The sequence below is a fragment of the Drosophila biarmipes genome, unplaced genomic scaffold (genome assembly GCF_025231255.1).
Source record: "Drosophila biarmipes strain raj3 unplaced genomic scaffold, RU_DBia_V1.1 ptg000009l, whole genome shotgun sequence".
Classification (NCBI taxonomy): Eukaryota; Metazoa; Arthropoda; class Insecta; order Diptera; family Drosophilidae; genus Drosophila; species Drosophila biarmipes.
This window is the reverse complement of record NW_026114530.1, coordinates 3788100-3849047: the sequence shown is the minus strand read 5'-3', so window position 1 is coordinate 3849047 and position 60948 is coordinate 3788100. Positions and strand designations below refer to the sequence as shown.

The following is a 60948-nucleotide window of genomic DNA, read 5'->3' as shown; positions in this document are numbered from 1 at the left end:
TCAATAAGATTTTAAGCTTTTTTAACAGTTTTGTATTACTATCTTTATGTTTATTAATTTGGACTATTTCTTTTTTTTACTATAAAAACATATATTTTCCAAATCAATTTTGAATTCCTGTTTATTTAATATACAAAAATTAGTTTTATTTTAATTTAATTTACACTGTTTAAAAACTATTGGTCTGCGGGAAACATACCTGGGAATCGTATATACATATATACTTATATTTCATGTCACTGGTTTTGTTTATTAATCAATGTCAATGAGACGCATGCCTTGCAGTAAAACAACAACCAACATCAATTTTAAAAAATTTATTTATTAATTTTTAATGATGAATTTATTAACTGAAATAAAAAAACAAATATATAGAAGAGCGGGGCTCTCATTTGGCTCTGCCAGAGTCGCTGGCTGCTCAGCCGACGTAATTTACAATGTCGCAGTCGACTTCGTGCTGGTTGAGCGTTTAAGCTATGTAGATGGAACTGTACGAGTAAGCTGTCTAAATGGTTGGAAAGAGGATATAAGTATGCATAGCGCTTTCGATTGATATGTTTTAGCCGACCAGTTATGGTCACATTTACCATTCTTTTTGTTATTTATAAAGGCGCGCGCCCATATTGAGTCATATTTAAATTAATTGAAGCAATCACGCAGGGACTAAATTAGAAGTACGATGGCCGAGCTTCCCAATGAACTCAAGCAGTTATTTGCGTAAGTAGAATAGATTATATTGGGTGGGGGCGCAGAGATTGTTCAGTGCGTGCGTCACTATTTGAACACATTCCTTCTAGTAGTTTTAAACATACAAATGTATACCTTTGTTTTCTTTTTGAGATCCCTAAATTTTCAATATTTTATTTCATAACGATATGCCTACGTTTAAGTGCAATTAAGTTGTCGACGGAAGTGCACTAATCTAAACCTGTTGTAAAACTACGATTTTTTTTTTGTAGATAAGACTATCTAATTGTTCTCAAAATGTTCTTTTATCGACTTTGCGTTTACAGCGTACACGTCACACACATGTTGACCGATTTTTAAGGTTTTATTATAATAGGGTTTAAATTCAGTGGCTCCACCCCATAGTCGGACACATATGTACTTGTATAATATAAAATTGCCTTTCATTCTGATTTTATTAGACCCTTGCAGAAGGTATTATGATTTCAGTCAGAAGTTTGCAACGCAGAGAAGGAGACGTTTCCGACCCTATAAAGTATATATGTATATTCGTGATCAGCGACCTAGACGAGTCGGTCTAGCCTTGTCCGTCTGTCTGCCCTTTCGTCCGTCTGTTCGTCCGTTTCGACGCAAACTAGTCTAATCTATCGGGCTAAAAGTCGTCCAAAGTCCAAAAGTCTTCTTTCTATTGCAGGTGATATATAATTGGGAATCAGCTGGATAGGACAACTATATGGTATAGAAATAATCGGTACAACATTTTTATAAATTACATATTCAGTGTGTCAGCCTCCTACGCATAGAAATACTATTTAATTTAAACAAAGATTAGTTCTGAATTTCATATTTAATTACATCTTATAACTGCCATAAGAACGATCTAAAAATTGGTGGGAAAATATATTTTTGGGGTTTTTTTTAAACACATAACCTCCTACGCTAGGAAATAACACTTTTCAGTTAATTCTCAATTTTGAATTTAATTTTATAAAAATCGGACGACTATGTCATATAGCTCCCATAGAAACAATCGGAAAATTTGTGGGAAAAATAATTATATCCTTTGGTGTTTTTTAACATTTTTAACGATCGCACCATTAAGAAACAAAAGTTATAATATTAGCCTTTGTGACAAAAATGTAATATACAATCTACTAAATAAATACACTTTCTAAGTTTTTTACATTCGGCACGCTGCAATTCAATATCCTATTGCTAAGTTCTTTGATTTTAATGAATCCCCACCGGCTCCAACGGATTTAATTTCTAAAATGTTTACTTTTACACTTCTAACTCTCTCCCAAATCAATTGCTTGTTAAAGTCTTGGTATAAAATCCTTTTAGTTTTTGCAATACCTTTCGTTTGATGTATACCTCGTAACAATCGGACTACGGAAACTGTAGATTTTCATTTCTTCGTGTATATATATGTATTAGTCGCCTTCGCACACCCCCTGGTGCGCCTCGTCAATACATGGACTACCGTCCACAGTGATAACCTCCTAGTCTTGGCAATAACAATTTTTAATTAGTTCTGAATTTCGAATTTAATTTAATCAAAATTGGAAAATTGGTGGGAAATCAATATAAAGCAAATTATAGCTTCGGTGTTTGTTGACTTATTATCTTGCATTGGGAACATATTTTTTGTATTTTTAGAATTTAAAATTAAATTTAATAAAACGGCTCTAACATATAGCTGTCAAAGAAACGGCCAGAGAACTAATACAATAATTAATTAAAACAAATTTTTTTGTTATAACTAAGTTAGCAATATTCTTTAAAAATGTAATATGGTGTTACTAACTGTAGATGGCACTTTTTAGGTGTTTCTTGTTAGGTGGTCGCAGAAAAAGTGATCTTTATTGTACAGATTTGTACAGGCCTAGCCTATTTCACAGAAGTTGAGGGTATACAGTATGAGGGAGTGAGACAAATATAGTGTTTCTTAAGAGTAACAGGGATGTTTATATGTTGTGTGTAATAAAAGTGTGACCTAACCTAATGTAGAATGTATGTATGACAGATGCTTAGGAATTTGTATATAATAATATAATATATAATATAATTTCTTATAACTGCAACTATATTGTATAGCTCCCATAAAAAAAATCGGTAAACTTTTTTTTAAAAATTACATATTCGGTGTGTTAACCTCCTACGCTTACAAATAGAAAGTTCTGAATTTCATATTTAATTACATCTTATTGCTGCCATAAGAACAATAACTTTATTAAATTGAATTCCAAATTCTTAAAAATATAAAAAGTTGTATTCTTAATATTATAAGATAATATGCTATAATTTGTTTCATTTTACTTCTCACCTATAAAAAACCAATGTTAAAAAACAGCGAAGATATAATTTTTTCATATTATTTTACCACTAATTTTACGTTTGTTCCTATAGAAGCTATATGATATAGTCGTCCGATTTTGATAAAATTTAATTCGAAATTCAAATTCGGAAACGTCTCATTCACTGCGTTGCAAACTTCTGACTAAAATCATTATACCCTCTGCAAGGGTATAAAAAAGGACGCAGGGAGCTAAAGCCATATTTCTACTAAGCGAAATTTGTGTCATATTTCTGATTTTTCTGTAGGAATGATCTGCCAGAAGTGTTCTGCGGTTATGCGAGCTAAGTAAAACAATGGACACAAACATAATCATATCGTATTGATCAGTTACATCGGGGAACAGCATTTGCACATCATACATTATCATGAGCTAGAAAGCAATCATTATCATGAGTTAGAAAGCAGTCATTTGTTACTATTAAATAATTCCCATCTGTATATGGATAGAAATGAAAATTTTTTGGGACACTGAAGCGTAGAAAAGTACGCAAATGTTCTTCAAGAAGTCTTTAGAAGTCGTTAACAGGTGATAGCACTAGGCCGATCAAAAAGAAGATGATCCTCGAAATATAGGATTATGACATGTCAAAAACCTTAATATGCTAAATTGAAAAAAATTCTATGTTAGAATGTTCTACATTCACATACCGTTTAATGCGCCTCTAATGAGGAAGAGTGGGAGAACAAATTCCACCTCTTTTATTTCATAATGGGTCTCTTCACATCGAATAGAAAATAGGCCTAAGTCCTAGGATGCTACCAAATTTTTAATAGATTTGTGGGAAAAGAACATAGATTGTCTTCGGGGAGTTTGCTGGATCACACACATATACCAAGAAATCGCTTATGAATGGCGAGCAAAAGTCTAAGTGAGTTAAAATTCAAAAACAAAATATGAAACCTAACTAAAAATATAGGTAGATAACGTATGCAAATTAATTTTCATCCGGAAATTTTTAAGAAAATAATATATTTTTTATTTTCAAATATTTTATAATGTTAAACATTTATTGAAAATATTATTAACACAAAACAATTAGGTGTTACTTTACTGATCTCCGTTCGGGAGAAAATGAGACTGCCCTCTCCCATCTTAAATGAAATCCAACGAACCTCGTCCAGGAGCTTTTCTTTTTAAACTTTAGAACTTGAATTTATGTTTAGATAAAAATCTTAAGATGAAACTGTCGCATCTCATGAAATATGCTGACCGATGCAATTTGGCGCACGTTTGAAACGCAAAATGCGCAATTGATTGGGCTTCGAACGGAAGCTGATGTTTACTTTCATTTGTTTAACTCAGCTGGGGAACCAAGATCAGACCTCGAACCTTATAGCCAAAGGCAAAGACAAAGGCGAATGCAGAGATTGAAATTAATGTTTAAAAAAGTCATAAACAACCTGGTTTCACGGGTTGGATTATTACTTTAATTTTGATTTGTTTAACTTAGCTGGAGAACCAAGATCGGAACTCAAAGCCTAAGGCAAAGTCAAAGGCAAATGCATAGATTAAAATTATTGTTTATAAAAGCCATAAGCGGCATGGTTTCACAGGTTGGATACCCTCCCCCTTCTTAAATGGATCGTCCCGACTCAATAAGTAATTCAATTAATTGATCTTAATTTTGTTACAAACAATATAGCATTATTGTATTTTATAACAAGTAGAAAAATCAAATATATAATGATTAAAATTAAAAATACCCTTGCAGAGGGTATAATGATTTCAGTCAGAAGTTTGCAACGCAGTGAAGGAGACGTTTCCGACCGCATAAAGTATATATATTCTTGATCAGCGTCACAAGGCGAGTCGATATAGCCATGAACGTCTGTCCGTCCGTTTTTACGCAAACTAGTCTCTCAGTTTTAAAGCTATCGGGCTGAAACTTTCCCAAAAGTATTTTTTCTATTGCAGGTAGTATATAAGTCGGATCCAGCCGGATCGGACAACTATATCGTATAGCTCCCATAGAAACTATCGGGGAATAAATTTAAAAAAAATTATATCTTCGGTGTTTTTTAAGATATATCTTTCTGAGCTTGGATATAACATTTTTAAATTAGTTCTGAATTTCGAATTAAATTTTATTAAAATAGGAACAATGGGAAAATTAGTGGTAAAATAATATTAAAAAATTATATCTTCGGTGTTTTTTTAACTTATAACCTCCTACGCTTGAAAATAACATTTTTTATTAGGTTTTGAAATTCGAATTAAATTTTATCAAAATAGGACGACTATATCATATAGCTGCCATAGGAACGATCGGAAAATTAGTAGGAAAACATGAAATAAAAATTATATCTTTTGTGTTTTTTAACATATAAGCTTATCAGCTTGAAAATAAAATTTTTTAATTTTTTCTGAATTTTGAATTAAATTTTTGTTAAATTCGGACTACTATATCATATAGCTGTCATAGGAACGATCGGATAATTGGTGGGAATTAATGTGAAACAAATTATAGCTTTGGGGCTTTTTGATATATTTTATAATATTGGGAATATAATTTTTTATATTTTTAAGAATTTCGGATTCGATTTATGAAAAATCTGACTACTCTATATGTTAAAGATGTCAAAGAAATGATCTAAAAAAAGAATAAAATCCAATTTTTTTTTCAATTTCACTGAAGTCAGCAATAATCCTTAAAAATTTCTTGTTTTGTATAAAAGTTTACCTTGTAAAATTTCTTGTTTAATTATGCGGTGGGGTCACTATATTTAAGCTGAACAGGCAAATAACATATGAATAAAACATTATTTTAGTGTGAGATGTTATGTTAAAATAAATTAAAATCGTTTAAGAAAAATAAATTCAAATTACACTTTAAATTTAGCGTTGTATTTCTAAACGTAACTTCAAGTTTAGGAAAATAGATCAAAGAAATGCTTAAGATGCAGGCATGCTTTTGTTTGTTTTTTTGCTTTTGAGATTTTAGAACATTTTTTAGCTATTGATTGTTTATTTTTTGCCCAAGTTTTTGTTATATTTTTGTCATCGTAATGTTTAATTTTTTCATTGCTTCTTCTTACTTTAACAGCTACTTTTCATTTGACAATACTTTTATCGTAAAATGGTTGCTTCAAAAAAATTCTCGTCTAGCGATGCTGATCAAGAACACAAATACATTATGTTTATCGGAAACGTCTCCTTGAATGCGTGATATCATTAAACGCTCTCTAATATACACTCTGCAATATTTTACTGAACAATCATTACAACACTCCTTAAAAAATGAACACGGTGTTACTAACATTGATTATTTCTTATAACTGCAAGGGAATACAAACTTCGGTTTGCCGAAGTTCACTTCCTTTCTTGTTTTGACTGCTTTTTTGAATGGTGGCAATTGCTCTTAAATGCTATTTGAAAACTGTTGGTCCTTAAAACTAATTTATTTAATATCCCTTATTTATTGTTAATGCGTTTATAGTCTTGTTGACATGACATATGTGATATTTGGGTCACACGCTTTTCACTTATATTTCGATTTCGACTACAATTTTCTTGCTTTAGTTTATGCCAAGCAACTGGACAATTCACCATTTCCTAACACATGAGCTTAGTCGTATATTTTTCTAGTTTAAAAGAAATAACATTGTTTTTGTCAGCAATAAAACTAAAGTCGCTTTTCAGCTTTGTGGACGAAAAAAGAGAAGATTACATAAAGGCCCTAAAAACCGTTGTAGGAATTGAATCCGTTTCGGCTTGGCCAGAAAAGCGAGGAGAGATTGATTGCATGGTAGAGTGGACTGCAGATCGGCTCAGAACCTTGGGCTCTGAAATAGAACTGGTGAATGTGGGTCAACAGACCTTGCCGAGTGGTCAGACAATCCGTTTGCCAAAGGTTCTGCTCGGAACTCTGGGCAAGGACGCCTCTAAGAAAACTGTTTTGGTATACGGTCATTTGGATGTGCAGCCAGCTCTGAAGGAAGATGGGTGGAACACAAATCCCTTTGAGCTCACAGAGGTAGATGGAAAGTTGTTTGGACGCGGGGCGTCCGATGACAAGGGTCCTGTGCTGTGCTGGATCCATGCGATCGAGGCTTACATAAAGCTTAATATTCCGCTGCCTCTGAACGTGAAGTTCGTTTTTGAAGGGATGGAAGAAAGCGGCAGCGAAGGCCTTGATGACTTGTTAATGGGACGCAAAGACGATTTTCTTGCCGATGTTGATTATGTTTGCATTTCCGACAACTACTGGCTAGGGAAGAGACGCCCTTGCCTAACATATGGGCTCCGTGGACTGGCATACTTCCAAGTGGAGGTTGAATGCTCAAGCAAAGACTTGCACAGTGGAGTTTTCGGGGGAACTGTCCACGAAGCTATGCCTGATCTATGTCACTTGCTTAGTGTTCTTGTCGACAAGGACACAAAAATCCTGATCCCCGGAGTTTACCGTGATGTAAGTATTTGGTGTAACTTAAGCCTACTCTTACGGTTTAATTTTTCGCAATTTTTACAGGTTGCACCCCAACTAAAGAATGAGCAGGCAATGTACAAGAACATTGACTTCGAAGTTTCTGAGTTCAAGTTAGTTAATCTCTTATTTCTATCGACGCAATAATTATATGAATAGTTGTAATTTCTTTAGGAAAGACATTGGTGTTGACCAGCTGCCGCATAATGGCGACAAAACCAGGTTGCTTCAAGCCAGGTGGCGCTATCCTAGCCTATCTATCCATGGAATCGAAGGAGCATTTCATGAGCCGGGCGCAAAGACGGTCATTCCAAAGAAAGTGATTGGCAAGTTCTCCCTTCGACTAGTGCCCGATCAGGACCCAAAGCACATTGAGGAGTGTGTCAGTAAATACCTCAGTGACAAATGGACAGAGCGAGGCTCGCCTAACAAAATGAAGGTTTGCTTTAAATTTATCTTCGTTTTACTCTATATTATAATGCTTGTGATTGAAGGTTACCATGCTCTCAGCTGGCAAGCCCTGGACTGAGGATCCAAACCATCCCCATTATGAGGCTGCGAAACAGGCCATAAAACATGTTTTTAATGTAGAACCAGACATGACTCGTGAGGGGGGATCCATACCAGTAACAATAACATTGCAGGAAGCTACCGGCAAAAATGTGATCCTTGTACCAGTGGGAGCATGTGACGACGGCGCCCACTCTCAAAATGAAAAAATCGATGTCTACAACTACATTGAAGGCGTAAGCTAGAATCGAGGCATATCACTCTTTAATTCGATAACCTATGTTTTTTTTTTTAGACTAAACTGCTTGGCGCTTATCTGCACGAAGTGGGAAAATTGTAAGCAAGCATACATACTGTATACCAGCATAACATTACAAAGGTGCATTTTTACAAATATTGTCTCTAAATATACGTTTTCTGGAAAAATGTTTAATCAAATTCATGTACTTTGTCGGTGGCTTTAGTTCTGATGTACTTTTCTAAGCTATATTTATGTGACCGGATGCCTTGTTTACAAATTGGCAATAAGACGGATGATTTAAAGTCGGGGAGGTTAGGGACTACCGCAGTAAGCAATTTGGACATTCATGTGTTCTGGGATGTGTTTTTAAATAACATAAAATTGTTTTGCTTTTTTAAATTATGGAGAGATACTTTCACAACTGTTGAAATCGCTTGTATTTCCAATAGCACTATTTTACAGCGAAAACTCTCTCTCTTAACGGAAAATTTTGTTTATGTTGGACCCATCGATCACGAAAATATCAATATTTTTTGCAAATACAGTTTTTTTTTTTAATTAATTTTGTGACCTTTCAAATTTGTCCCATAAATCAAATGGTACTCAAGCTTTTGTTTCGTTTTAAAGTCGTTAGACTAGAGCTAAACTTTTGCTATACAGATCACTTTGACCGCTGGCATTACAGCGATGAAGATCGAAATAGACGATACATATTAGTTTAGGTCGACTGTTGAGCAATCATAATAGTTTTTTACTTGAACAAAAAAACAAAAAAATAAAAAAGCACCCTTGTTTTATGGCAAAATTTGGAACTCTGAAATAGAACCAGGGCTGACCGCCAAGTTCTTTTTGCACGCAAATTTTTAAGAAATCGCGGTGAGTATCCTAATCTGTTATATTCCAGTCGGACCGTCAGGCATGTGGAGCTTAATTTCACTATAGGGTCATTAATTGCAAGAGTTGGCACTACGTTAACTTTCAAGGGCTTCGCTGCTCATGTATGTACATAAAAAATTCCGTAGGACAAATTCAGGAGGAAATATTCCCTTAAAAGCGAGGGCAAAGCAATTTATTTTTAAAACAAACTTATAAGATTGTTTTTACCAAACTAAACACAATATTATGTAGAAAATAAAATGCTTTTATGGAACTCTGGCAATGCTGGCATGTACTTTAGTGTCATCTCGCTCTTACGAAGATGGAGCATCGACAATGTATGACAATTGTTTTCTTCTTTTTTAGTTAGTTGCAAATAAACTCTTCATGTGAACCTTCGGAGCCTTCAATTTCAAGATTTACCAGCTCAATAGGTTATGGGCCCAGGCACGGTTAAATCGAAAGAATTTTTAAAAGCTAGAAACTTCGTGGAACTTAAAGGCAAATATGAGTGGGCTTATCAAAGAGACTGGCGACAATTACATTAAGTGTAAAAACATTGGAGTTGGCCTACATAAAAAATTGTAAATCTTCGTGAGAAGCATGGGGAAAGCTAAAAGAAGTGCACCAGCCTCGTGGTCCGGTGCGAAACGTACAGTTGTTCAAAAAATTGCTTGGAAAGCGAATGGGAAACTGCCAAAACATATCCAGCTATATTAATTCCTGGATGGCATATTTTCCGTTTAAATTGGCCTAAATGAGGAGTTACGCATAATTGTTTTACTGTCGAGTCTTCCAGAACAATTCGAAAATTTCGTGCTGACTATCGATACCAAAGACGAATTGACCTTGCTTAAAACACTCTGCACTAAGCTCAAAGAAGGAGACGAACGCAGCGCAAAAAAAAATATCGTAATTCGGCAGAAGAAAAGAAAAAATATCGTCTCTTTCTTGTGTGGCGAGCGGGGACATGAAAAGTCCCAGTGTTCACAAGCGGTTGAAAGAGACAACCGTATTCGTACGACGACCAACAGTGGATCGAATCGACAGTGCAGTTTGCTAAATGCGTTGGACGCCTGCATTTTTCAAAAGTTGATATGATGTTTGAACAATGGGGCAAAAAGCCATATTTGTTGTGGAAGAGAGCTTTTCACTGAATTTGAAAAACACAAAGATGGTTGGTGTTGCCAATGATGGTTTCCTTGAAGTTGAAGGAAAAGCTCATGTAATGTTAAGCAGCTGTGTACATTAACCCTGAATAAAGGGATTTATGTTTATTTTATGTCAATAAGCAGTGCAGAAAAGCAGGTGCATTGCGAATTTCGGTCTGCAAAACGAAAAGGTAGGCGAAGGCATTGTCAGTGCCAACAGAATTTTTCTAGTCTGAGGAAAATTTTTTCAAAAGGTACGGTGCGTGGTGTAGAAAGGATGTCAAGTATAGGACTTGCATGCTAAGCTAACTACACCAACTACCGTTTCCAGCATCTAAAGCCAAAAGAGCCGCAGAGCTTTTGGAACTGATACATGCAGATGTATGTGGCTTGTTAAACAGCCCTAATGCCCGATACCAGCAACATTTAAAGAGGCTATGAGCAGTCCGTATGCATGAATCTATGCGAAAGGAATACGATTCTTTTCTCGAACATCAGACCTGGCAGACTGCAGATTTACCAGGAAATCAGCGTGCGATCGGATGCAAACGGGTATTCAACGTTAAGCTCGACAAGGATGGCCAAATAGAAGGTTTCAAGGTGTCGCAAAAGAATGCACAAACTATCGAGAGACTTTTTCTGCAGTACATTTAAAGAAGATTTTCATTTTACACTACAGACTAAATCCACTGGTACTCAAGCGAAGGGTTCATATTAAAGTATTTCCTGACGTTCATCGATGACAAATCCAGGAGGTTTTTTGTGTATTTCTTATGCATGAAAAATGAAGTCCCATCAAAGTTTATTGATATACGTTATAATTTTTAAGACAAATTGTCTAGAAGGGGTTAGGTTTTGTTAGAGTATAAATGTACTAATGAAATGATAGCTGATATTTTGACCACAAATCTCCCAAAGAAGAAATACGTAGCATTTTTAAGAGATGGTACATTTAAAAAAGATTTTCATTCTACACAACAGACAGTGTGGTCAAACCTTTTTTGATTCGACAATGTGAGTTCCCAAGCTCTGTCTAAGAATCCAGTTCATCATTCCAGAACAAAACATATTGATATACGCAAGGGTCAAGTTTTGTTAGAGTATAAAAGCTGTAATGAAATGAATGCTGATATTTTGACCACAAATCTCTCAAAGAAAAGTTCATCATTCTAGAACAAAACATATTGATATACGCTATCATTTTGTAAGACAAATTGTCTAGGAGGGTCAAATTTGTTAGAGTATAAATGCACTAATGAAATGATTGCTGATATTTTGACCACAAATCTCCCAAAAAAGATTTATTTAAAGAAGATTTTAATTTTACACTACAGACAGTGTGGTCAAACCTTTTTTGATGCGACAATGTGAGTTCCCAAGCTCTGTCTAAGAATCCAGTTCATCATTCTAGAACAAAACATATTGATATACGCTATCATTTTGTAAGACAAATTGTCTAGGAGGGTCAAATTTGTTAGAGTATAAATGCACTAATGAAATGATTGCTGATATTTTGACCACAAATCTCCCAAAAAAGATTTATTTAAAGAAGATTTTAATTTTACACTACAGACAGTGTGGTCAAAACTTTCGTGATGCGAAAATTTGAGTTCCCAAGCTTTGACTAAGAATCCAGTTTATCATTCCAGAACAAAACATATTGATATACGCTATCATTTTGTAAGACAAGTTGTCTAGGAGGGTCAAATTTGTTAGAGTATAAATGCACTAATGAAAGATTGCTGATATTTTGACCAAAAGTCTCCCAAAGAAGAAACATGAAGAATTAACAGAGATGGTACATTTAAAGAAGATTTTTATTTTACACTGCAGACAGTCTGGTCAAACCTTTTTTGTTGTGACAATGTGAGTTCCCATGCTCTGTCTAAGAATCCAGTTCATCATTCCAGAACAAAACATATTGATATACGCTATAGTTTTGTAAGACAAGTTGTCTAGGAGGGTCAAGTTTTGTTAGAGTATAAATGCACTAATGAAATGATTGCTGATATTTTGACCACAAATCTCCCAAAAAAGATTTATTTAAATAAGATTTTAATTTTACACTACAGACAGTGTGGTCAAACCTTTTTGATTCGACAATGTGAGTTCCCAAGCTCTGTCTAAGAATCCAGTTCATCATTCCAGAACAAAACATATTGATATACGCAAGGGTCAAGTTTTGTTAGAGTATAAAAGCTGTAATGAAATGAATGCTGATATTTTGACCACAAATCTCTCAAAGAAAAAATTTGTAGAATTTACAAAAATGGTACATATAAAGAGGATTTTCATTTTACACTACAGACAGTGTGGTCAAACCTATTTTGATGCGACAATTTGAGTTCCCAAGCTTTGGCTAAGAATCCAGTTCATCGTTCTAGAACCAAACATATTAATATACGCTATCATTTTTAAGACAAGTAGTCTAGAAGGGGTTAAGTTTTGTTAAAGTATAAATGTACTAATGAAATGATAGCTAATATTTTGACCAAAAACCTCCCAAAGAAGAAATACGTAGAATTTTTAGAGATGGTACATTTAAAAAAGATTTTCATTTTACACTACAGACAGTGTGGTCAAAAATTTTTTTTGATGCGACAATGTGAGTTCCCAAGCTCTGTCTAAGAATCCAGTTCACCATTCTAGAACAAAACATATTGACATACGCTATAATTTTATAAGAAAACAGTCTAGGAGGGTAAAGTTCTGTTAGAGTATAAATGCACTAACGAAAGATTGCTGATATTTTGACCAAAAATCTCTCAAAGAAGAAACATGTAGGATTTACAGAGATGGTACATTTAAAAAATATTTTCATTTTACACTACAGATTTACACAACAGACAGTGTAGTCAAACCTTTTTTGATGCGACAATTTGAGTTCCCAAGCTCTGTCTAAGAATGCAGTTCATCATTCCAGAACAAAACATATTGATATACGCTATCATTTTGTACGACAAGTTGTCTAGGAGGGTAAAGTTTCGTTAGAGTATAAATGCACTAATGAAATGATTGCTGATATTTTGACCACAAATCTCCCAAAAAAGATTTATTTAAAGAAGATTTTAATTTTACACTACAGACAGTGTGGTCAAAACTTTCTTGATGCGAAAATTTGAGTTCCCAAGCTTTGACTAAGAATCCAGTTTATCATTCCAGAACAAAACATATTGATATACGATATCATTTTGTAAGACAAGTTGTCTAGGAGGGTCAAATTTGTTAGAGTATAAATGCACTAATCAAAGGTTGCTGGTATTTTGACCAAAAGTCTCCCAAAGAAGAAACATGTAGAATTAACAGAGATGGTACATTTAAAGAAGATTTTTATTTTACACTGCAGACAGTGTGGTCAAACCTTTTTTGATGCGACAATGTGAGTTCCCATGCTCTGTCTAAGAATCCAGTTCATCATTCCAGAAAAAAACATATTGATATACGCAATCATTTTGTAAGACAAGTTGTCTAGAAGGGTCAAGTTTTGTTAGAGTATAAAAGCTGTAATGAAATGATTGCTGATATTTTGACCACAAATCTCACAAAAAAAGATTTATTTAAATAAGATTTTAATTTTACACTACAGACAGTGCGGTCAAACATTTTTAAAGCGACAATGTGAGTTCCCAAGCTCTGTCTAAGAATCCAGGTCATCATTCCAGAACAAAACATATTGATATACGCAATCATTTTGTAAGACAAGTTGTCTAGAAGGGTCAAGTTTTGTTAGAGTATAAAAGCTGTAATGAAATGATTGCTGATATTTTGACCACAAATCTCTCAAAGAAAAAATTTGTAGAATTTACAAAAATGGTACATATAAAGAGGATTTTTATTTTACACAACAGACAGTGTGGTCAAAAATTTTTTTTGATGCGACAATGTGAGTTCCCAAGTTCTGTCTAAGAATCCAGTTCATCATTCTAGAACAAAACATATTGATATACGCTATCATTTTTAAGACAAGTTGTCTAGAAGGGGTTAAGTTTTGTTAGAGTATAAAAGCTGTAATGAAATGATTGCTGATATTTTGACCACAAATCTCTCAAAGAAAAAATTTGTAGAATTTACAAAAATGGTACATATAAAGAGGATTTTCATTTTACACTACAGACAGTGTGGTCAAACCTATTTGGATGCGACAATTTGAGTTCCCAAGCTTTGGCTAAGAATCCAGTTCATCGTTCTAGAACCAAACATATTAATATACGCTATCATTTTTAAGACAAGTTGTCTAGAAGGGGTTAAGTTTTGTTAAAGTATAAATGTACTAATGAAATGATAGCTAATATTTTGACCAAAAACCTCCCAAAGAAGAAATACGTAGAATTTTTAGAGATGGTACATTTAAAAAAGATTTTCATTTTACACTGCAGACAGTGTGGTCAAACCTTTTTTGATGCGACAATATGAGTTCCCATGCTCTGTCTAAGAATTCAGTTCATCATTCCAGAACAAAACATATTATTATACGCTATCATTTTTAAGACAAGTTGGGGTTAAGTTTTGTTAAAGTATAAATGTACTAATGAAATGATATCTAATATTTTGACCAAAAATCTGCCAAAGAAGAAATACGTAGAATTTTTAGAGACGGTAAATTTAAAAAAGATTTTCATTTTACACAACAGGCAGTATGGTCAAACCTTTCTTGATGCGAAAATTTAAGTTCCCAAGCTTTGACTAAGAATCCAGTTTATCATTCCAGAACAAAACATATTGATATACGCTATCATTTTGTAAGACAAGTTGTCTAGGAGGGTCAAATTTGTTAGAGTATAAATGCACTAATGAAAGACTGCTGACATTTTGACCAAAAGTCTCCCAAAGAAGAAACATGAAGAATTAACAGAGATGGTACACTTAAAGAAGAATTTTATTTTACACTGCAGACAGTGTGGTCAAACCTTTTTTGATGCGACAATGTGAATTCCCATGCTCTGTCCAAGAATCCAGCTCATCATTCCAGAACAAAACATATTGATATACGCTATAGTTTTGTAAGACAAGATGTCTAGGAGGGTCAAGATTTGTTAGAGTATAAATGCACTAATGAAATGATTGCTGATATTTTGACCACAAATCTCACAAAAAAAGATTTATTTAAATAAGATTTTAATTGTACACTACAGACAGTGTGGTTAAACCTTTTTTAATGCGACAATGTGAGTTCCCAAGCTCTGTCTAAGAATCCAGTTCATCATTCCAGAACAAAACATATTGATATACGCAATCATTTTGTAAGACAAGTTGTCTAGAAGGGTCAAGTTTTGTTAGAGTATAAAAGCTGTAATGAAATGATTGCTGATATTTTGACCACAAATCTCTCAAAGAAAAAATTTGTAGAATTTACAAAAATGGTACATATAAAGAGGATTTTTATTTTACACAACAGACAGTGTGGTCAAAAATTTTTTTTGATGCGACAATGTGAGTTCCCAAGTTCTGTCTAAGAATCCAGTTCATCATTCTAGAACAAAACATATTGATATACGCTATCATTTTGTAAGACAAGTTTTCTAGAAGGGTCAAGTTTTGTTAAAGTATAAATATACTAAAACAAGATTGCTGATATTTTGAACACAATTCTGCCAAAGACGAAACATGTAGGACTTACAGAGATGGTACACTTAAAAAAGAGAAAGACTACAGATTTACACAACAGACAGTATGGTCAAAACTTTCTTAATGTATATATATATGTTATCATTTTGTAAGTCAAGTTGTCCAGGAAGGTCAAGTTAGCGTATAAATGTACTAATGAAAAGATTGCTGATATTTTGGCCCAAAATCTCTCAAAGAGGAAACATGTAGGATTTACAGAGATGGAACATTTAAAAAATATTTTCATTTTACACTACGGATTTACACAACAGACAGTGTAGTCAAACCTTTTTTGATGCGACAATTTGAGTTCCCAAGCTTTGGCTAAGAATCCAGTTCATCATTCTAGAACAAAGTATATTGATATACGTTATCATTTTCTACGACAAGTTGTCTAGGAGGGTGAAGTTTTTTTTAGAGTATAAATATACACTAATGAAATAATTGCTGTAAGATTTACAGAGATGGTACATCTACAAAAGATTTTCATTTTACACTCTAAATTAGTATATATACTATACTAAAGACAATGGGGTCAAACCTTTCTTGGTGCGAAAATTTGAGTTCCGGAGCTCTGACTAAGAATCCAGTTCATCATTCCAGAACAAAACATATTGAATACGGTATCATTTTGTACGGCAAGTTGTCTAGGAGGGTCAAATTTGTTAGAGTATAAATGCACTAATCAAAGGTTGCTGGTATTTTGATCAAAAATCTGCCAAAGACGAAACATGTAGGACTTACAGAGATGGTGCATTTAAAAAAGAGAAAGGCTACAAATTTACACAACAGACAGCATGGTCAAAACTTTCTTGATGCGAAAATTTGAGTTCCCAAGCTTTGACTAAGAATCTTGTTTATCATTCCAGAACAAAACATATTGATATACACTATAGTTTTGTAAGACAAGTTGTCTAGAAGGGTCAAGTTTTGTTAGAGTATAAATGCACTAATGAAATGATTGCTGATATTTTGACCACAAATCTCTCAAAAAAGATTTATTTAAATAAGATTTTAATTTTACACTACAGACAGTGTGGTCAAAACTTTCGTGATGCGAAAATTTAAGTTCCCAAGCTTTGACTAAGAATCCAGTTCATCATTCCAGAACAAAACATATTGATATACGCTATAGTTTTGTAAGACAAATTGTCTAGGAGGGTCAAGTTTTGTTAAAGTATAAATATACTAAAAAATGATTGCTGATATTTTGAACAAAAATCTGCCAAAGACGAAACATGTAGGACTTACAGAGATGGTACATTTAAAAAAGAGAAAGACTACAGATTTACATTTAAAATTTGATTTTATTTAAAATTTGAGTTCGCAAGCTTTGACTAAGAATCCAGTTCTTCATTCCAGAACAAAACATATTGATATACGCTATCATTTTGTACGGCAAGTTGTCTAGGAGGGTAAAGTTTTGTTAGAGTATAAATGCACTAATGAAATGATTGCTGATATTTTGACCACAAATCTCCCAAAAAAGATTTATTTTAATAAGATTTTAATTTTACACTACAGACAGTGTGGTCAAACCTTCTTGATTCGACAATGTGAGTTCCCAAGCTCTGTCTAAGAATCCAGTTCATCATTCCAGAACAAAACATATTGATATACGCTATCATTTTGTAAGACAAGTTGTCTAGAAGGGTCAAGTTTTGTTAAAGTATAAATATACTAAAAAATGATTGCTGATATTTTGAACAAAAATCTGCCAAAGACGAAACATGTAGGACTTACAGAGATGGTACATTTAAAAAAGAGAAAGCCTACAGATTTAGACAACAGACAGTATGGTCAAAACATTCTTGATGCGAAAATTTGAGTTTCCAAGCTTTGACTAAGAATCCAGTTTATCATTCCAGAACAAAACATATTGATATACGCTATCATTTTGTACGACAAGTTGTCTAGGAGGGTAAAGTTTTGTTAGAGTATAAATGCACTAATGAAATGATTGCTGATATTTTGACCACAAATCTCCCAAAAAAGATTTATTTTAATAAGATTTTAATTTTACACTACAGACAGTGTGGTCAAACCTTTTTGATTCGACAATGTGAGTTCCCAAGCTCTGTCTAAGAAACCAGTTCATCATTCCAGAACAAAACATATTGATATACGCTATCATTTTGTACGGCAAGTTGTCTAGGAGGGTAAAGTTTTGTTAGAGTATAAATGCACTAATGAAATGATTGCTGATATTTTGACCACAAATCTCCCAAAAAAGATTTATTTTAATAAGATTTTAATTTTACACTACAGACAGTGTGGTCAAACCTTCTTGATTCGACAATGTGAGTTCCCAAGCTCTGTCTAAGAATCCAGTTCATCATTCCAGAACAAAACATATTGATATACGCTATCATTTTGTAAGACAAGTTGTCTAGAAGGGTCAAGTTTTGTTAAAGTATAAATATACTAAAAAATGATTGCTGATATTTTGAACAAAAATCTGCCAAAGACGAAACATGTAGGACTTACAGAGATGGTACATTTAAAAAAGAGAAAGACTACAGATTTAGACAACAGACAGTATGGTCAAAACATTCTTGATGCGAAAATTTGAGTTTCCAAGCTTTGACTAAGAATCCAGTTTATCATTCCAGAACAAAACATATTGATATACGCTATCATTTTGTACGACAAGTTGTCTAGGAGGGTAAAGTTTTGTTAGAGTATAAATGCACTAATGAAATGATTGCTGATATTTTGACCACAAATCTCCCAAAAAAGATTTATTTTAATAAGATTTTAATTTTACACTACAGACAGTGTGGTCAAACCTTTTTGATTCGACAATGTGAGTTCCCAAGCTCTGTCTAAGAATCCAGTTCATCATTCCAGAACAAAACATATTGATATACGCTATCATTTTGTACGGCAAGTTGTCTAGGAGGGTAAAGTTTTGTTAGAGTATAAATGCACTAATGAAATGATTGCTGATATTTTGACCACAAATCTCCCAAAAAAGATTTATTTTAATAAGATTTTAATTTTACACTACAGACAGTGTGGTCAAACCTTCTTGATTCGACAATGTGAGTTCCCAAGCTCTGTCTAAGAATCCAGTTCATCATTCCAGAACAAAACATATTGATATACGCTATCATTTTGTAAGACAAGTTGTCTAGAAGGGTCAAGTTTTGTTAAAGTATAAATATACTAAAAAATGATTGCTGATATTTTGAACAAAAATCTGCCAAAGACGAAACATGTAGGACTTACAGAGATGGTACATTTAAAAAAGAGAAAGACTACAGATTTAGACAACAGACAGTATGGTCAAAACATTCTTGATGCGAAAATTTGAGTTTCCAAGCTTTGACTAAGAATCCAGTTTATCATTCCAGAACAAAACATATTGATATACGCTATCATTTTGTACGACAAGTTGTCTAGGAGGGTAAAGTTTTGTTAGAGTATAAATGCACTAATGAAATGATTGCTGATATTTTGACCACAAATCTCCCAAAAAAGATTTATTTTAATAAGATTTTAATTTTACACTACAGACAGTGTGGTCAAACCTTTTTGATTCGACAATGTGAGTTCCCAAGCTCTGTCTAAGAATCCAGTTCATCATTCCAGAACAAAACATATTGATATGCGCTATAGTTTTGAAAGACAAATTGTCTAGGAGGGTCAATTTTTGTTAGAGTATGAATGCACTAATGAAATGATTGCTGATATTTTGACCACAAATCTCCCAAAAAAGAATTATTTAAATAAAATTTTAATTTTACACTACAGACAGTGTGGTCAAACCTTTTTTGATTCGACAATGTGAGTTCCCAAGCTCTGTCTAAGAATCCAGTTCATCATTCCAGAACAAAACATATTGATATACGCTATCATTTTGTACGACAAGTTGTCTAGGAGGGTAAAGTTTTGTTAGAGTATAAATGCACTAATGAAATGATTGCTGATATTTTGACCACAAATCTCCCAAAAAAGACTTATTTTAATAAGATTTTAATTTTACACTACAGACAGTGTGGTCAAACCTTTTTTGATGCGACAATTTGAGTTCAAAAGCTCTGTCTAAGAATCCAGTTCATCATTTCAGAACAAAACATATTGATATGCGCTATAGTTTTGAAAGACAAATTGTCTAGGAGGGTCAATTTTTGTTAGAGTATGAATGCACTAATGAAATGATTGCTGATATTTTGACCACAAATCTCCCAAAAAAGAATTATTTAAATAAAATTTTAATTTTACACTACAGACAGTGTGGTCAAAACTTTTTTGATTCGACAATGTGAGTTCAAAAGCTCTGTCTAAGAATCCAGTTCATCATTTCAGAACAAAACATATTGATATGCGCTATAGTTTTGAAAGACAAATTGTCTAGGAGGGTCAATTTTTGTTAGAGTATGAATGCACTAATGAAATGATTGCTGATATTTTGACCACAAATCTCCCAAAAAAGAATTATTTAAATAAAATTTTAATTTTACACTACAGACAGTGTGGTCAAACCTTTTTTGATTCGACAATGTGAGTTCCCAAGCTCTGTCTAAGAATCCAGTTCATCATTCCAGAACAAAACATATTGATATACGCTATCATTTTGTACGACAAGTTGTCTAGGAGGGTAAAGTTTTGTTAGAGTATAAATGCACTAATGAAATGATTGCTGATATTTTGACCACAAATCTCCCAAAAAAGACTTATTTTAATAAGATTTTAATTTTACACTACAGACAGTGTGGTCAAACCTTTTTGATTCGACAATGTGAGTTCCCAAGCTCTGTCTAACAATCCAGTTCATCATTCCAGAACAAAACATATTGATATACGCAATCATTTTGTAAGACAAGTTGTCTAGAAGGGTCAAATTTGTTAGAGTATAAATGCACTAATGAAATGATTGCTGATATTTTGACCACAAATCTCCCAAAAAAGATTTATTTTAATAAGATTTTAATTTTACACTACAGACAGTGTGGTCAAACCTTTTTTGATGCGACAATTTGAGTTCCCAAGCTCTGTCTAAGAATCCAGTTCATCATTTCAGAACAAAACATATTGATATACGCTATAGTTTTGAAAGACAAATTGTCTAGGAGGGTCAATTTTTGTTAGAGTATGAATGCACTAATGAAATGATTGCTGATATTTTGACCACAAATCTCTCAAAAAAGATTTATTTAAATAAGATTTTAATTTTACACTACAGACAGTGTGGTCAAAACTTTCGTGATGCGAAAATTTAAGTTCCCAAGCTTTGACTAAGAATCCAGTTCATCATTCCAGAACAAAACATATTGATATACGCTATAGTTTTGTAAGACAAATTGTCTAGGAGGGTCAAGTTTTGTTAAAGTATAAATATACTAAAAAATGATTGCTGATATTTTGAACAAAAATCTGCCAAGGACGAAACATGTAGGACTTACAGAGATGGTACATTTAAAAAAGAGAAAAACTACAGATTTACATTTAAAATTTGATTTTATTTAAAATTTGAGTTCGCAAGCTTTGACTAAGAATCCAGTTCATCATTCCAGAACAAAACATATTGATATACGCTATCATTTTGTACGGCAAGTTGTCTAGGAGGGTAAAGTTTTGTTAGAGTATAAATGCACTAATGAAATGATTGCTGATATTTTGACCACAAATCTCCCAAAAAAGATTTATTTTAATAAGATTTTAATTTTACACTACAGACAGTGTGGTCAAACCTTTTTGATTCGACAATGTGAGTTCCCAAGCTCTGTCTAAGAATCCAGTTCATCATTCCAGAACAAAACATATTGATATACGCTATCATTTTGTACGGCAAGTTGTCTAGGAGGGTAAAGTTTTGTTAGAGTATAAATGCACTAATGAAATGATTGCTGATATTTTGACCACAAATCTCTCAAAAAAGATTTATTTTAATAAGATTTTAATTTTACACTACAGACAGTGTGGTCAAACCTTCTTGATTCGACAATGTGAGTTCCCAAGCTCTGTCTAAGAATCCAGTTCATCATTCCAGAACAAAACATATTGATATACGCTATCATTTTGTAAGACAAGTTGTCTAGAAGGGTCAAGTTTTGTTAAAGTATAAATATACTAAAAAATGATTGCTGATATTTTGAACAAAAATCTGCCAAAGACGAAACATGTAGGACTTACAGAGATGGTACATTTAAAAAAGAGAAAGACTACAGATTTAGACAACAGACAGTATGGTCAAAACATTCTTGATGCGAAAATTTGAGTTTCCAAGCTTTGACTAAGAATCCAGTTTATCATTCCAGAACAAAACATATTGATATACGCTATCATTTTGTACGACAAGTTGTCTAGGAGGGTAAAGTTTTGTTAGAGTATAAATGCACTAATGAAATAATTGCTGATATTTTGACCACAAATCTCCCAAAAAAGATTTATTTTAATAAGATTTTAATTTTACACTACAGACAGTGTGGTCAAACCTTTTTGATTCGACAATGTGAGTTCCCAAGCTCTGTCTAAGAATCCAGTTCATCATTCCAGAACAAAACATATTGATATACGCAATCATTTTGTAAGACAAGTTGTCTAGAAGGGTCAAATTTGTTAGAGTATAAATGCACTAATGAAATGATTGCTGATATTTTGACCACAAATCTCCCAAAAAAGATTTATTTTAATAAGATTTTAATTTTACACTACAGACAGTGTGGTCAAACCTTTTTTGATGCGACAATTTGAGTTCAAAAGCTCTGTCTAAGAATCCAGTTCATCATTTCAGAACAAAACATATTGATATGCGCTATAGTTTTGAAAGACAAATTGTCTAGGAGGGTCAATTTTTGTTAGAGTATGAATGCACTAATGAAATGATTGCTGATATTTTGACCACAAATCTCCCAAAAAAGAATTATTTAAATAAAATTTTAATTTTACACTACAGACAGTGTGGTCAAACCTTTTTTGATTCGACAATGTGAGTTCCCAAGCTCTGTCTAAGAATCCAGTTCATCATTCCAGAACAAAACATATTGATATACGCTATCATTCTGTACGACAAGTTGTCTAGGAGGGTAAAGTTTTGTTAGAGTATAAATGCACTAATGAAATGATTGCTGATATTTTGACCACAAATCTCCCAAAAAAGACTTATTTTAATAAGATTTTAATTTTACACTACAGACAGTGTGGTCAAACCTTTTTGATTCGACAATGTGAGTTCCCAAGCTCTGTCTAAGAATCCAGTTCATCATTCCAGAACAAAACATATTGATATACGCAATCATTTTGTAAGACAAGTTGTCTAGAAGGGTCAAATTTGTTAGAGTATAAATGCACTAATGAAATGATTGCTGATATTTTGACCACAAATCTCCCAAAAAAGATTTATTTTAATAAGATTTTAATTTTACACTACAGACAGTGTGGTCAAACCTTTTTTGATGCGACAATTTGAGTTCCCAAGCTCTGTCTAAGAATCCAGTTCATCATTTCAGATCAAAACATATTGATATACGCTATAGTTTTGAAAGACAAATTGTCTAGGAGGGTCAATTTTTGTTAGAGTATGAATGCACTAATGAAATGATTGCTGATATTTTGACCACAAATCTCTCAAAAAAGATTTATTTAAATAAGATTTTAATTTTACACTACAGACAGTGTGGTCAAAACTTTCGTGATGCGAAAATTTAAGTTCCCAAGCTTTGACTAAGAATCCAGTTCATCATTCCAGAACAAAACATATTGATATACGCTATAGTTTTGTAAGACAAATTGTCTAGGAGGGTCAAGTTTTGTTAAAGTATAAATATACTAAAAAATGATTGCTGATATTTTGAACAAAAATCTGCCAAGGACGAAACATGTAGGACTTACAGAGATGGTACATTTAAAAAAGAGAAAGACTACAGATTTACATTTAAAATTTGATTTTATTTAAAATTTGAGTTCGCAAGCTTTGACTAAGAATCCAGTTCATCATTCCAGAACAAAACATATTGATATACGCTATCATTTTGTACGACAAGTTGTCTAGGAGGGTAAAGTTTTGTTAGAGTATAAATGCACTAATGAAATGATTGCTGATATTTTGACCACAAATCTCCCAAAAAAGATTTATTTTAATAAGATTTTAATTTTACACTACAGACAGTGTGGTCAAACCTTCTTGATTCGACAATGTGAGTTCCCAAGCTCTGTCTAAGAATCCAGTTCATCATTCCAGAACAAAACATATTGATATACGCTATCATTTTGTAAGACAAGTTGTCTAGAAGGGTCAAGTTTTGTTAAAGTATAAATATACTAAAAAATGATTGCTGATACTTTGAACAAAAATCTGCCAAAGACGAAACATGTAGGACTTACAGAGATGGTACATTTAAAAAAGAGAAAGACTACAGATTTAGACAACAGACAGCATGGTCAAAACTTTCTTGATGCGAAAATTTGAGTTCCCAAGCTTTGACTAAGAATCTTGTTTATCATTCCAGAACAAAACATATTGATATACACTATAGTTTTGTAAGACAAGTTGTCTAGAAGGGTCAAGTTTTGTTAGAGTATAAATGCACTAATGAAATGATTGCTGATATTTTGACCACAAATCTCTCAAAAAAGATTTATTTAAATAAGATTTTAATTTTACACTACAGACAGTGTGGTCAAAACTTTCGTGATGCGAAAATTTAAGTTCCCAAGCTTTGACTAAGAATCCAGTTCATCATTCCAGAACAAAACATATTGATATACGCTATAGTTTTGTAAGACAAATTGTCTAGGAGGGTCAAGTTTTGTTAAAGTATAAATATACTAAAAAATGATTGCTGATATTTTGAACAAAAATCTGCCAAAGACGAAACATGTAGGACTTACAGAGATGGTACATTTAAAAAAGAGAAAGACTACAGATTTACATTTAAAATTTGATTTTATTTAAAATTTGAGTTCGCAAGCTTTGACTAAGAATCCAGTTCTTCATTCCAGAACAAAACATATTGATATACGCTATCATTTTGTACGACAAGTTGTCTAGGAGGGTAAAGTTTTGTTAGAGTATAAATGCACTAATGAAATGATTGCTGATATTTTGACCACAAATCTCCCAAAAAAGATTTATTTTAATAAGATTTTAATTTTACACTACAGACAGTGTGGTCAAACCTTCTTGATTCGACAATGTGAGTTCCCAAGCTCTGTCTAAGAATCCAGTTCATCATTCCAGAACAAAACATATTGATATACGCTATCATTTTGTAAGACAAGTTGTCTAGAAGGGTCAAGTTTTGTTAAAGTATAAATATACTAAAAAATGATTGCTGATATTTTGAACAAAAATCTGCCAAAGACGAAACATGTAGGACTTACAGAGATGGTACATTTAAAAAAGAGAAAGACTACAGATTTAGACAACAGACAGTATGGTCAAAACATTCTTGATGCGAAAATTTGAGTTCCCAAGCTTTGACTAAGAATCCAGTTTATCATTCCAGAACAAAACATATTGATATACGCTATCATTTTGTACGACAAGTTGTCTAGGAGGGTAAAGTTTTGTTAGAGTATAAATGCACTAATGAAATGATTGCTGATATTTTGACTACAAATCTCCCAAAAAAGATTTATTTTAATAAGATTTTAATTTTACACTACAGACAGTGTGGTCAAACCTTTTTGATTCGACAATGTGAGTTTCCAAGCTCTGTCTAAGAATCCAGTTCATCATTCCAGAACAAAACATATTGATATACGCAATCATTTTGTAAGACAAGTTGTCTAGAAGGGTCAAATTTGTTAGAGTATAAATGCACTAATGAAATGATTGCTGATATTTTGACCACAAATCTCCCAAAAAAGATTTATTTTAATAAGATTTTAATTTTACACTACAGACAGTGTGGTCAAACCTTTTTTGATGCGACAATTTGAGTTCAAAAGCTCTGTCTAAGAATCCAGTTCATCATTTCAGAACAAAACATATTGATATACGCTATAGTTTTGAAAGACAAATTGTCTAGGAGGGTCAATTTTTGTTAGAGTATGAATGCACTAATGAAATGATTGCTGATATTTTGACCACAAATCTCCCAAAAAAGAATTATTTAAATAAAATTTTAATTTTACACTACAGACAGTGTGGTCAAACCTTTTTTGATTCGACAATGTGAGTTCCCAAGCTCTGTCTAAGAATCCAGTTCATCATTCCAGAACAAAACATATTGATATACGCTATCATTTTGTACGACAAGTTGTCTAGGAGGGTAAAGTTTTGTTAGAGTATAAATGCACTAATGAAATGATTGCTGATATTTTGACCACAAATCTCCCAAAAAAGACTTATTTTAATAAGATTTTAATTTTACACTACAGACAGTGTGGTCAAACCTTTTTGATTCGACAATGTGAGTTCCCAAGCTCTGTCTAAGAATCCAGTTCATCATTCCAGAACAAAACATATTGATATACGCAATCATTTTGTAAGACAAGTTGTCTAGAAGGGTCAAATTTGTTAGAGTATAAATGCACTAATGAAATGATTGCTGATATTTTGACCACAAATCTCCCAAAAAAGATTTATTTTAATAAGATTTTAATTTTACACTACAGACAGTGTGGTCAAACCTTTTTTGATGCGACAATTTGAGTTCCCAAGCTCTGTCTAAGAATCCAGTTCATCATTTCAGAACAAAACATATTGATATACGCTATAGTTTTGAAAGACAAATTGTCTAGGAGGGTCAATTTTTGTTAGAGTATGAATGCACTAATGAAATGATTGCTGATATTTTGACCACAAATCTCTCAAAAAAGATTTATTTAAATAAGATTTTAATTTTACACTACAGACAGTGTGGTCAAAACTTTCGTGATGCGAAAATTTAAGTTCCCAAGCTTTGACTAAGAATCCAGTTCATCATTCCAGAACAAAACATATTGATATACGCAATCATTTTGTAAGACAAGTTGTCTAGAAGGGTCAAATTTGTTAGAGTATAAATGCACTAATGAAATGATTGCTGATATTTTGACCACAAATCTCCCAAAAAAGATTTATTTTAATAAGATTTTAATTTTACACTACAGACAGTGTGGTCAAACCTTCTTGATTCGACAATGTGAGTTCCCAAGCTCTGTCTAAGAATCCAGTTCATCATTCCAGAACAAAACATATTGATATACGCAATCATTTTGTAACACAAGTTGTCTAGAAGGGTCAAATTTGTTAGAGTATAAATGCACTAATGAAATGATTGCTGATATTTTGACCACAAATCTCCCAAAAAAGATTTATTTTAATAAGATTTTAATTTTACACTACAGACAGTGTGGTCAAACCTTTTTGATTCGACAATGTGAGTTCCCAAGCTCTGTCTAAGAATCCAGTTCATCATTCCAGAACAAAACATATTGATATACGCAATCATTTTGTAAGACAAGTTGTCTAGAAGGGTCAAATTTGTTAGAGTATAAATGCACTAATGAAATGATTGCTGATATTTTGACCACAAATCTCCCAAAAAAGATTTATTTTAATAAGATTTTAATTTTACACTACAGACAGTGTGGTCAAACCTTCTTGATTCGACAATGTGAGTTCCCAAGCTCTGTCTAAGAATCCAGTTCATCATTCCAGAACAAAACATATTGATATACGCTATCATTTTGTAAGACAAGTTGTCTAAAAGGGTCAAGTTTTGTTAAAGTATAAATATACTAAAAAATGATTGCTGATATTTTGAACAAAAATCTGCCAAAGACGAAACATGTAGGACTTACAGAGATGGTACATTTAAAAAAGAGAAAGACTACAGATTTAGACAACAGACAGTATGGTCAAAACATTCTTGATGCGAAAATTTGAGTTCCCAAGCTTTGACTAAGAATCCAGTTTATCATTCCAGAACAAAACATATTGATATACGCTATCATTTTGTACGACAAGTTGTCTAGGAGGGTAAAGTTTTGTTAGAGTATAAATGCACTAATGAAATGATTGCTGATATTTTGACCACAAATCTCCCAAAAAAGATTTATTTTAATAAGATTTTAATTTTACACTACAGACAGTGTGGTCAAACCTTTTTGATTCGACAATGTGAGTTCCCAAGCTCTGTCTAAGAATCCAGTTCATCATTCCAGAACAAAACATATTGATATACGCAATCATTTTGTAAGACAAGTTGTCTAGAAGGGTCAAATTTGTTAGAGTATAAATGCACTAATGAAATGATTGCTGATATTTTGACCACAAATCTCCTAAAAAAGATTTATTTTAATAAGATTTTAATTTTACACTACAGACAGTGTGGTCAAACCTTTTTTGATGCGACAATTTGAGTTCCCAAGCTCTGTCTAAGAATCCAGTTCATCATTTCAGAACAAAACATATTGATATACGCTATAGTTTTGAAAGACAAATTGTCTAGGAGGGTCAATTTTTGTTAGAGTATGAATGCACTAATGAAATGATTGCTGATATTTTGACCACAAATCTCCCAAAAAAGAATTATTTAAATAAAATTTTAATTTTACACTACAGACAGTGTGGTCAAACCTTTTTTGATTCGACAATATGAGTTCCCAAGCTCTGTCTAAGAATCCAGTTCATCATTCCAGAACAATACATATTGATATACGCAATCATTTTGTACGACAAGTTGTCTAGGAGGGTCAGATTTGTTACAGTAAAAATGCACTAATGAAAGATTGCTGATATTTTGACCAAAAGTCTCCCAAAGAAGAAACATGAAGAATTAACAGAGATGGTACATTTAAAGAAGATTTTTATTTTACACTGCAGACAGTGTGGTCAAACCTTTTTTGATGCGACAATGTGAGTTCCCATGCTCTGTCTAAGAATCCAGTTCATCATTCCAGAACAAAACATATTGATATACGCTATCATTTTGTACGACAAGTTGTCTAGGAGGGTAAAGTTTCGTTAGAGTATAAATGCACTAATGAAATGATTGCTGATATTTTGACCACAAATCTCCCAAAAAAGATTTATTTAAAGAAGATTTTAATTTTACACTACAGACAGTGTGGTCAAACCTTTTTTGATTCGACAATGTGAGTTCCCAAGCTCTGTCTAAGAATCCAGTTCATCATTCCAGAAAAAAACATATTGATATACGCAATCATTTTGTAAGACAAGTTGTCTAGAAGGGTCAAGTTTTGTTAGAGTATAAGTGTACTAAAAAAAGGATTGCTGATATTTTGACCAAAAGTCTCCCAAAAAAGAAACATGAAGAATTAACTAGAGATGGTACATTTAAAGAAGATTTTTATTTTACACTGCAGACAGTGTGGTCAAACCTTTTTTGATGCGACAATGTGAGTTCCCATGCTCTGTCTAAGAATCCAGTTCATCATTCCAGAACAAAACATATTGATATACGCTATCATTTTGTACGACAAGTTGTCTAGGAGGGTAAAGTTTCGTTAGAGTATAAATGCACTAATGAAATGATTGCTGATATTTTGACCATAAATCTCCCAAAAAAGATTTATTTAAATAAGATTTTAATTTTACACTGCAGACAATGTGGTCTAAGAATCCAGTTCATCATTCCAGAACAAAACATATTGATATACGCAATCATTTTGTAAGACAAGTTGTCTAGAAGGGTCAAGTTTTGTTAGAGTATAAAAGCTGTAATGAAATGATTGCTGATATTTTGACCACAAATCTCTCAAAGAAAAAATTTGTAGAGTTTACAAAAATGGTACATATAAAGAGGATTTTCATTTTACACTACAGACAGTGTGGTCAAACCTATTTTTATGCGACAATTTGAGTTCCCAAGCTTTGGCTAAGAATCCAGTTCATCGTTCTAGAACCAAACATATTAATATACGCTATCATTTTTAAGACAAGTTGTCTAGAAGGGGTTAAGTTTTGTTAAAGTATAAATGTATTAATGAAATAATAGCTAATATTTTGACCAAAAGCCTCCCAAAGAAAAAATACGTAGAATTTTTAGAGATGGTACATTTAAAAAAGATTTTCATTTTACACTACAGACAGTGTGGTCAAAAATTTTTTTTGATGCGACAATGTGAGTTCCCAAGCTCTGTCTAAGAATCCAGTTCATCATTCTAGAACAAAACATATTGACATACGCTATAATTTTGTAAGAAAACAGTCTAGAAGGATAATGTTCTGTTAGAGTATAAATGCACTAACGAAAGGTTGCTGATATTTTGACCAAAAATCTCTCAAAGAAGAAACATGTAGGATTTACAGAGATGGTACATTTAAAGAAAATTTTCATTTTACACTGCAGACAGTGTGGTCAAACCTTTTTTGATGCGACAATGTGAGTTCCCATGCTCTGTCTAAGAATTCAGTTCATCATTCCAGAACAAAACATATTATTATACGCTATCATTTTTAAGACAAGTTGGGGTTAAGTTTTGTTAAAGTATAAATGTACTAATGAAATGATATCTAATATTTTGACCAAAAATCTGCCAAAGAAGAAATACGTAGAATTTTTAGAGACGGTAAATTTAAAAAAGATTTTCATTTTACATTACAGACAGTGTGGTTAAACCTTTTTTGATGCGTCAATGTGAGTTCCCAAGTTCTGTTTAAGAATCCAGTTCATCATTCCAGAACAAAACATATTGATATACGCTATAGTTTTGTAAGACAAGTTGTCTAGGAGGGTCACGTTTTGTTAGAGTATAAATGTACTAAAAAAAAGATTGCTGATATTTTGAACAAAAATCTCCCAAAGACGAAACATGTAGGACTTACAGAGATGGTACATTTAAAAAAGGGAAGACTACAGATTTACACAACAGACAGTATGGTCAAACCTGTCTTGATGCGAAAATTTAAATTCCCAAGCTTTGACTAAGAATCCAGTTTATCATTCCAGAACAAAACATATTGATATACGCTATCATTTTGTTAGACAAGTTGTCTTGGAGGGTCAAATTTGTTAGAGCATAAATGCACTAATGAAATGAGTGCTGATATTTTGACCACAAATCTCCCAAAAAAGATTTATTTAAAGAAGATTTAAATTTTACACTACAGACAGTGCGGTCAAACCTTTTTTGATGCGACAATTTGAGTTCCCAAGCTCTGTCTAAGAATCCAGTTCATCATTCCAGAACAAAACATATTGATATACGCTATCATTTTGTAAGACAAGTTGTCTAGAAGGGTCAAGTTTTGTTAGAGTATAAATGTACTAAAAAAAAGATTGCTGATATTTTGACCAAAAGTCTCCCAAAGAAGAAACATGAAGAATTAACAGAGATGGTACATTTAAAGAAGATTTTTATTTTACACTGCAGACAGTGTGGTCAAACCTTTTTTGATGCGACAATGTGAGTTCCCAAGTTCTGTTTAAGAATCCAGTTCATCATTCTAGAACAAAACATATTGATATACGCTATAGTTTTGTAAGACAAATTGTCTAGGAGGGTCAAGTTTTGTTAGAGTATGAATGCACTAATGAAATGATTGCTGATATTTTGACCACAAATCTCCCAAAAAAGATTTATTTAAAGAAGATTTTAATTTTACACTACAGACAGTGTGGTCAAACCTTTTTTTTGATGCGACAATGTGAGTTCCCAAGCTCTGTCTAAGAATCCAGTTCATCATTCCAGAACAAAACATATTGATATACGCTATCATTTTGTAAGACAAGTTGTCTAGAAGGGTCAAGTTTTGTTAAAGTATAAATATACTAAAAAAAGATTGCTGATATTTTGAACAAAAATCTGCCAAAGACGAAACATGTAGGACTTACAAAGATGGTACATTTAAAAAAGAGAAAGACTACAGATTTACACAACAGACAGTATGGTCAAAACTTTCTTGATGCGAAAATTTGAGTTCCCAAGCTTTGAGTAAGAATCCAGTTTATCATTCCAGAACAGAACATATTGATATACGCAATCATTTTGTAAGACAAGTTGTCTAGGAGGGTAAAGTTTCGTTAGAGTATAAATGCACTAATGAAATGATTGCTGATATTTTGACCAAAAGTCTCCCAAAGAAGAAACATGAAGAATTAACAGAGATGGTACAAATTTGTTAGAGTATAAATGCACTAATGAAAGATTGCTGATATTTTGACCAAAAGTCTCCCATAGAAGAAACATGAATTAACAGAGATGGTACATTTAAAGAAGATTTTTATTTTACACTGCAGACAGTGTGGTCAGTCTATCATTCCAGAACAAAACATATTGATATACGCTATAGTTTTGTTAGACAAATTGTCTAGGAGGGTCAAGTTTTGTTAGAGTATAAATTCACTAATGAAATGATTGCTGATATTTTGACCACAAATCTCCCAAAAAAGATTTATTTAAATAAGATTTTAATTTTACACTACAGACAGTGTGGTCAAACCTTTTTTGATGCGACAATGTGAGTTCCCAAGCTCTGTCTATGAATCCAGTTCATCATTCCAGAACAAAACATATTGATATACGCTATCATTTTGTACGACAAGTTGTCTAGGAGGGTAAAGTTTCGTTAGAGTATAAATGCACTAATGAAATGATTGCTGATATTTTGACCAAAAGTCTCCCAAAGAAGAAACATGAAGAATTAACAGAGATGGTACATTTAAAGAAGATTTTTATTTTACACTGCAGACAGTGTGGTCAAACCTTTTTTGATGCGACAATGTGAGTTCCCAAGCTCTGTCTAAGAATCCAGTTCATCATTCCAGAACAAAACATATTGATATACGCTATCATTTTGTAAGACAAGTTGTCTAGAAGGGTCAAGTTTTGTTAAAGTATAAATATACTAAAAAATGATTGCTGATATTTTGAACAAAAATCTGCCAAAGACGAAACATGTAGGACTTACAAAGATGGTACATTTAAAAAAGAGAAAGACTACAGATTTACACAACAGACAGTATGGTCAAAACTTTCTTGATGCGAAAATTTGAGTTCCCAAGCTTTGAGTCAGAATCCAGTTTATCATTCCAGAACAGAACATATTGATATACGCAATCATTTTGTAAGACAAGTTGTCTAGGAGGGTCAAATTTGTTAGAGTATAAATGCACTAATGAAAGATTACTGATATTTTGACCAAAAGTCTCCCAAAGAATAAACATGAAGAATTAACAGAGATGGTACATTTAAAGAAGATTTTTATTTTACACTGCAGACAGTGTGGTCAAACCTTTTTTGATGCGTCAATGTGAGTTCCCAAGTTCTGTTTAAGAATCCAGTTCATCAATTTAGAACAAAACATATTGATATACGCTATAGTTTTGTAAGACAAATTGTCTAGGAGGGTCAAGTTTTGTTAGAGTATAAAAGCTGTAATGAAATAATTGCTGATATTTTGACCACAAATCTCTCAAAGAAAAAATTTGTAGAATTTACAAAAATGGTACATATAAAGAGGATTTTTATTTTACACTGCAGACAGTGTGGTCAAACCTTTTTTGATGCGACAATGTGAGTTCCCAAGCTCTGTCTAAGAATCCAGTTCATCATTCCAGAACAAAACATATTGATATACGCTATCATTTTGTAAGACAAGTTGTCTAGAAGGGTCAAGTTTTGTTAAAGTATAAATATACTAAAAAAAGATTGCTGATATTTTGAACAAAAATCTGCCAAAGACGAAACATGTAGGACTTACAAAGATGGTACATTTAAAAAAGAGAAAGACTACAGATTTACACAACAGACAGTATGGTCAAAACTTTCTTGATGCGAAAATTTGAGTTCCCAAGCTTTGAGTCAGAATCCAGTTTATCATTCCAGAACAGAACATATTGATATACGCAATCATTTTGTAAGACAAGTTGTCTAGGAGGGTCAAATTTGTTAGAGTATAAATGCACTAATGAAAGATTGCTGATATTTTGACCAAAAGTCTCCCAAAGAAGAAACATGAAGAATTAACAGAGATGGTACATTTAAAGAAGATTTTTATTTTACACTGCAGACAGTGTGGTCAAACCTTTTTTGATGCGTCAATGTGAGTTCCCAAGTTCTGTTTAAGAATCCAGTTCATCAATTTAGAACAAAACATATTGATATACGCTATAGTTTTGTAAGACAAATTGTCTAGGAGGGTCAAGTTTTGTTAGAGTATAAAAGCTGTAATGAAATAATTGCTGATATTTTGACCACAAATCTCTCAAAGAAAAAATTTGTAGAATTTACAAAAATGGTACATATAAAGAGGATTTTTATTTTACACTGCAGACAGTGTGGTCAAACCTTTTTTGATGCGACAATGTGAGTTCCCAAGCTCTGTCTAAGAATCCAGTTCATCATTCCAGAACAAAACATATTGATATACGCTATCATTTTGTAAGACAAGTTGTCTAGAAGGGTCAAGTTTTGTTAAAGTATAAATATACTAAAAAAAGATTGCTGATATTTTGAACAAAAATCTGCCAAAGACGAAACATGTAGGACTTACAAAGATGGTACATTTAAAAAAGAGAAAGACTACAGATTTACACAACAGACAGTATGGTCAAAACTTTCTTGATGCGAAAATTTGAGTTCCCAAGCTTTGAGTCAGAATCCAGTTTATCATTCCAGAACAGAACATATTGATATACGCAATCATTTTGTAAGACAAGTTGTCTAGGAGGGTCAAATTTGTTAGAGTATAAATGCACTAATGAAAGATTGCTGATATTTTGACCAAAAGTCTCCCAAAGAAGAAACATGAAGAATTAACAGAGATGGTACATTTAAAGAAGATTTTTATTTTACACTGCAGACAGTGTGGTCAAACCTTTTTTGATGCGACAATGTGAGTTCCCAAGTTCTGTTTAAGAATCCAGTTCATCATTCTAGAACAAAACATATTGATATACGCTATAGTTTTGTAAGACAAATTGTCTAGGAGGGTCAAGTTTTGTTAGAGTATGAATGCACTAATGAAATGATTGCTGATATTTTGACCACAAATCTCCCAAAAAAGATTTATTTAAAGAAGATTTTAACTTTACACTACAGACAGTGTGGTCAAACCTTTTTTGATGCGACAATGTGAGTTCCCAAGCTCTGTCTAAGAATCCAGTTCATCATTCCAGAACAAAACATATTGATATACGCTATCATTTTGTAAGACAAGTTGTCTAGAAGGGTCAACTTTTGTTAGAGTATAAATGTACTAAAAAAAGATTGCTGATATTTTGAACAAAAATCTGCCAAAGACGAAACATGTAGGACTTACAAAGATGGTACATTTAAAAAAGAGAAAGACTACAGATTTACACAACAGACAGTATGGTCAAAACTTTCTTGATGCGAAAATTTGAGTTCCCAAGCTTTGAGTCAGAATCCAGTTTATCATTCCAGAACAGAACATATTGATATACGCAATCATTTTGTAAGACAAGTTGTCTAGGAGGGTCAAATTTGTTAGAGTATAAATGCACTAATGAAAGATTGCTGATATTTTGACCAAAAGTCTCCCATAGAAGAAACATGAATTAACAGAGATGGTACATTTAAAGAAGATTTTTATTTTACACTGCAGACAGTGTGGTCAAACCTTTTTTGATGCGAAAATTTAAGTTCCCAAGCTTTGACTAAGAATCCAGTTTATCATTCCAGAACAAAACATATTGATATACGCTATAGTTTTGTTAGACAAATTGTCTAGGAGGGTCAAGTTTTGTTAGAGTATAAATTCACTAATGAAATGATTGCTGATATTTTGACCACAAATCTCCCAAAAAAGATTTATTTAAATAAAATTTTAATTTTACACTACAGACAGTGTGGTCAAACCTTTTTTGATGCGACAATGTGAGTTCCCAAGCTCTGTCTAAGAATCCAGTTCATCATTCCAGAACAAAACATATTGATATACGCAATCATTTTGTAAGACAAGTTGTCTAGGAGGGTCAGATTTGTTACAGTATAAATGCACTAATGAAAGATTGCTGATATTTTGACCAAAAGTCTCCCAAAGAAGAAACATGAAGAATTAACAGAGATGGTACATTTAAAGAAGATTTTTATTTTACACCACAGACAGTGTGGTCAAACCTTTTTTGATGCGTCAATGTGAGTTCCCAAGTTCTGTTTAAGAATCCAGATCATCATTCTAGAACAAAACATATTGATATACGCTATAGTTTTGTAAGACAAGTTGTCTAGAAGGGTCAAGTTTTGTTAGAGTATAAAAGCTGTAATGAAATGATTGCTGATATTTTGACCACAAATCTCCCAAAAAAGATTTATTTAAAGAAGATTTAAATTTTACACTACAGACAGTGTGGTCAAACCTTTTTTGATGCGACAATGTGAGTTCCCAAGCTCTGTCTAAGAATCCAGTTCATCATTCCAGAACAAAACATATTGATATACGCAATCATTTTGTAAGACAAGTTGTCTAGGAGGGTCAAATTTGTTAGAGTATAAATGCACTAATGAAAGATTGCTGATATTTTGACCAAAAGTCTCCCATAGAAGAAACATGAATTAACAGAGATGGTACATTTAAAGAAGATTTTTATTTTACACTGCAGACAGTGTGGTCAAACCTTTTTTGATGCGAAAATTTAAGTTCCCAAGCTTTGACTAAGAATCCAGTTCATCATTCCAGAACAAAACATATTGATATACGCTATAGTTTTGTAAGACAAATTGTCTAGGAGGGTCAAGTTTTGTTAGAGTATAAATGTACTACAAAAAAGATTGCTGATATTTTGAACAAAAATCTCCCAAAGACGAAACATGTAGGACTTACAGAGATGGTACATTTAAAAAAGAGAAAGACTACAGATTTACATTTAAAATTTGATTTTATTTAAAATTTGAGTTCGCAAGCTTTGACTAAGAATCCAGTTCTTCATTCCAGAACAAAACATATTGATATACGCTATCATTTTGTACGACAAGTTGTCTAGGAGGGTAAAGTTTCGTTAGAGTATAAATGCACTAATGAAATGATTGCTGATATTTTGACCACAAATCTCCCAAAAAAGATTTATTTAAATAAAATTTTAATTTTACACTACAGACAGTGTGGTCAAACCTTTTTTAATGCGACAATGTGAGTTTCCAAGCTCTGTCTAAGAATCCAGTTCATCATTCTAGAACAAAACATATTGATATACGCTATAGTTTTGTAAGACAAGTTGTCTAGAAGGGTCAAGTTTTGTTAGAGTATAAATTCACTAATGAAAGATTGCTGATATTTTGACCAAAAGTCTCCCAAAGAAGAAACATGAAGAATTAACAGAGATGGTACATTTAAAGAAGATTTTTATTTTACACTGCAGACAGTGTGGTCAAACCTTTTTTGATGCGACAATGTGAGTTCCCATGCTCTCTCTAAGAATTCAGTTCATCATTCCAGAACAAAACATATTATTATACGCTATCATTTTTAAGACAAGTTGGGGTTAAGTTTTGTTAAAGTATAAATGTACTAATGAAATGATATCTAATATTTTGACCAAAAATCTAGAATTAGAATTTAGAATCGTAGAATTTTTAGAGACGGTAAATTTAAAAAAGATTTTCATTTTACATTACAGACAGTGTGGTTAAACCTTTTTTGATGCGTCAATGTGAGTTCCCAAGTTCTGTTTAAGAATCCAGTTCATCATTCTAGAACAAAACATATTGATATACGCTATAGTTTTGTAAGACAAGTTGTCTAGGAGGGTCACGTTTTGTTAGAGTATAAATGTACTACAAAAAAGATTGCTGATATTTTGAACAAAAATCTCCCAAAGACGAAACATGTAGGACTTACAGAGATGGTACATTTAAAAAAGTGAAGACTACTGATTTACACAACAGACAGTATGGTCAAAACTTTCTTGATGCGAAAATTTGAGTTCCCAATCTTTGACTAAGAATCCAGTTCATCATTCTAGAACAAAACATATTGACATACGCTATAATTTTGTAAGAAGACAGTCTAGAAGGGTAAAGTTCTGTTAGAGTATAAATGCACTAACAAAAGGTTGCTGATATTTTGACCAAAAATCTCTCAAAGAAGATAATGTAGGATTTACAGAGATGGTACATTTAATGAAAATTTTCATTTTACACTGCAGACAGTGTGGTCAAACCTTTTTTGATGCGACAATGTGAGTTCCCATGCTCTGTCTAAGAATTCAGTTCATCATTCCAGAACAAAACATATTATTATACGCTATCATTTTTAAGACAAGTTGGGGTTAAGTTTTGTTAAAGTATAAATGTACTAATAAAAATGATATCTAATATTTTGACCAAAAATCTGCCAAAGAAGAAATACGTAGAATTTTTAGAGACGGTAAATTTAAAAAAGATTTTCATTTTACATTACAGACAGTGTGGTTAAACATTTTTTGATGCGTCAATGTGAGTTCCCAAGTTCTGTTTAAGAATCCAGTTCATCATTCTAGAACAAAACATATTGATATACGCTATAGTTTTGTAAGACAAATTGTCTAGGAGGGTCAAGTTTTATTAGAGTATGAATGCACTAATGAAATGATTGCTGATATTTTGACCACAAATCTCCCAAAAAAGATTTATTTAAAGAAGATTTTAATTTTACACTACAGACAGTGTGGTCAAACCTTTTTTGATGCGACAATGTGAGTTCCCAAGCTCTGTCTAAGAATCCAGTTCATCATTCCAGAACGAAACATATTGATATACGCAATCATTTTGTAAGACAAGTTGTCTAGGAGGGTCAAATTTGTTAGAGTATAAATGCACTAATGAAAGATTGCTGATATTTTGACCAAAAGTCTTCCAAAGAAAAAACATGAAGAATTAACAGAGATTGTACATTTAAAGAAGATTTTTATTTTACACTACAGACAGTGTGGTCAAACCCTTTTTGATGCGTCAATGTGAGTTCCCAAGTTCTGTTTAAGAATCCAGTTCATCATTCTAGAACAAAACATATTGATATACGCTATAGTTTTGTAAGACAAATTGTCTAGGAGGGTCAAGTTTTGTTAGAGTATAAATGCACTAATGAAATGATTGCTGATATTTTGACCACAAATCTCCCAAAAAAGATTTATTTAAGAAGATTTAAATTTTACACTACAGACAGTGTGGTCAAACCTTTTTCGATGCGACAATGTGAGTTCCCAAGTTCTGTTTAAGAATCCAGTTCATCATTCTAGAACAAAACATATTGATATACGCTATCATTTTGTAAGACAAATTGTCTAGGAGGGTCAAATTTGTTAGAGTATAAATGCACTAATGAAATGATTGCTGATATTTTGACCACAAATCTCCCAAAAAAGATTTATTTAAAGAAGATTTTAATTTTACACTACAGACAGTGTGGTCAAACCTTTTTTGATGCGACAATGTGAGTTCCCAAGCTCTGTCTAAGAATCCAGTTCATCATTCCAGAACAAAACATATTGATATACGCAATCATTTTGTAAGACAAGTTGTCTAGGAGGGTCAGATTTGTTACAGTAAAAATGCACTAATGAAAGATTGCTGATATTTTGACCAAAAGTCTCCCAAAGAAGAAACATGAAGAATTAACAGAGATGGTACATTTTAAGAAGATTTTTATTTTACATTGCAGACAGTGTGGTCAAACCTTTTTTGATGCGACAATGTGAGTTCCCATGCTCTGTCTAAGAATCCAGTTCATCATTCCAGAACAAAACATATTGATATACGCTATAGTTTTGTAAGACAAATTGTCTAGGAGGGTCAAGTTTTGTTAGAGTATAAATGCACTAATGAAATGATTGCTGATATTTTGACCACAAATCTCCCAAAAAAGATTTATTTAAAGAAGATTTAAATTTTACACTACAGACAGTGTGGTCAAACCTTTTTTAATGCGACAATGTGAGTTCCCAAGATCTGTCTAAGAATCCAGTTCATCATTCCAGAACAAAACATATTGATATACGCTATCATTTTGTACGACAAGTTGTCTAGGAGGGTAAAGTTTCGTTAGAGTATAAATGCACTAATGAAATGATTGCTGATATTTTGACCACAAATCTCCTAAAAAAGATTTATTTAAATAAGATTTTAATTTTACACTACAGACAGTGTGGTCAAACCTTTTTTAATGCGACAATGTGAGTTCCCAAGCTCTGTCTAAGAATCCAGTTCATCATTCCAGAACAAAACATATTGATATACGCTATCATTTTGTACGACAAGTTGTCTAGGAAGGTAAAGTTTCGTTAGAGTATAAATGCACTAATGAAATGATTGCTGATATTTTGACCACAAATCTCCCAAAAAAGATTTATTTTAATAAGATTTTAATTTTACACTACAGACAGTGTGGTCAAACCTTTTTGATTCGACAATGTGAGTTCCCAAGCTCTGTCTAAGAATCCAGTTCATCATTCCAGAACAAAACATATTGATATACGCAATCATTTTGTAAGACAAGTTGTCTAGAAGGGTCAAATTTGTTAGAGTATACATGCACTAATGAAATGATTGCTGATATTTTGACCACAAATCTCCCAAAAAAAAATTTATTTAAAGAAGATTTAAATTTTACACTACAGACAGTGTGGTCAAACCTTTTTTTATGCGACAATTTGAGTTCCCAAGCTCTGTCTAAGAATCCAGTTCATCATTTCAGAACAAAACATATTGATATACGCTATAGTTTTGTACGACAAATTGTCTAGGAGGGTCAAGTTTTGTTAGAGTATGAATGCACTAATGAAATGATTGCTGATATTTTGACCACAAATCTCCCAAAACAGATTTATTTAAATAAAATTTTAATTTTACACTACAAACAGTGTGGTCAAACCTTTTTTGATGCGACAATGTGAGTTCCCAAGCTCTGTCTAAGAATCCAGTTCATCATTCCAGAACAAAACATATTGATATACGCAATCATTTTGTAAGACAAGTTGTCTAGGAGGGTCAGATTTGTTACAGTATAAATGCACTAATGAAAGATTGCTGATATTTTGACCAAAAGTCTCCCAAAGAAGAAACATGAAGAATTAACAGAGATGGTACATTTAAAGAAGATTTTTATTTTACACCACAGACAGTGTGGTCAAACCTTTTTTGATGCGTCAATGTGAGTTCCCAAGTTCTGTTTAAGAATCCAGATCATCATTCTAGAACAAAACATATTGATATACGCTATAGTTTTGTAAGACAAGTTGTCTAGAAGGGTCAAGTTTTGTTAGAGTATAAAAGCTGTAATGAAATGATTGCTGATATTTTGACCACAAATCTCTCAAAGAAAAAATTTGTAGAATTTACAAAAATGGTACATATAAAGAGGATTTTCATTTTACACTACAGACAGTGTGGTCAAAAATTTTTTTTGATGCGACAATGTGAGTTCCCAAGCTCTGTCTAAGAATCCAGTTCATCATTCTAGAACAAAACATATTGACATACGCTATAATTTTGTAAGAAAGCAGTCTAAAAGGGTAAAGTTCTGTTAGGGTATAAATGCACTAACGAAAGGTTGCTGATATTTTGACCAAAAATCTCTCAAAGAAGAAACATGTAGGATTTACAGAGATGGTACATTTAAAGAAAATTTTCATTTTACACTGCAGACAGTGTGGTCAAACCTTTTTGATGCGACAATGTGAGTTCCCATGCTCTGTCTAAGAATTCAGTTCATCATTCCAGAACAAAACATATTATTATACGCTATCATTTTTAAGACAAGTTGGGGTTAAGTTTTGTTAAAGTATAAATGTACTAATGAAATGATATCTAATATTTTGACCAAAAATCTGCCAAAGAAGAAATACGTAGAATTTTTAGAGACGGTAAATTTAAAAAAGATTTTCATTTTACATTACAGACAGTGTGGTTAAACATTTTTTGATGCGTCAATGTGAGTTCCCAAGTTCTGTTTAGGATCCAGTTCATCATTCTAGAACAAAACATATTGATATACGCTATCATTTTGTAAGACAAGTTGTCTAGGAGGGTCAAATTTGTTAGAGTATAAATGCACTAATGAAATGATTGCTGATTTTTTGACCACAAATCTCCCAAAAAAGATTTATTAAAGAAGATTTAAATTTTACACTACAGACAGTGTGGTCAAACCTTTTTTGATGCGACAATTTGAGTTCCCAAGCTCTGTCTAAGAATCCAGTTCATCATTTCAGAACAAAACATATTGATATAGGCTATAGTTTTGTAAGACAAATTGTCTAGGAGGGTCAAGTTTTGTTAGAGTATAAATGCACTAATGAAATGATTGCTGATATTTTGACCACAAATCTCCCAAAAAAGATTTATTTAAAGAAGATTTTAATTTTACACTACAGACAGTGTGGTCAAACCTTTTTTGATGCGACAATGTGAGTTCCCAAGCTCTGTCTAAGAATCCAGTTCATCATTCCAGAACAAAACATATTGATATACGCAATCATTTTGTAAGACAAGTTGTCTAGGAGGGTCAGATTTGTTACAGTATAAATGCACTAATGAAAGATTGCTGATATTTTGACCAAAAGTCTCCCAAAGAAGAAACATGAAGAATTAACAGAGATGGTACATTTTAAGAAGATTATTATTTTACACTGCAGACAGTGTGGTCAAACCTTTTTTGATGCGACAATGTGAGTTCCCATGCTGTGTCTAAGAATCCAGTTCATCATTCCAGAACAAAACATATTGATATACGCTATAGTTTTGTAAGACAAATTGTCTAGGAGGGTCAAGTTTTGTTAGAGTATAAATGCACTAATGAAATGATTGCTGATATTTTGACCACAAATCTCCCAAAAAAGATTTATTTAAAGAAGATTTAAATTTTACACTACAGACAGTGTGGTCAAACCTTTTTTGATGCGACAATGTGAGTTCCCAAGCTCTGTCTAAGAATCCAGTTCATCATTCCAGAACAAAACATATTGATATACGCAATCATTTTGTAAGACAAGTTGTCTAGGAGGGTCAGATTTGTTACAGTATAAATGCACTAATGAAAGATTGCTGATATTTTGACCAAAAGTCTCCCAAAGAAGAAACATGAAGAATTAACAGAGATGGTACATTTTAAGAAGATTATTATTTTACACTGCAGACAGTGTGGTCAAACCTTTTTTAATGCGACAATGTGAGTTCCCAAGCTCTGTCTAAGAATCCAGTTCATCATTCCAGAACAAAACATATTGATATACGCTATCATTTTGTACGACAAGTTGTCTAGGAGGGTAAAGTTTCGTTAGAGTATAAATGCACTAATGAAATGATTGCTGATATTTTGACCACAAATCTCCTAAAAAAGATTTATTTAAATAAGATTTTAATTTTACACTACAGACATTGTGGTGAAACCTTTTTTAATGCGACAATGTGAGTTCCCAAGCTCTGTCTAAGAATCCAGTTCATCATTCCAGAACAAAACGTATTGATATACGCTATCATTTTGTACGACAAGTTGTCTAGGAAGGTAAAGTTTCGTTAGAGTATAAATGCACTAATGAAATGATTGCTGATATTTTGACCACAAATCTCCCAAAAAAGATTTATTTTAATAAGATTTTAATTTTACACTACAGACAGTGTGGTCAAACCTTTTTGATTCGACAATGTGAGTTCCCAATCTCTGTCTAAGAATTCAGTTCATCATTCCAGAACAAAACATATTGATATACGCAATCATTTTGTAAGACAAGTTTTCTAGAAGGGTCAAATTTGTTAGAGTATAAATGCACTAATGAAATGATTGCTGATATTTTGACCACAAATCTCCCAAAAAAGATTTATTTAAAGAAGATTTAAATTTTACACTACAGACAGTGTGGTCAAACCTTTTTTGATGCGACAATTTGAGTTCTTAAGCTCTGTCTAAGAATCCAGTTCATCATTTCAGAACAAAACATATTGATATACGCTATAGTTTTGTAAGACAAGTTGTCTAGGAAGGTAAAGTTTCGTTAGAGTATAAATGCACTAATGAAATGATTGCTGATATTTTGACCATAAATCTCCCAAAAAAGATTTATTTAAAGAAGATTTTAATTTTACACTACAGACAGTGTGGTCAAACCTTTTTTGATGCGACAATGTGAGTTCCCAAGCTCTGTCTAAGAATCCAGTTCATCATTCCAGAACAAAACATATTGATATACGCAATCATTTTGTAAGACAAGTTGTCTAGGAGGGTCAGATTTGTTACAGTATAAATGCACTAATGAAAGATTGCTGATATTTTGACCACAAATCTCCCAAAAAAGATTTATTTAAAGAAGATTTTAATTTTACACTACAGACAGTGTGGTCAAACCTTTTTTGATTCGACAATGTGAGTTCCCAAGCTCTGTCTAAGAATCCAGTTCATCATTTTAGAACAAAACATATTGATATACGCTATCATTTTGTAAGACAAGTTGTCTAGAAGGGTCAAGTTTTGTTAAAGTATAAATATACTAAAAAATGATTGCTGATATTTTGAACAAAAATCTGCCAAAGACGAAACATGTAGGACTTACAGAGATGGTACATTTAAAAAAGAGAAAGACTACAGATTTACACAACAGACAGTATGGTCAAAACTTTCTTGATGCGAAAATTTGAGTTCCCAAGCTTTGACTAAGAATCCAGTTTATCATTCCAGAACAAAACATATTGATATACGCTATCATTTTGTACGACAAGTTGACTAGGAGGGTAAAGTTTTGTTAGAGTATAAATGCACTAATGAAATGATTGCTGATATTTTGACCATAAATCTCCCAAAAAAGATTTATTTTAATAAGATTTTAATTTTACACTACAGACAGTGTGGTCAAACCTTTTTGATTCGACAATGTGAGTTCCCAAGCTCTGTCTAAGAATCCAGTTCATCATTCCAGAACAAAACATATTGATATACGCAATCATTTTGTAGGACAATTTGTCTAGAAGGGTCAAATTTGTTAGAGTATAAATGCACTAATGAAATGATTGCTGATATTTTGACCACAAATCTCCCAAAAAAAATTTATTTAAAGAAGATTTTAATTTTACACTACAGACATTGTGGTGAAACCTTTTTTAATGCGACAATGTGAGTTCCCAAGCTCTGTCTAAGAATCCAGTTCATCATTCCAGAACAAAACGTATTGATATACGCTATCATTTTGTACGACAAGTTGTCTAGGAAGGTAAAGTTTCGTTAGAGTATAAATGCACTAATGAAATGATTGCTGATATTTTGACCACAAATCTCCCAAAAAAGATTTATTTAAATAAGATTTTAATTTTACACTACAGACAGTGTGGTCAAACCTTTTTGATTCGACAATGTGAGTTCCCAATCTCTGTCTAAGAATTCAGTTCATCATTCCAGAACAAAACATATTGATATACGCAATCATTTTGTAAGACAAGTTTTCTAGAAGGGTCAAATTTGTTAGAGTATAAATGCACTAATGAAATGATTGCTGATATTTTGACCACAAATCTCCCAAAAAAGATTTATTTAAAGAAGATTTAAATTTTACACTACAGACAGTGTGGTCAAACCTTTTTTGATGCGACAATTTGAGTTCTTAAGCTCTGTCTAAGAATCCAGTTCATCATTTCAGAACAAAACATATTGATATACGCTATAGTTTTGTAAGACAAATTGTCAAGGAGGGTCAAGTTTTGTTAGAGTATGAATGCACTAATGAAATGATTGCTGATATTTTGACCATAAATCTCCCAAAAAAGATTTATTTTAATAAGATTTTAATTTTACACTACAGACAGTGTGGTCAAACCTTTTTTGATGCGACAATGTGAGTTCCCAAGCTCTGTCTAAGAATCCAGTTCATCATTCCAGAACAAAACATATTGATATACGCAATCATTTTGTAAGACAAGTTGTCTAGGAGGGTCAGATTTGTTACAGTATAAATGCACTAATGAAAGATTGCTGATATTTTGACCAAAAGTCTCCCAAAGAAGAAACATGAAGAATTAACAGAGATGGTACATTTTAAGAAGATTATTATTTTACACTGCAGACAGTGTGGTCAAACCTTTTTTGAGGCGACAATGTGAGTTCCCATGCTGTGTCTAAGAATCCAGTTCATCATTCCAGAACAAAACATATTGATATACGCTATAGTTTTGTAAGACAAATTGTCTAGGAGGGTCAAGTTTTGTTAGAGTATAAATGCACTAATGAAATGATTGCTGATATTTTGACCACAAATCTCCCAAAAAAGATTTATTTAAAGAAGATTTAAATTTTACACTACAGACAGTGTGGTCAAACCTTTTTTGATGCGACAATGTGAGTTCCCAAGCTCTGTCTAAGAATCCAGTTCATCATTCCAGAACAAAACATATTGATATACGCAATCATTTTGTAAGACAAGTTGTCTAGGAGGGTCAGATTTGTTACAGTATAAATGCACTAATGAAAGATTGCTGATATTTTGACCAAAAGTCTCCCAAAGAAGAAACATGAAGAATTAACAGAGATGGTACATTTTAAGAAGATTATTATTTTACACTGCAGACAGTGTGGTCAAACCTTTTTTAATGCGACAATGTGAGTTCCCAAGCTCTGTCTAAGAATCCAGTTCATCATTCCAGAACAAAACATATTGATATACGCTATCATTTTGTACGACAAGTTGTCTAGGAGGGTAAAGTTTCGTTAGAGTATAAATGCACTAATGAAATGATTGCTGATATTTTGACCACAAATCTCCTAAAAAAGATTTATTTAAATAAGATTTTAATTTTACACTACAGACAGTGTGGTCAAACCTTTTTTGATTCGACAATGTGAGTTCCCAAGCTCTGTCTAAGAATCCAGTTCATCATTCCAGAACAAAACATATTGATATACGCTATCATTTTGTAAGAAAAGTTGTCTAGAAGGGTCAAGTTTTGTTAAAGTATAAATATACTAAAAAATGATTGCTGATATTTTGAACAAAAATCTGCCAAAGACGAAACATGTAGGACTTACAGAGATGGTACATTTAAAAAAGAGAAAGACTACAGATTTACACAACAGACAGTATGGTCAAAACTTTCTTGATGCGAAAATTTGAGTTCCCAAGCTTTGACTAAGAATCCAGTTTATCATTCCAGAACAAAACATATTGATATACGCTATCATTTTGTACGACAAGTTGACTAGGAGGGTAAAGTTTTGTTAGAGTATAAATGCACTAATGAAATGATTGCTGATATTTTGACCATAAATCTCCCAAAAAAGATTTATTTTAATAAGATTTTAATTTTACACTACAGACAGTGTGGTCAAACCTTTTTGATTCGACAATGTGAGTTCCCAAGCTCTGTCTAAGAATCCAGTTCATCATTCCAGAACAAAACATATTGATATACGCAATCATTTTGTAGGACAATTTGTCTAGAAGGGTCAAATTTGTTAGAGTATAAATGCACTAATGAAATGATTGCTGATATTTTGACCACAAATCTCCCAAAAAAAATTTATTTAAAGAAGATTTAAATTTTACACTACAGACAGTGTGGTCAAACCTTTTTTTATGCGACAATTTGAGTTCCCAAGCTCTGTCTAAGAATCCAGTTCATCATTTCAGAACAAAACATATTGATATACGCTATAGTTTTGTACGACAAATTGTCTAGGAGGGTCAAGTTTTGTTAGAGTATGAATGCACTAATGAAATGATTGCTGATATTTTGACCACAAATCTCCCAATAAAGATTTATTTAAATAAAATTTTAATTTTACACTACAGACAGTGTGGTCAAACTTTTTTTGATGCGACAATGTGAGTTCCCAAGCTCTGTCTAAGAATCCAGTTCATCATTCCAGAACAAAACATATTGATATACGCAATCATTTTGTAAGACAAGTTGTCTAGGAGGGTCAGATTTGTTACAGTATAAATGCACTAATGAAAGATTGCTGATATTTTGACCAAAAGTCTCCCAAAGAAGAAACATGAAGAATTAACAGAGATGGTACATTTTAAGAAGATTATTATTTTACACTGCAGACAGTGTGGTCAAACCTTTTTTGATGCGACAATGTGAGTTCCCATGCTGTGCCTAAGAATCCAGTTCATCATTCCAGAACAAAACATATTGATATACGCTATAGTTTTGTACGACAAATTGTCTAGGAGGGTCAAGTTTTGTTAGAGTATGAATGCACTAATGAAATGATTGCTGATATTTTGACCACAAATCTCCCAATAAAGATTTATTTAAATAAAATTTTAATTTTACACTACAGACAGTGTGGTCAAACTTTTTTTGATGCGACAATGTGAGTTCCCAAGCTCTGTCTAAGAATCCAGTTCATCATTCCAGAACAAAACATATTGATATACGCAATCATTTTGTAGGACAATTTGTCTAGAAGGGTCAAATTTGTTAGAGTATAAATGCACTAATGAAATGATTGCTGATATTTTGACCACAAATCTCCCAAAAAAAATTTATTTAAAGAAGATTTAAATTTTACACTACAGACAGTGTGGTCAAACCGTTTTTGATGCGACAATGTGAGTTTCCATGCTCTGTCTAAGAATCCAGTTCATCATTCCAGAACAAAACATATTGACATACGCTATAGTTTTGTAAGACAAATTGTCTAGGAGGGTCAAGTTTTGTTAGTGTATAAATGCACTAATGAAATGATTGCTAATATTTTGACCACAAATCTCCCAAAAAAGATTTATTTAAAGAAGATTTTAATTTTACACTACAGACAGTGTGGTCAAACCTTTTTTGATGCGACAATGTGAGTTCCCAAGCTCTGTCTAAGAATCCAGTTTACATTCCAGAACAAAACATATTGATATACGCTATCATTTTGTAAGACAAGTTGTCTAGAAGGAACAAAAATCTGCCAAAGACGAAACATGTAGGACTTGCAGAGATGGTACATTTAAAAAAGAGAAAGTCTAGAGATTTACACAACAGACAGTATGGTCAAAACTTTCTTGATGCGAAAATTTGAGTTCCCAAGCTTTGACTAAGAATCCAGTTTATCATTCCAGAACAAAACATATTGATATACGCTATCATTTTGTACGACAAGTTGTCTAGGAGGGTAAAGTTTTGTTAGAGTATAAATGCACTAATGAAATGATTGCTGATATTTTGACCACAAATCTCCCAAAAAAGATTTATTTTAATAAGATTTTAATTTTACACTACAGACAGTGTGGTCAAACCTTTTTGATTCGACAATGTGAGTTCCCAAGCTCTGTCTAAGGATCCAGTTCATCATTCCAGAACAAAACATATTGATATACGCAATCATTTTGTAAGACAAGTTGTCTAGGAGGGTAAAATTTGTTACAGTATAAATGCACTAATGAAAGATTGCTGATATTTTGACCAAAAGTCTCCCAAAGAAGAAACATTAAGAATTAACAGAGATGGTACATTTAAAGAAGATTTTTATTTTACACTGCAGACAGTGTGGTCAACCCTTTTTTGATGCGACAATGTGAGTTCCCATGCTCTGTCTAAGAATCCAGTTCATCATTCCAGAACAAAACATATTGATATACGCAATCATTTTGTAAGACAAGTTGTCCAGGAAGGTCAAGTTTTGTTAGAGTATAAATGTACTTATGAAAAGATTGCTGATATTTTGACCACAAATCTCCCAAAAAAGATTTTTATTTTACACTGCAGACAGTGTGGTCAAACCTTTTTTGATGCGACAATGTGAGTTCCCATGCTCTGTCTAAGAATCCAGTTCATCATTCCAGAACAAAACATATTGATATACGCTATAGTTTTGTAAGACAAATTGTCTAGGAGGGTCAAGTTTTGTTAGTGTATAAATGCACTAATGAAATGATTGCTGATATTTTGACCACAAATCTCCCAAAAAAGATTTATTTAAAGAAGATTTAAATTTTACACTACAGACAGTGTGGTCAAACCTTTTTTGATGCGACAATGTGAGTTCCCAAGCTCTATCTAAGAATCCAGTTTACATTCCAGAACAAAACATATTGATATACGCTATCATTTTGTAAGACAAGTTGTCTAGAAGGGTCAAGTTTTGTTAAAGTATAAATATACTAAAAAATGATTGCTGATATTTTGAACAAAAATCTGCCAAAGACGAAACATGTAGGACTTACAGAAATGGTACATTTAAAAAAGAGAAAGACTACAGATTTACACAACAGACAGTATGGTCAAAACTTTCTTGATGCGAAAATTTGAGTTCCCAAGCTTTGACTAAGAATCCAGTTTATCATTCCAGAACAAAACATATTGATATACGCTATCATTTTGTACGACAAGTTGTCTAGGAGGGTAAAGTTTTGTTAGAGTATAAATGCACTAATGAAATGATTGCTGATATTTTGACCACAAATCTCCCAAAAAAGATTTATTTTAATAAGATTTTAATTTTACACTACAGACAGTGTGGTCAAACCTTTTTGATTCGACAATGTGAGTTCCCAAGCTCTGTCTAAGAATCCAGTTCATCATTCCAGAACAAAACATATTGATATACGCTATCATTTTGTAAGACAAGTTGTCTAGAAGGGTCAAGTTTTGTTAAAGTATAAATATACTAAAAAATGATTGCTGATATTTTGAACAAAAATCTGCCAAAGACGAAACATGTAGGACTTACAGAGATGGTACATTTAAAAAAGAATAAGACTACAGATTTACACAACAGACAGTATGGTCAAAACTTTCTTGATGCGAAAATTTGAGTTCCCAAGCTTTGACTAAGAATTCAGTATATCATTCCAGAACAAAACATATTGATATACGCTATCATTTTGTACGACAAGTTGTCTAGGAGGGTAAAGTTTTGTTAGAGTATAAATGCACTAATGAAATGATTGCTGATATTTTGACCACAAATCTCCCAAAAAAGATTTATTTTAATAAGATTTTAATTTTACACTACAGACAGTGTGGTCAAACCTTTTTGATTCGACAATGTGAGTTCCCAAGCTCTGTCTAAGAATCCAGTTCATCATTCCAGAACAAAACATATTGATATACGCAATCATTTTGTAAGACAAGTTGTCTAGGAGGGTAAAATTTGTTAGAGTATAAATGCACTAATGAAAGATTGCTGATATTTTGATCAAAAGTCTCCCAAAGAAGAAACATTAAGAATTAACAGAGATGGTACATTTAAAGAAGATTTTTATTTTACACTGCAGACAGTGTGGTCAAACCTTTTTTGATGCGACAATGTGAGTTCCCATGCTCTGTCTAAGAATCCAGTTCATCATTCCAGAACAAAACATATTGATATACGCTATAGTTTTGTAAGACAAATTGTCTAGGAGGGTCAAGTTTTGTAAGAGTATAAATGCACTAATGAAATGACTGCTGATATTTTGACCACAAATCTCCCAAAAAAGATTTATTTTAATAAGATTTTAATTTTACACTACAGACAGTGTGGTCAAACCTTTTTGATTCGACAATATGAGTTCCCAAGCTCTGTCTAAGAATCCAGTTTATCATTCCAGAACAAAACATATTGATATACGCTATCATTTTGTACGACAAGTTGTCTAGGAGGGTAAAGTTTTGTTAGAGTATAAATGCACTAATGAAATGATTGCTGATATTTTGACCACAAATCTCCCAAAATAGATTTATTTTAATAAGATTTTAATTTTACACTACAGACAGTGTGGTCAAACCTTTTTGATTCGACAATGTGAGTTCTGTCTAAGAATCCAGTTCATCATTCCAGAACAAAACATATTGATATACGCAATCATTTTGTAAGACAAGTTGTATAGGAGGGTAAAATTTGTTAGAGTATAAATGCACTAATGAAAGATTGCTGATATTTTGACCAAAAGTCTCCCAAAGAAGAAACATGAAGAATTAACAGAGATGGTACATTTAAAGAAGATTTTTATTTTACACTGCAGACAGTGTGGTCAAACCTTTTTTGATGCGACAATGTGAGTTCCCAAGCTCTGTCTAAGAATCCAGTTCATCATTCCAGAACAAAACATATTGATATACGCAATCATTTTGTAAGACAAGTTGTCTAGGAGGGTCAGATTTGTTACAGTATAAATGCACTAATGAAAGATTGCTGATATTTTGACCAAAAGTCTCCCAAAGAAGAAACATGAAGAATTAACAGAGATGGTACATTTAAAGAAGATTTTTATTTTACACTGCAGACAGTGTGGTCAAACCGTTTTTGATGCGACAATGTGAGTTCCCATGCTCTGTCTAAGAATTCAGTTCATCATTCCAGAACAAAACATATTATTATACGCTATCATTTTTAAGACAAGTTGGGGTTAAGTTTTGTTAAAGTATAAATGTACTAATGAAATGATTGCTGATATTTTGATCACAAATCTCCCAAAAAAGATTTATTTAAATAAGATTTTAATTTTACACTACAGACAGTGTGGTCAAACCTTTTTTGATTCGACAATGTGAGTTCCCAAGCTCCGCTAAGAATCCAGTTCATCATTCCAGAACAAAACATATTGATATACGCTATCATTTTGTAAGACAAGTTGTCTAGAAGGGTCAAGTTTTTTTAAAGTATAAATATACTAAAAAATGATTGCTGATATTTTGAACAAAAATCTGCCAAGGACGAAACATGTAGGACTTACAGAGATGGTACATTTAAAAAAGAGAAAGACTACAGATTTACACAACAGACAGTATGGTCAAAACTTTCTTGATGCGAAAATTTGAATTCCCAAGCTTTGACTAAGAATCCAGTTTATCATTCCAGAACAAAACATATTGATATACGCTATCATTTTGTACGACAAGTTGTCTAGGAGGGTAAAGTTTTGTTAGAGTATAAATGCACTAATGAAATGATTGCTGATATTTTAACCACAAATCTCCCAAAAAAGATTTATTTAAAGAAGATTTTTATTTTACACTGCAGACAGTGTGGTCAAACCGTTTTTGATGCGACAATGTGAGTTCCCATGCTCTGTCTAAGAATCCAGTTCATCATTCCAGAACAAAACATATTGATATACGCTATAGTTTTGTAAGACAAATTGTCTAGGAGGGTCAAGTTTTGTTAGAGTATAAATGCACTAATGAAATGATTGCTGATATTTTGACCACAAATCTCCCAAAAAAGATTTATTTAAATAAGATTTTAATTTTACACTACAGACAGTGTGGTCAAACCTTTTTTGATTCGACAATGTGAGTTCCCAAGCTCTGTCTAAGAATCCAGTTTATCATTCCAGAACAAAACATATTGATATACGCTATCATTTTGTACGACAAGTTGTCTAGGAGGGTAAAGTTTTGTTAGAGTATAAATGCACTAATGAAATGATTGCTGATATTTTGACCACAAATCTCCCAAAAAAGATTTATTTAAAGAAGATTTAAATTTTACACTACAGACAGTGTGGTCAAACCTTTTTTGATGCGACAATTTGAGTTCCCAAGCTCTGTCCAAGAATCCAGTTCATCATTTCAGAACAAAACATATTGATATACGCTATAGTTTTGTAAGACAAATTGTCTAGGAGGGTCAAGTTTTGTTAGAGTATGAATGCACTAATGAAATGATTGCTGATATTTTGACCACAAATCTCCCAAAAAAGATTTATTTAAATAACATTTTAATTTTACACTACAGACAGTGTGGTCAAACCTTTTTTGATGCGACAATGTGAGTTCCCAAGCTCTGTCTAAGAATTCAGTTCATCATTCCAGAACAAAACATATTGATATACGCAATCATTTTGTAAGACAAGTTGTCTAGGAGGGTCAGATTTGTTACAGTATAAATGCACTAATGAAAGATTGCTGATATTTTGACCAAAAGTCTCCCAAAGAAAAAACATGAAGAATTAACAGAGATGGTACATTTAAAGAAGATTTTTATTTTACACTGCAGACAGTGTGGTCAAACCTTTTTTGATGCGACAATGTGAGTTCCCAAGCTCTGTCTAAGAATCCAGTTCATCATTCCAGAACAAAACATATTGATATACGCAATCATTTTGTAAGACAAGTTGTCTAGAAGGGTCAAGTTTTTTTAAAGTATAAATATACTAAAAAATGATTGCTGATATTTTGAACAAAAATCTGCCAAAGACGAAACATGTAGGCCTTACAGAGAGAAGACTACAGATTTACACAACAGACAGTATGGTCAAAACTTTCTTGATGCGAAAATTTGAATTCCCAAGCTTTGACTAAGAATCCAGTTTATCATTCCAGAACAAAACATATTGATATACGCTATCATTTTGTACGACAAGTTGTCTAGGAGGGTAAAGTTTTGTTAGAGTATAAATGCACTAATGAAATGATTGCTGATATTTTGACCACAAATCTCCCAAAAAAGATTTATTTTAAATAAAATTTTAATTTTACACTACAGACAGTGTGGTCAAACCTTTTTGATTCGACAATGTGAGTTCCCAAGCTCTGTCTAAGAATCCAGTTTATCATTCCAGAACAAAACATATTGATATACGCTATCATTTTGTACGACAAGTTGTCTAGGAGGGTAAAGTTTTGTTAGAGTATAAATGCACTAATGAAATGATTGCTGATATTTTGACCACAAATCTCCCAAAATAGATTTATTTAAATAAGATTTTAATTTTACACTACAGACAGTGTGGTCAAACCTTTTTTGATTCGACAATGTGAGTTCTGTCTAAGAATCCAGTTCATCATTCCAGAACAAAACATATTGATATACGCAATCATTTTGTAAGACAAGTTGTATAGGAGGGTAAAATTTGTTAGAGTATAAATGCACTAATGAAAGATTGCTGATATTTTGACCAAAAGTCTCCCAAAGAAGAAACATGAAGAATTAACAGAGATGGTACATTTAAAGAAGATTTTTATTTTACACTGCAGACAGTGTGGTCAAACCTTTTTTGATGCGACAATGTGAGTTCCCAAGCTCTGTCTAAGAATCCAGTTCATCATTCCAGAACAAAACATATTGATATACGCAATCATTTTGTAAGACAAGTTGTCTAGAAGGGTCAAGTTTTTTTAAAGTATAAATATACTAAAAAATGATTGCTGATATTTTGAACAAAAATCTGCCAAGGACGAAACATGTAGGACTTACAGAGATGGTACATTTAAAAAAGAGAAAGACTACAGATTTACACAACAGACAGTATGGTCAAAACTTTCTTGATGCGAAAATTTGAATTCCCAAGCTTTGACTAAGAATCCAGTTTATCATTCCAGAACAAAACATATTGATATACGCTATCATTTTGTACGACAAGTTGTCTAGGAGGGTAAAGTTTTGTTAGAGTATAAATGCACTAATGAAATGATTGCTGATATTTTAACCACAAATCTCCCAAAAAAGATTTATTTTAATAAGATTTTAATTTTACACTACAGACAGTGTGGTCAAACCTTTTTGATTCGACAATGTGAGTTCCCAAGCTCTGTCTAAGAATCCAGTTCATCATTCCAGAACAAAACATATTGATACACGCAATCATTTTGTAAGACAAGTTGTATAGGAGGGTAAAATTTGTTAGAGTATAAATGCACTAATGAAAGATTGCTGATACTTTGACCAAAAGTCTCCCAAAGAAGAAACATGAAGAATTAACAGAGATGGTACATTTAAAGAAGATTTTTATTTTACACTGCAGACAGTGTGATCAAACCGTTTTTGATGCGACAATGTGATTTCCCATGCTCTGTCTAAGAATCCAGTTCATCATTCCAGAACAAAACATATTGATATACGCTATAGTTTTGTAAGACAAATTGTCTAGGAGGGTCAAGTTTTGTTAGAGTATAAATGCACTAATGAAATGATTGCTGATATTTTGACCACAAATCTCCCAAAAAAGATTTATTTAAATAAGATTTTAATTTTACACTACAGACAGTGTGGTCAAACCTTTTTTGATTCGACAATGTGAGTTCCCAAGCTCTGTCTAAGAATCCAGTTTATCATTCCAGAACAAAACATATTGATATACGCTATCATTTTGTACGACAAGTTGTCTAGGAGGGTAAAGTTTTGTTAGAGTATAAATGCACTAATGAAATGATTGCTGATATTTTGACCACAAATCTCCCAAAAAAATTTATTTAAAGAAGATTTAAATTTTACACTACAGACAGTGTGGTCAAACCTTTTTTGATGCGACAATTTGAGTTCCCAAGCTCTGTCTAAGAATCCAGTTCATCATTTCAGAACAAAACATATTGATATACGCTATAGTTTTGTAAGACAAATTGTCTAGGAGGTTCAAGTTTTGTTAGAGTATGAATGCACTAATGAAGTGATTGCTGATATTTTGACCACAAATCTCCCAAAAAAGATTTATTTAAATAAAATTTTAATTTTACACTACAGACAGTGTGGTCAAACCTTTTTTGATGCGACAATGTGAGTTCCCAAGCTCTGTCTAAGAATCCAGTTCATCATTCCAGAACAAAACATATTGATATACGCAATCATTTTGTAAGACAAGTTGTCTAGGAGGGTCAGATTTGTTACAGTAAAAATGCACTAATGAAAGATTGCTGATATTTTGACCAAAAGTCTCCCAAAGAAGAAACATGAAGAATTAACAGAGATGGTACATTTAAAGAAGATTTTTATTTTACACTGCAGACAGTGTGGTCAAACCGTTTTTGATGCGACAATGTGAGTTCCCATGCTCTGTCTAAGAATCCAGTTCATCATTCCAGAACAAAACATATTGATATACGCTATAATTTGTAAGACAAATTGTCTAGGAGGGTCAAGTTTTGTTAGAGTATAAATGCATTAATGAAATGATTGCTGATATTTTGATCACAAATCTCCCAAAAAAGATTTATTTAAATAAGATTTTAATTTTACACTACAGACAGTGTGGTCAAACCTTTTTTGATTCGACAATGTGAGTTCCCAAGCTCCGCTAAGAATCCAGTTCATCATTCCAGAACAAAACATATTGATATACGCTATAATTTGTAAGACAAATTGTCTAGGAGGGTCAAGTTTTGTTAGAGTATAAATGCACTTATGAAATGATTGCTGATATTTTGACCACAAATCTCCCAAAAAAGATTTATTTTAATAAGATTTTAATTTTACACTACAGACAGTGTGGTCAAACCTTTTTGATTCGACAATGTGAGTTCCCAAGCTCTGTCTAAGAATCCAGTTCATCATTTCAGAACAAAACATATTGATATACGCTATAGTTTTGTAAGACAAATTGTCTAGGAGGGTCAAGTTTTGTTAGAGTATGAATGCACTAATGAAGTGATTGCTGATATTTTGACCACAAATCTCCCAAAAAAGATTTATTTTAATAAGATTTTAATTTTACACTACAGACAGTGTGGTCAAACCTTTTTGATACGACAATGTGAGTTCCCAAGCTCTGTCTAAGAATCCAGTTCATCATTCCAGAACAAAACATATTGATACACGCAATCATTTTGTAAGACAAGTTGTATAGGAGGGTAAAATTTGTTAGAGTATAAATGCACTAATGAAAGATTGCTGATATTTTGACCAAAAGTCTCCCAAAGAAGAAACATGAAGAATTAACAGAGATGGTACATTTAAAGAAGATTTTTATTTTACACTGCAGACAGTGTGGTCAAACCGTTTTTGATGCGACAATGTGAGTTCCCATGCTCTGTCTAAGAATCCAGTTCATCATTCCAGAACAAAACATATTGATATACGCTATAGTTTTGTAAGACAAATTGTCTAGGAGGGTCAAGTTTTGTTAGAGTATAAATGCACTAATGAAATGATTGCTGATATTTTGACCACAAATCTCCCAAAAAAGATTTATTTAAATAAGATTTTAATTTTACACTACAGACAGTGTGGTCAAACCTTTTTTGATGCGACAATTTGAGTTCCCAAGCTCTGTCTAAGAATCCAGTTCATCATTTCAGAACAAAACATATTGATATACGCTATAGTTTTGTAAGACAAATTGTCTAGGAGGTTCAAGTTTTGTTAGAGTATGAATGCACTAATGAAGTGATTGCTGATATTTTGACCACAAATCTCCCAAAAAAGATTTATTTAAATAAAATTTTAATTTTACACTACAGACAGTGTGGTCAAACCTTTTTTGATGCGACAATGTGAGTTCCCAAGCTCTGTCTAAGAATCCAGTTCATCATTCCAGAACAAAACATATTGATATACGCAATCATTTTGTAAGACAAGTTGTCTAGGAGGGTCAGATTTGTTACAGTATAAATGCACTAATGAAAGATTGCTGATATTTTGACCAAAAGTCTCCCAAAGAAGAAACATGAAGAATTAACAGAGATGGTACATTTAAAGAAGATTTTTATTTTACACTGCAGACAGTGTGGTCAAACCGTTTTTGATGCGACAATGTGAGTTCCCATGCTCTGTCTAAGAATCCAGTTCATCATTCCAGAACAAAAGATATTGATATACGCTATAATTTGTAAGACAAATTGTCTAGGAGGGTCAAGTTTTGTTAGAGTATAAATGCACTAATGAAATGATTGCTGATATTTTGATCACAAATCTCCCAAAAAAGATTTATTTAAATAAGATTTTAATTTTACACTACAGACAGTGTGGTCAAACCTTTTTTGATTCGACAATGTGAGTTCCCAAGCTCCGCTAAGAATCCAGTTCATCATTCCAGAACAAAACATATTGATATACGCAATCATTTTGTAAGACAAGTTGTCTAGAAGGGTCAAGTTTTTTTAAAGTATAAATATACTAAAAAATGATTGCTGATATTTTGAACAAAAATCTGCCAAAGACGAAACATGTAGGACTTACAGAGATGGTACATTTTAAAAAAGAGAAAGACTACAGATTTACACAACAGACAGTATGGTCAAAACTTTCTTGATGCGAAAATTTGAATTCCCAAGCTTTGACTAAGAATCCAGTTTATCATTCCAGAACAAAACATATTGATATACGCTATCATTTTGTACGACAAGTTGTCTAGGAGGGTAAAGTTTTGTTAGAGTATAAATGCACTAATGAAATGATTGCTGATATTTTGACCACAAATCTCCCAAAAAAGATTTATTTTAATAAGATTTTAATTTTACACTACAGACAGTGTGGTCAAACCTTTTTGATTCGACAATGTGAGTTCCCAAGCTCTGTCTAAGAATCCAGTTCATCATTTCAGAACAAAACATATTGATATACGCTATAGTTTTGTAAGACAAATTGTCTAGGAGGGTCAAGTTTTGTTAGAGTATGAATGCACTAATGAAGTGATTGCTGATATTTTGACCACAAATCTCCCAAAAAAGATTTATTTTAATAAGATTTTAATTTTACACTACAGACAGTGTGGTCAAACCTTTTTGATTCGACAATGTGAGTTCCCAAGCTCTGTCTAAGAATCCAGTTCATCATTTCAGAACAAAACATATTGATATACGCTATAGTTTTGTAAGACAAATTGTCTAGGAGGGTCAAGTTTTGTTAGAGTATGAATGCACTAATGAAGTGATTGCTGATATTTTGACCACAAATCTCCCAAAAAAGATTTATTTTAATAAGATTTTAATTTTACACTACAGACAGTGTGGTCAAACCTTTTTGATTCGACAATGTGAGTTCCCAAGCTCTGTCTAAGAATCCAGTTCATCATTTCAGAACAAAACATATTGATATACGCTATAGTTTTGTAAGACAAATTGTCTAGGAGGGTCAAGTTTTGTTAGAGTATGAATGCACTAATGAAGTGATTGCTGATATTTTGACCACAAATCTCCCAAAAAAGATTTATTTTAATAAGATTTTAATTTTACACTACAGACAGTGTGGTCAAACCTTTTTGATTCGACAATGTGAGTTCCCAAGCTCTGTCTAAGAATCCAGTTCATCATTTCAGAACAAAACATATTGATATACGCTATAGTTTTGTAAGACAAATTGTCTAGGAGGGTCAAGTTTTGTTAGAGTATGAATGCACTAATGAAGTGATTGCTGATATTTTGACCACAAATCTCCCAAAAAAGATTTATTTTAATAAGATTTTAATTTTACACTACAGACAGTGTGGTCAAACCTTTTTGATTCGACAATGTGAGTTCCCAAGCTCTGTCTAAGAATCCAGTTCATCATTTCAGAACAAAACATATTGATATACGCTATAGTTTTGTAAGACAAATTGTCTAGGAGGGTCAAGTTTTGTAAGAGTATGAATGCACTAATGAAGTGATTGCTGATATTTTGACCACAAATCTCCCAAAAAAGATTTATTTTAATAAGATTTTAATTTTACACTACAGACAGTGTGGTCAAACCTTTTTGATTCGACAATGTGAGTTCCCAAGCTCTGTCTAAGAATCCAGTTCATCATTTCAGAACAAAACATATTGATATACGCTATAGTTTTGTAAGACAAATTGTCTAGGAGGGTCAAGTTTTGTTAGAGTATGAATGCACTAATGAAGTGATTGCTGATATTTTGACCACAAATCTCCCAAAAAAGATTTATTTTAATAAGATTTTAATTTTACACTACAGACAGTGTGGTCAAACCTTTTTTGATTCGACAATGTGAGTTCCCAAGCTCCGCTAAGAATCCAGTTCATCATTCCAGAACAAAACATATTGATATACGCTATAATTTGTAAGACAAATTGTCTAGGAGGGTCAAGTTTTGTTAGAGTATAAATGCACTAATGAAATGATTGCTGATATTTTGACCACAAATCTCCCAAAAAAGATTTATTTTAATAAGATTTTAATTTTACACTACAGACAGTGTGGTCAAACCTTTTTGATACGACAATGTGAGTTCCCAAGCTCTGTCTAAGAATCCAGTTCATCATTCCAGAACAAAACATATTGATACACGCAATCATTTTGTAAGACAAGTTGTATAGGAGGGTAAAATTTGTTAGAGTATAAATGCACTAATGAAAGATTGCTGATATTTTGACCAAAAGTCTCCCAAAGAAGAAACATGAAGAATTAACAGAGATGGTACATTTAAAGAAGATTTTTATTTTACACTGCAGACAGTGTGGTCAAACCGTTTTTGATGCGACAATGTGAGTTCCCATGCTCTGTCTAAGAATCCAGTTCATCATTCCAGAACAAAACATATTGATATACGCTATAGTTTTGTAAGACAAATTGTCTAGGAGGGTCAAGTTTTGTTAGAGTATAAATGCACTAATGAAATGATTGCTGATATTTTGACCACAAATCTCCCAAAAAAGATTTATTTAAATAAGATTTTAATTTTACACTACAGACAGTGTGGTCAAACC

At 32.5% G+C, this 60948-nt stretch overlaps 1 protein-coding gene across 1 annotated transcript; it reads left to right on the top strand.

The window, feature by feature from the left end:
* The first annotated feature begins 563 nt into the window (after nucleotides 1-563).
* Nucleotides 564-8418, top strand: LOC108030716 (cytosolic non-specific dipeptidase). The gene is made up of 6 exons (XM_017103757.2): nucleotides 564-717; nucleotides 6687-7455; nucleotides 7516-7583; nucleotides 7645-7909; nucleotides 7965-8216; nucleotides 8276-8418. The coding sequence occupies exons 1-6, from the start codon at nucleotides 680-682 to the stop codon at nucleotides 8318-8320; spliced, it is 1437 nt and encodes a 478-aa protein (XP_016959246.1). The 5' UTR covers nucleotides 564-679; the 3' UTR covers nucleotides 8321-8418.
* Nucleotides 8419-60948: the final 52530 nt, after the last annotated feature.

Coding starts and splice junctions, on each gene's coding strand:
- LOC108030716 (XM_017103757.2), top strand. CDS start 680: ATGGCCGAGCTTCCCAATGAACTCAAGCAGTTATTTGC. Junction 718..6,686: donor GAACTCAAGCAGTTATTTGC/GTAAGTAGAATA, acceptor GTCGCTTTTCAG/CTTTGTGGACGAAAAAAGAG. Junction 7,456..7,515: donor TCCCCGGAGTTTACCGTGAT/GTAAGTATTTGG, acceptor CAATTTTTACAG/GTTGCACCCCAACTAAAGAA.